This window comes from Nipponia nippon, unplaced genomic scaffold, assembly GCF_047370975.1.
Source record: "Nipponia nippon isolate SJK-2023a ecotype South Korea unplaced genomic scaffold, ASM4737097v1 scaffold_2, whole genome shotgun sequence".
NCBI lineage: Eukaryota > Metazoa > Chordata > Aves > Pelecaniformes > Threskiornithidae > Nipponia > Nipponia nippon.
The window spans coordinates 48,733,144-48,805,232 of NW_028262336.1; the positions used below are offsets into that span (position 1 = coordinate 48,733,144).

Consider the following 72,089-nt stretch of genomic DNA (forward strand, 5'->3'; position numbering starts at 1 on the left):
ATGCCGTAAAAATTCATGACATGCTAAAGAACATACAGTTTTTATAGGCTTCTGGATTAAGATGGAAGAAAATACCAGTCATTGAGTCTGTTATTTAAGTGATTTTACTATAATACTCATCTCATTCTAATTTATAGTGTGATACTCCTTCAGATGTGATAATGGCTTACAGATACATTAACACCATCACTTTTAGATGACTGCATCAAACTGCCATTAATTACATTGAGATGTTACTTTTGTTAAAAGGACTTTTTATAAAGGCTTTGTAAGTTTTATGAAAGCTAAAATACTTCAAGAATTATCAAGAGCTCTCTTGGAAACAACTGAATTCACAGCTGGAAGAAAAGGCTATAAATGAGTCTAGTTTTACCTCCTATGCATCTGTGATCCACATCAACACTTGAGTAGAACTCATTTGCTCTGTCCGTCACCGCTGAAGTCCAGGGCATTGACGAGTGCCCTGGAATGGCAATTGAAGCTGTTCTACATGGGAGATCACTAGATCTACATGGGAGATCCACTGAAGCCTTGAATTTGGATCTGCACTCAAATAAACAACTTTGAAAGGAAAAAATATTGAAAACCCAAACTGAGACTCTTATTTTGATAGCTTCAATTCTCCTTTTTCATTGTTTTTTTCTATGAAACTAGAAGTTGGCAAAAAGTGACACTTTCTTAAGAAACTTTGGTTTCCAAAAGTCACAGCGGGGTGTTCAAGCAAGTTTTTCTTGAAACTTCTTAGCCTTCCCCATAGATTGCATTGCAATGCCAGCATCAGGACACATGTGCAACCAGAATTGTAAGCTGTCCCCTCAAAATCCTCTCCCACTGAAGAGCAAAGAGCGATTTGTCTCCCCTGATGTCCCTAGTCACAGAATCATAAAATCTATGACTAATCCCTGAACTGACCAGTCCCCCAAATTGTAGTTTGGTGGGGGAAAGCACATAGTGAAAACTCCTGCAGTTTTATGGATACAGATACTCCCTTTCCCAGGAACACTGAACCTATATCCCTCTAAATAATTTTGAAACCCTTATTCTTAATCTCAGTAAGACTTTTATTACTAGGTCTACTTACTCCAGCAAAGTAAGTGGGTAAATGCTTGTTTACAATTGCACGTTGATTACTTCATTACAATTGTGAAATAAAACAGAAGGATATATGCAACTTTGCTCTTTCTGTTATTTGGTATTTTCTCGTTTATCATATTCAATAGTCTGGAGGAAGGTACATACCCCTGTTGAGAACCAGTTTCATCAGACACCCTTATAAATTTTATGCTTTTTGGAGAATGAATTTGTTCAGACAATGACACTACCAAGGGTCGCAGGTTGATCAGAAGTCCATCCTATGTTAATAATTTTCAAGGGTTACTGAGTCAATGGTGGGTCTTTGTGACCCAGCTCTTGGTGGTTTTTCTGTCACAAAATTTCACTCTGGAAGGAAGTTGAAAATTATTCTTATATTGTTGTTATATTGTATACCATCGATGATTCAGCACAGACAATAGGAGGAATCAAGTTCTGCCTTCTTGGTACTTACAGCTAGTATCTGGTGTGCTGACAATCAATCAGGTCAATAAATTGATGTGGTGGGCAGATTGTGACCTACTCTCTCAAGAGTTCTTCATTCCTAATTAAAAGCCAGGGCTGCTATAAATACTTGCCAAAGTGATAAGTGTGTACCTGTGTGTATGAGTACATGTGCATGCATGCACGAGTGACATCCTTTTCTCATCTTAGCTAAAGATTATTTTGCAGCTGTCACGAATGTTGACTTACAACTGCACGAGAAGAAAGTGAAAAAGATTTGAGCTATTGTACAATGAAGGTGTGTGATAATTTAATGACCTGGAATTCATGTGAAGCGTTATACTGCTAATGAGATAACTTATTGGAAAAATAAGCATGCATATATTTTATAATCACTACACACTGTTGTTGGAAAATAAATTAGTTTCCTACCCCTCAAGCTACCTCTCTGACTTCTACTGTATAATGCCTTGTTCTCGGTATAGTCCGTTCCTCTTATCACTGTCAACTAACATGAGGCCCCTCTGGCTTTTCCTGGACTGCTTTCCTAAAGGAGTTTTAAAAATTAGTTTATAGCTTTCTGTTCTAATTTTTCATCACTTCTCTGGTTGTGCTTGGTTTAATTCATCTCTGAGCAGTTTTAGAGCTTGTGTGTTAAAGCAGAAAGTACAACCTTAGAACGGAATTTTTTAAACTTTGTATTCCCATTTAAGATATGAAATAAACTCAGAATAATACATAATAACTGTTCCAGATAGTGATTAAGTTTCATTGGAAGGTATAAAAAGGCCTCAATAAATACGTTCTTAACTAGATTAACTCTGTCAACCCCACCTGGAAGAACACACGTGAAATATCTTTACAACTCATGAAGACTTGGAAGAATTACAAATTTGTTTTCCATATTATTGGTATCTTGCTTAGATTTTAAAGACTTTTATGTGCGTTGGGAACAATTGGAGATTAAATGGTCAGTAATTGCAACTGGTGCTAGAAAGGAAATGATTTTGTCACCCACAACACTTCAAGGTTTTTGGAGAATATTTGTTCTGCGCTGACCCCCAAATACCAGTTACGAACTAGCTCGCACCACAGAGATTAGGCTTTTATGCCAGGAAAAAAATAATTTTGCAATGTAATCATGCAATTCAGAGAGTAAATGAAGAATAATGAAACACTGGTATGATTTGGCAAATTCAGATGTTACAATGATATGCAGAAAAAAATAATGATGTGCCTAAAGAATGGAAATGAAAACAATCCTAAAAGGAGAAAAGTAGATATATAAAATCAGGGATACCCAACATTTTGAAGAAATGAAAAAGAAGAAAATATATATATAATTTTTATAAATGATCTGAATGCAGGAATTGAATGTACATTAAATAAATTTTCTGATGATACTAAACTAGGAGGAGCTGTGGACTCCCCTGAGGGTAGAGAGGCCTTACAGAGAGATCTGGATAGACTAGAGAGCTGGGCAATCACCCACCATACCAAATTTAACAAGAGCAAGTGTCATATCCTGCACCTGGGACGGGGTAATCCTGGTTATGCACAAAAATTGGAGGTCAATAGGATGGACTGCAGCCCCGTGGAAAGAGATCTGGGGGTTTGGGTTGATGGCAAGTTGAATATGAGTCAACAGTGTGCCCTGGCAGCCAAAAGGGCCAACCGTGTCCTGGGGTGCATCAAGCACAGCATAGCTAGCTGGTCGAGGGAGGTGACTTCCCCCCCGCTACATTGCACTGGTGCGACCCAACCTCGACTACTGTGTGAAGTTTTGGGCACCTCAATATAAGGATATCAGATGGTTGGACTCGATGATCTTACAGGTCTTTTCCAACCAAAATGATTCTATGATTCTATGAAACTGTTAGAAGGTGTCCAGAGGAGGGTGACCAACATGGTGAAATGCCTTGAGGGCAAGACTTATGAGGCATGGCTGACATCACTTGGCTTGTTCAGCCTGGAGAAGAGAAGGCTGAAGGGTGACCAACCTCATTGCAGTCTACACCCTCCTCAAGGGGGGCAGCAGAGAGAGAGGTGCTGATCTCTCTCCAATGACCAGCTACAGACACGAGAAAATGGAATGAAGCTATATCAGGGGAAGGTCAGATTGGACATTAGGGAAAGGTTCTTCACCGAGAGGGAGCTGGCTCCCCAGGGAAGTGGTCACGGCACCAAGCCTGTCAGACTGTAAGGAGCATCTGGATGCCACTCATAGTCATATGGTTTAGTTTTAGATAGTCCTGTAAGGAACAGGGTGTTGGATTCAATGATCCTTATGGGTCCTTTCCAACTTGAGATATTCTATGTTTCTATTATTCTATATATTTGGGCAGAAATCTTATGCCTCTTACTTAAGTTCACCAACTATTATGGGCGATGGTACCCGTGGATGCGAACCTCTGCATGAAAACAGGTTCAAGGACAGAGGAATGAAGATGGATTCTGGTCCTCTCTTTCATTATCTCAATCAACAGCGAGAAACATTTTTATAAGGTAATTGGATATGATCAAGCCATTTCATCTTAGTCTAAAAAGGTGAAAAATGTTTTTATTGACTATTTGGCATTCAGAACATTTCTTTTAACCTATTGCCCATAAACAACCCTGGTTCATCATTGTCTCACGCCTCTATAATGTATTCATCCTGTAATCACCACTTAGTGTAAGTATAGCTAGGTCGATGTATGCTTCCTCTAGAAGGTAAAGGAAAACTGTTAAACTGATATTCTTATTTATTGACTAATGGTTCTCATACTCCATTTCCTGCATTATCTCATATTAAATATTATCTCTTGGTCTACTGAAGGAGAAAGGCTACATTCGTTTCCCCTGAGCTCGAGGAGAATGAATCAACAGCTGTAAATTAGGGGATTCACAGTAAAGACTTCAGTCTAAGTCTCCTGCATCTCAGCAACACACTGCTCAGTGGGCTGCAGACTCTGGCCCAGAGAGCACATATATGTACGTATACATGAGATGTCTCTCCATGGTTTTCAGGGGGAGGGAGAGTCTGGGGAGGCAGTAAGAAGGCAGAGAAGGGACTAATCATTGTAGGTCTCTTGGTATCCCCACAATACTCCCACGTCTGAAGATCATTTTTGTTGCATGCACTTTGTTGTGCACAATTTGTTGGCCAACAGAAGCCAGCAAAGGGAAACTTTGCCTGTACCTGAGGGCTCAGCCATGTTTATAGAATCAGATTCAGAAATCAGCAACTGCTTGGACAGGAAAGACCTTGTTGCTAGAGGCTGTGTTCATTACATGACAGGTTATTCCAGCTTCCATGTCCATGCTGCATCATTAACAGTGTCCCCTCCCCTGTAGGAAGCACAAAGAGTGCTCCCAGACTCCTGACGTAATACTTGGTTTGTCCAGTCAGTGGTGCTGCCAAGGCTGGCAACATGTTGTTATGGCCAGGGCACACTGTCAAAGCAAATCCAGAATGCTTTTATTGCGTTATGAAAATGTTAGTTGACAGTAGGAGATATGACTATGGTGCACAGCACAACACAATAGGTACAGGCAGAGCTTTTCATGGGTGAAGGAGCTCATTTATATTATGACCTTTGGCTGAACGATTCAGGAGATGGAATTCAGTGATGGGTGAATGAGGCATGTTTATATAGGAAGGGATTGCCATGCCCTGCATATCGCTCTTGGTGATGCAATTCAATACAGTTACACAGACGATGGTCAGGTTTTAGAAGAAAAAGAGAGAGGAACGTGTGGCAGCCTGGAACTAGCCAAGGGCTAGCCTTGCTGCAGTAAAAAGAGAGAAGCAAACCCTGAGCTTTGAGAAAAGGGATGGAAACCTTTGAATCTACATATAACAGGTTTCTATTTCTTCAATTAAAATGACCCAAGATAGAAGCAAGTTTTAATTATCTTTTAACCTGTGTTAAGGAACTGCAGCTGTTACAAATAAAAACTATTGCTTGTGATTCAATTTCAATTCAGGGCCTGTGGGATTCCTTACCTTTCAGACAAAGTTCAGTTCAGACGAAAGAAACAGAGGGTTTCTCCACCAAAGAGAACTGGTGGTAAGGGCTCTTGCACACAGCATTTCCATGTATCAGCACGTAGGTCTCCTCTCTGATCATGAAACTACTGAGTGGGACTCTCTCCTTCTCCTATAAACTGGATCTCAACAAGCTTCTCAATGAAAGGTTACTTTCCTTTTCTAGTTTTTTTACAAAAAGGTTAACTTATTTGCAAAATCAAAATGTTTTCTGACATACCACACACTTTTCTGCATACCATACACTCTTAGTTTTAAACAAAACCTTTTTTGGAGGCATACACTTTAACAAAACAAATCCAGCTTCCTTTTGTTGATCTATATCAAATAGTAATAGGATTTCTCAAACACCTTACTGGAAAGGATTCAGCTATGCATATTTCCATCTCCTAGCTTCATGTTTCAGTATATTGAGCCTTTTAATCCCCTTCCCTCATTCAATGTCCACACCAGTTATGTCACCTGATTCTGCATCTTTATGGAGTTTTACATCACTCACCCATAAATCATTGGTTATTGTTACACTACTTGGGTCTCTGCCCAGGTCCTTCTCAGACCATGGGCATCGTTTAGCCTGAAGGTACACATGCACCTAGACGAACTCACTCTAGACATCCACGAGTGTATCCTAAAGACAGGCACACTGGCAGTGAGAGAAGGAGGAAGAAGCGATGCAAAAGGGAACAGCTATGTTTGCATTTTGCAGCTGAAGTTAGTTGCAAATTGTATTGAAAACTTTCATGGAGAACTCAGTCTAGTCTGAAGGTTTTTATCACCACAATTCCAAACAATTTGTTCCATTGACTACATTAAAAGGGCAAAAGGGATTATAACTGGTATCATTTCAGGGGTTATTGGAGCACTGCATTTCTTCTGTTATCTGCTCCTTGCAGGATAAGTGCTAGTTTGTGTTGGCTGGAGAGAACTTTTTTCCCACAGGTCAGTACTCAGCAGCACCAATCCTCTACCCCAGTCCTTTGTAGACTGGCAGCAAATGGCCTCCAGCTCCTACCAGGAGAGCATCTTTATTTTTATTCACTGCCCACAGGGAAACAATGCATTCCACCTTCATTAGTTTCACACTGATTCTTCTTGCCTCCTCTCTCACCCTCTTCTCAACAACACGGGAAGTCTTAATGGTAAAGAAAAAGCCAAGATTTAATTAGCAAAACTGAAAGGCAAACTTTTTTTGAGCAAAAAAAGATTGCATATGAAGCTGCTTTTGTGCAAGTTTGAGAATGTTCCCTCAGTGCAAGGTACTTCACTATCTCTTACGCACAGTTTCTTCAGTACATATTAGCCGTGAAAGTTGTAAGTGTAGGTTTGTAAAAATCTCTCCAGCCTTCCAGGTGGCAGCCTAAGCCCTGAGTGCCTTCCCTACCTCACAGACCTCTGAGTTTGGTTTAAATCTCTAAAGCTCGGTGCCTAGGATAGTTACTTCATGGAGGAGAAGGATTGGAAGGAACACCTCCAGCACTCTGAAGGCATCAAAAGCTGCTTTCTTGGACATGCCTATAAATCACTGCCTTCTCCCTTCCTCACCCCTCAACACTTACTGAGTCCTTTGTCCCAAAGGTTGAAGAAAGCAATATAGAGAAAGTGTAAGCTGAATAGCAGAAGGTACATTTTTGTCAAAGGTGTGAATTGTAAAACCTGAAAGTCTTGAACATTTTACCCCTTCATTGCACCAGACTTGTTTTCATCTTATACAGTTTCTCAGTTCTTTTCTCTGGCTTTGGAGGTAGCGGGGAGTTAAAGGCAGACAGACAGGTAGAGGATTTACATTTTAAATCCACTCCAACATATTTTTCCATCTTTCCCCACTCCAAAGAAAAGGAGAGGGTTTGTGAGGTTTTTTTTTCTTCTTTAAACTGAGATCTCCTAAGAAAGTTTTTCTTTCAAAAGTTCATGCAAATTTAGTTCAATTTCAGTAAATCCCTATGCAAATATTCTTCTTTCATGATGAAAGTCGTCCCAATGGACTTAGCTAAGTCACATTCAAAATGTATTATACCAAACTAAATTAATTCTACTTTAGGTCTGTCAGCACCGCAGGCAATACAGGGGTACATCAGGGTATCCATGCTACCTTGGCTGCTGGAAGATGTGTAATCATATCAATATGGAGCTCTGTCCCATATGATTAGCTTCACTGAGAAACAGCATCCATTAGCACAGGTGAACTGCTGTAGGAGTGCAGCAATATTGCTTCTGGTTTGTGAGCCAAGCTGAGACACACTGTGTGGCATCACTTTGGGCAGAGGCAGATGTACCCCCTTAGTTCTGAGAAAGAGTCTCAACTGGTGTTTAATGAAGTTTAGCTCTGCAGTTCTCAAGCTCTGAAGATTTGCTTCTTTGCAGTAATTGCTTCATTTCCATAGTGGGGAATGAGGGCATCACCCCAGTATGAGAATGGCTGATTACACTCAGACAGTTTAAATTCCAATTTAATTTTACACTCACTGCTAATTTGGACCAGCTTTCCCAAGTGTTCCTCAAGCCCACTATGAAAAAAATGAGTTTTATGTTCAAAGGAAGCAACTCTGCTTTAGACAAAGTAGCCGCTGCCTCCATCATATTGATCTTCGTATGGAGTGTGAATGAATCACAGGAAGGAATGAATAGAACAACTCTGTGGGGACAGAGTACAAGACTGCCTTATAGTGTACCTACCTGATAAAAAATTAATAAGAACTAACCCTTTGTTCCCACTTTACTTGAATAGGTTTGGAATATGGCAGTAACAAAGCCTTTCAGTCAGGCACCGCAAGCATGTGAACATGGTTAGCCTGCCTGACATCTCTAGCTGGAGCTAGTTAAAAGGCAGACCTTTTCTTGACACTTTGTTCTGAACTGGAAAACATTTTTTTTTAGAAATGTTCCATTAGAAGGATGTAGAAGTTAAGTCTGAGAACGTGTTTACTTTTGAAACACACTTGATCCTAGAACAGCAAAGCTGAAGTGCCTAGGTGCTTGGCTACATGGCAAAGAAACTGAAAGGCCGGTGACCACTGGGAAACTCAGTGCTCCTAGACCACCTGCTGGTCCATGGGGACCTACATCCTACCTCCCACCAGATATCTCCTCAGGTGCCAGCTCAATAGGACACAGCCTGGAGGACCCATTCTCTGGTTTTCCTTGTTTGGAAAACATGTATGTCTTCCTGCTAGGCTAAAGGAAAAGGGCATATGTGATATGTTATATGGGATTTGTTGCCATGTCAGTGCCACCCTCCTGTTGTTAGCATGCAGGGTCTGCTGGAGAGTTGGTCAGGCTGGGGTCTTCTCATAATGCAGATCTTCTGGGCTTGGTATAACAACACATGTCCCCATTTTACTGCTGGAAATGGGGTCCTGGGAGTGGTATGCCAAGCACGGTGTCCTTCATTAGCATTACAGACCTTTTTAAAAATCCTTCTGCTGCTGCTTCTTCCACTGCTTAAACACAAAGCTTTTCACTCATGTTGCATTCACACCAATCTTAATATTTTTGTTAGAACCTCCACAAAGCCACCAATAAAACTGACTAATAGCTCAACAGAGCAATATATTTTAGAGATAAATTAAGAGAGAGGTGGCACAATATAAAACACCATAGGACAAATCTTTGTAGGTATTTAGGAACATAACTCTGATGCGCTTCATCAGTATTAGTCAGCTTACTTTCTGTATTATTGCACGCAATCAGGTCACTTGCATCATTCTCAGAAGAATAAAAAGGTGGGAGCGCGTGCACGTAACATAGTACTGCAAGAGTTGACAGTGTTTGACAGGTCTTAGACCGAGAAGCCCGAATAGTTTTTCTAGGAACGTTGACTGTAAGGTATTGGACTGAATAGTAAATGCTATTGACTTCTCGGTGTAGTTCAGGAATGAATTGAAATATTGTCCTGTTGAATTGAAGATCTTGCCAGCTGGTTTGACAGGAAGAGGATGTACTCCTAACTACTCAGATTTTTGGAGGCTGCTTTCAGTATCGAAAATGCAAAGACATTTTACATCTGTCCTGGCAAATCTCAATCAGACTGTACTCGAAATATATATCCAATATATATTGATAAACAGATGTATGTTTATATTTTTATTATTAGCCATTGCCATGTATTAAAAAAGATGATACTTTAATACTATTTTATTGACACCAGCTTTATATCTTCCAAGAATAAAATACTGCATGATTTGTTTTAGTGACATCTGTGGGACCTGCAGGGTAGAGCACAGGCTGCGAGAGTGCAGAATATAAAGAATCCTCAGCAAGTTTTTCATTATGCGCATGACCTGAATGCTAAGTGCAGTGACAAATGAACTGTGATTGAATTTCTTAATGAAGAGACAGAATAATTTTAGAAACACAGAATAGTCTTCCCAGGTTGCTATCAAACCCATTGCACATGCAGGTCTATTAGATTATTTTCTACTTCACGCATCTTGAAGGCATAGGAAAAATCTGAGAAAAAAGAGCAAACAGCAATAGAAAAAAGAGCAAATAAATTAAGATCTTTCATCATTTGTAAGGGGAAAGTCTTGGAAAATTCAAAGATAGAGAGAAGAAGGCAAAACTGAAATCCTCTGTAATACTTCCTCTACTGCAAAGTTGGATAAAGAAGAGGAAGGATAAAGCTGAGTTTAGCCCAATGTACTGGTTTTGGCTGGGATAGAGTTAATTGTCTTAACAGTACCTGATACAGTGCTGTGTCTTGGATTTGTGACCAAACCACTGTTGGTAACACAGGGATGTTTTGGTTATTGCTGAGCAGTGCTTGCACAGCATCAAGGCCTTTTCTGTTTCTCACAGCACCCCACCAGCAAGTTGGGAGGGGACACAGCTGGGACAGCTGACCCCAACTGACCAAAGGGATGTCCCACACCATAGGACATCATGCTCAGCACATAAAGCTGGGGGAAGAAGGAGGAAGGGTGGGGGACACACACACATGTGGAGTTATGGTGTTTGTCTTCCCAAGTCACTGTTATACGTGCTGGAGCCCTGTTTTCTTGGAGATGGCTGAACACCTGCCTGATGATGGGAAGTAGTGAAGGAATTCCTTGTTTTGCTTTGCTTGCGTGTGCAGCTTTTGCTTTACCTGTTAAACTGTCTTTATCTCAACCCACAAGTTTTCTCAGTTTTACCCTTCTGGTTTCCTTCCCCATCCCATTGGGGGAGAGTGAGCGAGCAGCTGCATGAAGCTGAGCTGCCCACCAGGGGTAAACCATGACATCCAAGAAAATAAGAAAACAACTGTTCAGCAAATGGACAGGTTACATAGGATGGAAACAGATTCTGAAGAACAAAACATAGGTAACTGTGCTTACTGGACACCTGATACCTTTTATGCAGGTGATTATAGTTTGACATAATGACATGACTAATTCTAATGAGAGGAGGCCTACCATCATCTAGGAGCTATGGGGACAGAAAACAGCTTGCCCTCATCAAGCTAAAGTGGGCAAAATACAGGCAGGACAAAGTATATCTTCACTGCCCTGCAAATTGGGCATCTCCCCGACTGGAACTGGAACTCATTAAATAATACTTCTTTTTCGTTTTGTTTTTTCCTTTTTCTTAGGGTTGGGGTTAAAATGTCAGCTGTTTTGCACTAGTACAGCAGTATGAGCTAGGGCACAAGGCAGGAGATCTCAGCCGTTCCTTGCAAGTCACAGAAACACAGATTTCCCCAGGACTCTCCCCCTCGCCAATATGGCTCTGTCAACTGGGGAGTCTTAACAAGAGGGCAAGTAGATCTCTGTCTCTCCACTTACAGAAAAAGGGCATTTGAGCCATGTGAAGAGGGAGGGGATCACTAGTAGAAATGAAGAGAGCAGTCTTCCAAACGGCCCCAAAACCAAAAGCCCCAAAGAAAGCTGCTGGCACCTGGCTTCCCTGCAGCTTGGTCGGTGTTGGCGCTGCAGGCATTTCATAATGCTTGTGGGTTATGTGACAACTACTCCCCACACCTGCAGTTCAACATATCTCCCTAACACAGCAGCTGTATGAGCACTATAATTGCACAATTCTTCAGGCTTATGCAGTATTAACACAGTGGTTCTTTTTTTCTAAATTAGACAGTCTCAGAGCTTATCTGCCCAGCTAACAGGCTACTAAATGATGACATTAACAAATTGCCCTCCTTCCACTCCTAGAATCAGCATTATCCACTAATTGCACGATGGCTTTTGCACAGCTGCCTTCAGTCTGTGCGTGCCAGGATGTGCAAAAGCAGATTTCCCAGAGCAGCCCGAGGCCCAGGAGATGGCACTCTTTCATAGCTCTTGTGCACACCTGCTCTGTGCTACCGCTGCTAATACAGCAGTCAGAGTAAATAACTTTCCTTCAGAAGTGATAATTTTCTGGTAAAATGATCAGCAAATGGCATTCTCTGAGTCCAGAAATCTTAGTGGAAAAATACCGGACGAGTCGGAAGCTTTACCTTCTGATGCCAGAGCATGAAAACTTTTCCCCGACTGACTGAATCAATTCCTTTACTAACTAGTGGTGTAGAAATAGCTTTTTTCTTTATTGGCAAATAATTTCCTCAGCTGCTGGTTTCAGTCCAATGCCCAAGGTTGGCTGTTGCAAAAATATTCTTGCAGATAAAAGCAAAATGTAATACTTGGACTGCCACATAAGACACACTGGGAGCGATAAACAAAAGTAAAAGTATATGTGGTCTGATTCCCATGTGCACCATTACCCGGGGCTTAGTGGGATTTAACCAGCTAATCCCTGTGTTGGTTTTGTTATCGTGCCATTACAGGGAGTGTATTCGGGTATAAGGCTGCAACAGCAGAAGATAAGGCATTCTCTGAAGGTGAGAAAGAGAGCACAGGAGCCGAGCTTCTGTCCACAGGTAAGCAGGGGATTTGGGGACCAGGGAAACAAGTACTTCTGTCTTACTTATCTGTGCTGGTCTGGGGTATGGGCAATGCTGGGCAGAGAGACTCCTGCTGTGGGCTCAGGTAGAGTAACAGAAAACAGTATTCGTTTGTTTTGGTTACTCCACTGAGGGGGTAGATGTTTGGTTTGCCAGCCTAGAGTATCCCTGCCTGCATACCTCGGGGGCCAGGCTGCAGCAGTACACACATCCCTATAGGTATACAGCCTCCAGTTTTGGGGCCAAGCACTGCAAATCTGTGTTGAAAATTTAGGTTTTGCCACGCATGAAGCCTGTCCTGTTGGCCTAGGGCAGGCTAGTATCACAGGTTGGGAAAGGAGGGCTGGTTACACCACCCCACCTTCATCTCTGTGAAGAGGACAGATCCCGTACATATGGCACGAGCACTGGCCTTTGTGCTTTCCGAGAGGCTGTGCCCACCTAAACCCATCAACGGCTTGTGCCAAAGCACAGAAAGCTGCCAGAACCACATGAGAGGCCCCATCCAAATTCATCACCCAGGGCCTGCATCCTCTCCCCGCTGCCACCCCTCAAGGTGGCTTGCTCAGCTTGTCTAGGAAACCTTTCCCATCAGGCAGTCGAGAGTGACAATCCCAAAAATGCACAGAACCACAGAAAAAAGAAAAACAAACCGCCCCCCCTCCCAACACTCGTGTCAATTTAGAAACAAACTTCATTTCTCCTTTGCTAATTGCAAATACTGGGCACAGCCTGCATGAAACCATCTGCATCTGTTACTTAATTAGACCACTGTTCTTCAAATGGGGGAAAAATAATCCACTGGGATACAAGTCTTTCCTCTGGGGCAGTTTCCTGTCTTTCAATCTTGTATCCTGTTAAGTGTTACAAAACAGTTAGTTGCTGTATTTTCTCTCTAGCCTTTGAACCTATTAAGACTGTCCATTAAAGATAAATATCAGACCTATTCTTTGCCCCTGCCTGCCCTTAAAACAGTCCTATGCAGTGTCTGCTGGTGCCCTGTCCTGAAACAGAAGATGGTGGTAACATACAGGAAAATTAACGATGTCGTACAACCCTAACTTCAGCTGAGTGATACAACACTAATGAATCAACTATTTGCTTTTTTTTTTTGTTTTTAATAAACCTCTGTTTTAATGTGAATTTCTGAAGAAAGCTGAAAATGAGAAGATTCTTGAGGACAAATGCAGGATTTCCAGCTTACATGGATTGATTTTTTCCAATTCAGCAGCAGAGGAGACATAAGCTACCGGGAATATGTTTGCCATACAATCGAACCTCATTGCTGCGCATGTCACATTCAATACTGCATTACAAGAGTGCTTTCTTAGACCTTGCCAAGTTTTTCCAAGGCCATAGGAACTGAAACAGTCATTGCTCCTGAATTCATCAGTAAAGAAAAGGTCGCTGCATTTTGCTGTTTTTTCCAGGATTTTTCAGTGGGCTGACAGCCATGTTGTTAACCCAGTGTCAACCACATCAGCCCATCATCTGCACATTTAAGAATCAGATGTTTAAACACCAGCAGAGATGGGCAGGGACCATAACAGGTGAATGAACACATACCTTTGAGCATGTAATTAGGGTGTCGTGTAATGTGGGATCCCCAAGAAGGCATGTACTAGATCTTTGTGGCTGGGATCTCTCTTGTTTGTCACTGAAAGTAAGTCTGCCCTTTGGGAGGTAAATTTACCATCTCTTCAGTTACTTCCATGGCTCGGAAGTACCAGAGAAACCTGTTGGGCTGTTCTCCCTGCACAGTCATTACCAATTCTGTAGTGTAAATCCTGTGATCACAGGCTAAAATGGGTTGGGAGGGACCTCTGTTGGCCACCTGGTCCAGCCCCTCACCCAAAGCGGGTCCAGCTAGAGCAGGTTACTCAGGGACGTGCCAGGTTACATTTTGAGTATCTCCAAGGATGGAAATCCTATAACATCTCTGGGCTTCTATTCTGGGTTTTTCCCTTGTTCCAAATTGTATCCATCATCTCTCATCCCATTGCTGTTCACCTCTAAGAAGAATTTGACCATTTTCTTTACACCCTCCCATCAGGCAGTTGTAGACAGCTGTGAGATCTCCCCTGAGCCTTTTCTTCTTAAGGCTGAGCAGACCCAGCCTTCTCAGCTTCTCCTTCTGTGTCCATAAACCACATATACTTTTTGTAAAATTTGATTAAGAGTGCCTTGCCTCTGCACCTACTGGCTTTCTCACTTCCATTCCTGATTCACTCCCCGATAGTTCTTACAGCGCACCTTGCCCTGCTAATCACAGACTGCAAAACAAATGCACTTTAAAAAGTAGTTATTGTGATTTGAGCACAAATGAATGCAGCCTGGGAATGGCAATAAGATGGCAGTAGTAATGCTATCAGGGAATCGAACGCTGTGTAGTCAAACTCTTAAAAATTTAGTGGAAGTCACTTCAGTTTTGGTATTATTTCTGCTAATAAAGCATCTAATTAAAAAACTATTAAACATGCATCAATTAATAATTTGAGTCCCTTAGATCATTTCTGCTAAAATTAACATTTCACTTGCATCAAGGACCTTTTAATGAACCACCACTAACAAGAATATCTCTCTAATTAACTCAATGTCTTTAAAACAACAAGGAAATTTTGTAGTTTGCTCTTATCCTGGCAACAATTATGCTTGAAACTCTGAGATTTTATAAGTTTGGTCAGGCCTATTAGAAAATAATAATGTTAGAGATTAATAGAAAAATTGTATTACAGCTCACTTGGCTTTAATACTTTGCTGTTGTTTCTGAAATAATATGTGGTATTTGTGAGGAGCAAAGGTTTCAGATAAAAATGAAAGGATTCAAACCAAGTTTGAAATTCACACTTTGGTGGAAGAATATCCAGGCAGGAAGGGCTCAAGGGGCTGGAAACTGGTCAGAGAAACATCATAGGTTTTGGCCAGTAAAAAGGCACGAGGAGGTGAAAAGTACGCCCCTTTCTCTGGAGGACCACTAGGCATCTTCATTTCCCTCTGTTTCATTTCCATCTTCATTTCAGTCTTTCTTTGGGACTCAGGCTGTTCATCACAGCATAGATGTCCCAGTATCACAGAGTTTTGTTTAGATACAAAGACCTTGAGTCGGAGAAGCATCCTCATGCGAGCACAGTGTTTCAACACAATTTGCTCCTTTCTCAAGGAGTGCCTGTGGCCAGCCTGTGGCCAGCCCATCCTGGTGTGCTGAGCAGCTTCCAAGCTAACAGCATACTAACAAGCTGGTGTACGGAGGGGTCTGCAGGGCCTGGTGCAGCCCCCAGGTGCTTCGCCAGTTTAGATGGAAGGGAAATCTAACCATAATAGCAGTCTTGAGACCTCTCTTGGAAAACACTCAGTCTAGGACTGAGACTTCAGACATGGTCCATTCCCTTTCTGGAAAAGAGCTTGACCTCAGTTTGTCTCCAGATGTGCTTCTAGACTAAGACTAATCCACCAGGTTGATAATTATAAGGTTTTAAAGCTTAGAGGTTTATTTGAAGAGGTAGGCAATGTTCAGACAAAGAAAGAAATGCGAGCTGGCATGGAGATTTGTTTTCCCACCACTACTTATTTTAAATTGAGTGGTAAGAGCTTTCTATGAAATTAAAGGGATGTTAACAATCCTCAGCATCTTGTTCAGTTCCCTAGCAGGGCATTACCATTTTCAGCTTAACACCTTGATGCTTTGATCTTGAAAATATGTAATTTGGGGGTTTTATACCCTCAAAGACATTTAGTCATCTAAACAGACGTTTACGTAGACATTGTTGATCACTCAAGCCCTAGTTTAGGCATAATTAATAATCCCTTGAAATGACATGTACTTACTTTGATTGTCCCTCTTTCACAGACAGGGTTTAGCTGATGCTGTGGCAGCCATGGGTCACTTGATTATGAAAGCTGGGAAGATTAACATACCCTTTTCCCACTAACTCACACAGTTGGACCCCTTCACAGCAGAAAGAAGCCAGAAATTAAGACAGTCTAATAAAAATTCCTACATGCACTTCTTGAATATTGCATGCATTACAGCTAGATGAAGCCTATTTCCACACAACCACCTCTTTCTTTTCAAGTTTCTTTTCAAAATCACTACAACCAATTCTTTTGTAATTCAAGGTCTGCCTATGAACAGTCTTCCTAAAACTGCTCATCCATTATCCAAACACTATGAAAGGCCTGCATTTGAAAAAAATCCCCCAAATTCACAGCTTCAGTTATCTCAGAGTTTTTATCACTGCTTGGAGAGTAAGATTATAAGGACAGAAGCTTTACATTTGAAGGACACTTTCTAAAAGCCTATCAAATGTATATGGGAAAGGTGCTTCTTTTATAATTTCCTTTGTAAGCCCCATTGGGGCTTACACATTATACATGGAATAGATGTCATTTTTCATATAGTTAAAATGTATTTGTAAAGAAATACATCAAAATATTGCACCAGCTGACTTATATGTAATGAAAAGAAGAAATAGAAAACATCCAAGCAGGGTAAGGACCACAGCTGAAAGCAGAAAAAACAAGTTATCTATTTCCAGTTCCCACACAGTGTACTCCAGTGTGCCATTCCCTACCTCCTCCTTCCCACCCGGTTTGATAACTTCTGGTTTTTCACAGAAAAACAAATCAAAGCAACAATGATAAAAATAGTGCAAAGAAATAGGCAACTAACAAAAGGACTTGAATGCTTTTGGAAAACTATTCCCGTTTCTGTCAGGTCCCATATCAGTATGAGCCGCCCTAATGGTTTCTTTTGCCATGGTGCTACACTTAAACAGAGAATATATGCTTGAAAACTGAGAGCATGCCACCTTCTCAACGTCTGGCTGCTTGGGCTCAGGTCCCTGAGAAGCAGACACCCCAAGCAGTCATTGATGTTTCAGGTCAACCATAAGTCTTTGACCACTACTCAGAAAGCTGCTGGCAAGCACCACCGCTGCCCATGGAACATAACTGCACTGGTCTTGCTCTACAACATCTCATTTTCTAAGCAAAGACAGTCTGAGCAAGTAGCAAAGTCCCCGTGGCTTGATAATGGAGACCTTTGCAGGTCTGTAAATAGACCTTACAGTACTGTAAATAGCTGTAACTGTAGTGGAAAAATCATTGACTAACCACGGAGTGGAGTACTGACAAGGAATGTTGTAGCTTATCTGTCAAATGCAATGGGTGCTCTGGCATCTGATCACCTGCAAACAGTGTATTTTAATGATTACCACCTATCAGCAGAGCTATTGTGATGGCTCCTAGGCTCACTTTTAACCCACCTTGATTGTTTGAAAAAAATGCAGTTGCTTAACCTACTTTCACAGAAATTTAAGCCAATGCTTTTTTCTCTTCTAGAAGTGGGGGCCCAGCACCTGCACATGTTTGGTAAAGGCAAAGTTGCCACAGAGTTTAAAGGGACCTTGCTAGCCGACCTTAAGCACCGTTTGGGGCAGCATGATACTTTCTGTATCACACAAGCCATCTTCAGGCCTCTTGCACCACTGTGCCTTCTTCCAGTCTGATCACAGCTCAGCTGACCAGCAGTAGGTTGTTAGGAGGCAGTAATGGGATGCATGCTCCCAAAATACAGCACATCTCCCTGCTGTGGCTCCTTAGCAGTGCAGCAGCACTGGACAGATAGCAAAGCTGCAGGGATGAACAACCCCAATTCTGCTCAGCTGTTGTGCTGGACTGTTGACACCCCTCTTCCCATAACCAAGCAAAAAGATGCTTTTCAAAACTTTTGTGCTCCTCACATCTTGCCTAGATGTTGTGCGGACAGCTATCCCATATATCTTACACCATTTACTTGCTGTGGCACAATTAAGAGACAACTGCATAGAAAGAAACAAAGGAAAAGCAGTTTTCTGCATGATCAAGCAAGACATTTGTAGCAGATGCTGGTCCTGTTCATTTTCAGCAAAAAGTGGCAAAGCAGTAAAACATGGGAAGAAGGAAAAATGCTTCTTCAGACGTTTTCCATCATTTTACGGTTAAACTCAGGGTTCTGGTCTACAACAGAAACCACCAGCTCTTTACAAAAAATTTTAGAACTAGCTGCAGAAAAAAGAATTTTAAAGCCATGGCACAATTTCACATCTGTTGTGCAGGCTTGGCATTTACCTAGCTTTCGTCCAAGACCAACCAGCCCCCTCTGACATGTGGTCTTAATCTTATAAACCACCGCTAATAAAATTGATGGTTTTCTGCTAAGGGTGCAGCAAATAAATGGAACGCATCTGTCCTGTGCTCTGTCTGGACAGGGAAGACCTGTTTGATGGCACTGCTGTCTTATTGTGTAGGTTTAGTTTAACCAGCCTGGACTGTGATTAGGTTTTTCATTTTTATGGCTTTCTTAAAAATGAACTCTAAAGATTGATGTGTTGTACTCACCTCACTGAAAAGTACAACCGATTAGCTAGATTGTCTAAGCCAAAGTGTTATGATTAAGATTCAAGAGAGCTCTTATTCACTTCTAATAAAACTATGTACCTGAGGCTACATTTAATTACCAGACCCTTTAGCCCCTACTGCAATCAGCGTTGATACATCTCCGTGATCTGCTGTATATTTACTTTCAGCTGTTGTGGCAGAGAGGCTTTTGGCATTTCCACTTCTAAAGCCTGTCACCTGAGAAACAGCATCTAAGGTGTCAATGGCATGTTCATTTATTCTCCTTGGAGCATTTTCCATTGATTTCTCCAAGAAGATGACCTGACCTGCCAGTCAGGGGTTTTCCAGAATTCTCCAATGCCGTCAGCAGCAGTCCGATTGTCATGTAAGTGGTGAAATACTATTATCACATCATTATATGCTTGATTTTAAAGAGTTTATTGTGGCCACAGTTAGAAGCTTGAATGAGGAAGCATTTGTAACATGAGGTCTGCAGTGAATGGAGCTTCAAGCAGTCCCACTCTCATCACCTCAGGCTGCAGTGACCCATGCCAGGGCAGGGACAGCAGGGAGCAGAGTGGCAAGAAGTGGTTTAGCACCGGCTAGAGGGAAGCGGGTAGTGGCCCCTGCAGAGAGCACAGAGGAGGAGGAGTTGTGAGAATGATTGTGATGTCCACCAAAAGATGATCTTTTCAATACCCCTAGCAGAGCCCAGCCTCAGAGATGATGGAAGGAGCCAGGCAAAGCTCTGATATGAGTAGGCTGACACAAATGCAGCGAACTGTGTGATAGTGCCTAAACCAGCAATATCCCATGCAGCCCCTCAGGTTTACAGCAAAACAGGCTTTACATTTGCAAAGATTTGCAGGTCTGAGTATACTCAGACCTCTCTCAAAAGCAGTCAGAGGCCCAACAGCACCCAGCTGTCTCACAGGGGGTGAATTCAGTCCATCCTGTGTAGAGGGAGTCCCTGTGATGCTGGGCCTCCCGGCACACTAGAAATGTATGGAGGTAGGGCTTCCCAACACGGGGCACAGGCTGCGGCTCACTCTGCAGCCCTGGCTAAGTGTTTCACAGATCTTCCAAGAGTGTGCAGACAGAAGCTGTGTGGGTTCCTGGTTCCCCTCTCACTCTCAGCTGCTGGTATGTTAGAATAACCCCATTTCTGCAAATTACCTTTAGGCCCAGTGAATCTTATTCATAGATGAATCAGATGTCTTCTCCAGGTTGGCCAGTCCTTTCCTACACCTGCACTGGCAACGCCAACATTCGCTTCTAAGCCTTCAACAAATGCAGTGAATCTGAGGGTCAAAAAATTAATTTTAAAATGGCATGTTTAGAGCATATTGTCTATAGCTGTCATTAACAACCCCATCCTGGTAGATTAAAAAATATTCCTTCATCTGTTTGTTATATGACTGGTACTGATGAAGTTTAATGCTCTTGCTGCTAAGCACCCTGCTTTTGTGTGTGCTGTCAGACTGTGTCCTTTCTGTAGCTTTTGAGCTTGTGAAACTAAACTCCTGCCAAACTTCTCAAGGATAAAGCAGAAGTCAAGACTCTCAAGACCTCTTCTCTGGTATGGATGAGGTGACGATGGGAACTGCACATCGCAGAAGACTGGCTGAGATAAAAATTCTCCGCTTACTTGCTGAGCATTGCAGCATCACATGAGCTGGGCATGTGCAGGGTCTACTGTGTCGTTCCTGCTCTATCTACACAAACAAGTAAGCTCAATTTCACACTGTCACTGACTAAGGGTGTAAGACTAAGCGCATATGTATATACACACACACACATTCCTTCATTTATTTTTTCTTTGTTCATGCATCATGCAGTTTCTTCTTCAGCAAGAATTTTATGGAGAGGTAGGCAGAAAAAGGCAGAGCCTTTCCTCTGCCTCAGACTGTGAGATACGTAAGGATATATGTAGATTTAGATTTTTTTTTTTTTACAGAGCAGCTTTCTGTGGAGGCAATGATGATCTACATATGTTCTTTCACTCCTATTTGTGGCAAACCTGAGTTTTTTCCTTAATGCAATGTGTTAAGCATCAGTTGTTCTAATTCTACTTCAAACACCAGCTCTAAGTCAAAAGTTTCTGTATGAACAGAGGACTGAACCTGGCACTAAGAAAGCAGAAGAAAAAAGAAACTAGGTGAAAGCACTAATGAACGAATCAATCAGCCGAGAGCACATACCACCAAGGGGAGACAGCACCATCTACTAATTAGAATGAGATATGAACAACTGATAGTAAGCTCTTTTTGTCTCTTGCATGTACTTTCTGTGAGGCCTTTCATAGATTACATTATTAGTACAATCATAGACTTATAGAATCGTAGAATCATTTACGTTGGAAAGGATCTTTAAGATCAAGTCCAACTGTTAACCTAGCACTGCCAAGTCCACCACTAAACCACAACCCTAAGCACTACATCAACCCGTCTTTTAAATACCTCCAGGGATGGGGACTCAACCACTTCCCTGGGCAGCCTGTTCCAGTGCCTGACTACCCTTTCAGTGAAGAAATTTTTACTAATATCCAACCTAAACCTCCCCTGGCGCAACTTGAGGCCGTTTCCTCTTGTCCTGTCACTTATTACTTGGGAGAAGAGACAGACACCCACCTGGACTGTATCCTCTCCGCTGTATTGTGTTTCCAGCAGATGTCTGGTAAGTTGAACTCCCCCATGAGAACAAGGGCTAGTGATTGTGAGAATTCTCCCAGCTGCTTATAGAATATTTCATCTGCCTCTTCATCCTGGTTGGGTGGTCTATAACAGACTCCCACCATGATATCTGCCTTTTTGGCCTTCCCCCAATTCTTACTCTTAAACACTCAACCCTATCGTAACCATCGTAAAGCTCTAGACAGTCAAAACACTCCCTAGCATACAGGGCTACCCCACCACCTCTCCTGCCTTGCCTGTCCCTTCTGAAGAGTTTATAGCCATCCATTGCAGCACTCCAGTTGTACAAGTCAGCCCACCATATTTCCATGATTGCAACTCTATCACTTTTCTAGCTGCACAATGGCTTCCAGCTCCTCCTGTTTGTTGCCCATGCTGTGTGCATTGGTGTAGATACACTTCAGTTGGGCTATTGATTCCACCACTTTTTTGGGGGAAGAAGCCCTGATTCCTACATGACCATTCTCAGGCATTTCCATGGTTTCTAACACATCCATAGCCCCTGGGTCTTTGCTGTCGCATGGCTCTCCATCCCCCTACCTCCACTGAGACAGCAGACAGAAGAACCTCACTAGAATACCATCCTCAAACATTGGTGTGCTGCCCCCAGGCTTATCTCTAGCGAGCCTGGTTTTATCCCTTTGTCCCTTCAAATCTAGTTCAAAGCTCTTTCAATGAGGCCTGCTAACTCCTCTGCAAAGATCCTTTTCCCCCTTTGAGACAGGCATACTTCATCTGTTGCAAGCAAGCCTGATGTCGTGTAAACCGACCCATGACCAAAACCCACAAAATTCTGCTCGTGACACCAGGCTTGGAGCCAGGTACTGATCTGCTGGCTCTTCCTGCATCTTCCCTCATCATTCCCTGCAACTGGAAGTATAGAGGAGAACACTACTTGTGCTCCCAATTCCTTAACCAGTCGTCCCAAGGCCCTGAAGTCTCTCTTGATTGCCCTCAGACTTCTAGTTGCAACTTCATTGCTGCCTACCTGAAAAATCAGTAACGGATAGTAATCTGTCCGTACGAGCATAGAAAGCTTTCTCTTCACATCTTTAACCTGGGCCTCAGGGAGGCAGCAGACTTCCCTAAGAAGCAGGTCCAGTCTGCATATTGGGCCTTCTGTTCCCCTCAGCAGAGAGTCTCCTATGACAATGACCCATCTGTTTTTCTTTATGGAAGTGGTTTTGATGCAGGGCGTAGGCCGACTTAACCTCGGCGACACCTCCAAGCTAGATGCTAACCATCGTCCTCGTCATTGTTGGGTTCCACCTGCAGAGCCTCATCCCTGTTATGCACGGGCACCTGGGAAGGGGGGGCAGTCACGGAGGAGACGCGCCTGCTGCGCCGGGCAGGAGCTTGTCGCCATTGACCCCTATCCCTTAAGTCACTGTGTTCAGCCAGGCAGAGAGAGGATAGGGAATCCTCCGTATCACGCATCCTGTCTGCCTGTTGGGCCTGTCCCAGGGAAGGCAGGTGTGACTCCAGTAATCTGTCTCTCTCTCGCTCTCCCTGTTACTCCTCAGCCTGGTCACCTCCTCCCGGAGCTGTGTCAGCTCCTCTCCTTGGGCGCACCTCCCACGGGTGTGCTCACTGCTGCCGCCCGGTACTGCCGTAAGAGCAGGGCACACCCTGCAGCCTGGCACCTGGGTGGCAGCGTGTTCCCGCCAGAGCTCTGTCTGGGAAGCTGTGTCAGTCGTGGTGGGTGTAAAGCTTAGAGAGGCCATGGCTTTCTGCCAGGTGGATACCATTGCTCCCTGGTCGAGCTGGCAGAGCTTCAGCACCCTTCCTGCACTCCCCTCCATGCAAACTGCCGCACAAATGAATAGTGAATACAGTGCATACCCTCAGTGTTTCCCGTCTCTAGGTCCTGCTGTGATTTCCCCCTTGCTCTGCAGCTTCAGGCTGCATGGGGTGCCAGAGGCAGCTGCGCCCTTGCATGTGGACATGCAGGGTCCTTCGCCTGAAGAGCTCAGTTTTTCTTGCAACAAAAAAGATCAAGGTAGGCCCTTTTGGAAAGTGTTTTAGATTCTCAGTTCATGTGACTAGAAACTTGAAAAACATTTTATATTACTTATGTGCTTTAGTTTTCTAAACATATCCTGCTCTGGTTTACAAACAGTGTGAAATCTAAGTGAGTGCAATAAAATGCATGAAATTTCTTATTAATCTGTGAAGAACAATTGGTTTGGCATTACTTAGACTTTTATAGTCTCTCAAATTTCAAAGGTTTTGTAATCCAGTATATAAATGCTGGTACAAGGAATCCGATATCTTTATTTTTCGCCTATTTTTCCTTTTTCCCTTTTACCACTGTAAATGAGATAGGACTCTGGTAAAGTTAATAAAGGTAGCCAGCTGAAAAATTAAGAGCCAGGGAAATACTTCACTGATTTAACTGTGAATAGAAGAATCCTATAAATATATTGTCATTGTCTTCACATGAATTTAATCTAAACAGAAACTTCAGGTTTTGCTGTAAAAAGTTTGCACTGGAAGACTCCCTTCCAGAACTAGAAAGCTCATTCATATGCTTATGACAACTGCAAGGTAGGTTTGCTAAATCTGTTCAATTTGGAAAAAGTAGATTTTAGGAAATGCTGGAAGGCACAGTCCAGCCAGATTGCTGTGCCTGTTGGACATTTGGAAAGGGAGATGAAAATGAGAGCTTACCCCCTTGAAAACTGGAAGGGAGTGAGGGCATTGCACCAGAGTTGAAGCAGTATGTAGGGAGAAGGCCTGGGAGGTTCCTGCTGTGCCAGTGGATCTACGGCAAGGAGTCCTCTGTGAACTGGGGAGATGGACCAGCTCAGCACAACAACAGACCAAAGCCTGGCCAGCATGCTAGAAATGCCTGGTAGCACACCGTAGATTGCACTACAGTCATGTCCAGGGTATAAAGCAACACATCTTCCAGTCTGATTTAAACACTGATTTTGAACCCTAACTATGGTAGAAGAGTCTGCTGTTTAAACCCACTGAGCCCTTGTGCATGCAGAACCGCAACAAGTCCCTTTGTTCTGACCTGGCTTTTCTTTTTAAGCACACTAAATTAGCGCATATTTTGTGATCAATGTAGTTGTGTACTTACACTGCTCCATGGGAGACAGTCTCCCTTTGCTGTGACAGAGCAAAGGCTGAAAAAATGAGCAAGTGAACTGTATTTTTCAGACAAGCAGTGCTGACACTTCCTTTGTGTTCAGAAACCACAGGCTCAGCTGGGCTTTTTCGATGGTTTTGAGCCATGGGGTTTCTCTCAAGTAATTTTTTGAAACTTTTCTCCTTAGTCACAAGAGAGAAAAACGTTACCCTTTCAAACAAACGTGCCTCATTTAAGAACTGGACTTTAAGAAACAAATCAGATAGATATCATAATATTGTGAGGCTTGTGACTTAGTAGCTGGAGCTGCAACACTACTTGCAGCAGAGAAGCTTGCAGGACAAGAATCGATAGGTGCTAGTACTTACCACTGGGAAAGGTGAGCACCTGTTATTCTTAAAGCCCATGTTGACAGAGCACAGTCCATACCACACAGAGGTATCTCAACCAGCTTTGCATGAACTAGTTTGGCTACCAGGAGCAGGACAACAATGGGGTAATCACAGTGTTTCTGTGGTCTGAAAACCAGTAAGTTAACCTAGGAGGAATACCACATCATGAGGGCTTCTCCCAGGATCCAGGCTCCTTCCAGTCTGGCTGGGTATTGGCATGTGGACTGTACAGCCTTTTCATTTCTCCCGGACACCAGAAAACATACATTTAATGAGAACAACAACTATTCACTATCCAGCCTTCCCCCTCTGTGGGTGTGGATGGAGAAAATCCAATAGTGGGATACACTTTGGTTCTCGATCCTGCGGCCCTGGATGCCTGGCTGGGACTCCTGGAAATGGTGACACACTAGCAGTCCTTTTGGGTGCTGTCAAAGCCCCGCTGTAGGTAGGAACGACATGTGACAGCTGAGGTTTTCTGTTACATGCTTCCCACCTCAGAGAGAGGAACAGGGCTCAGGAGCTATGGAAATCATTCCAGCTCCAGGACTGGTTTTGGTGGCAACTTTAATTCTAACTGCGTAGCACCTTGCCAGATGGAAAAATTGCACTGGTGCAATTCCTTATTAAGCAGACGTTAATTGTAATATAGCCAGGTCTTAGGAACAGATAAGCATTTTAAAAATGGCATGATTCTGTTAGTAGTTCTTTGAAGATCCCTTTTTCAGCTTCTGGAGAATGTGGCAATTAGGTTTGAAGTTGTTAAGAAAAAAAGAGACACAGGAACTTTTCAGCCGTTATCATCAAGTAATTACTGAAGGTTCATTACTTACCGCAGCTATGCTTCCTGTAATACAAATCTGAGCAAGCAGTGAACATTTTGAGCAGACTCCGGATGATCCTGCATGACCTGCAGCTGGGGAGAAAAGGAGGGGAGGACACACGTTTGGCTTTTCTAGTCTACTTACTCTGCTGATAGGCTTTTTCCTTATGGTGCTCAGAGACTGGCACGATGAAATCCCTTCAGTTCCAGCACATCCTTCAAGGTCCTTTTAAAACTTAGAAACAACTACCAGGACTTCAGCTATAGCTTAGCAAATACATCATAATAATATTTGGAGGGGGAATATCATTATTAATCTAAAATTATATACTCTTTCAAAATCCTTCCAAAAATTATTTCCTTTTGGGGTATTTCATCATGCAGATGTTATATAGAATATCAATTACTTTAAACTCTTTTTAAACTCTAGGATGAGATTGAAGCAGGTCATTGCATGCTTGTATTTTGGTGATCTTATAGATGCTTAATACCTTGCTTATCTTGTTTGCATGTGGTGCCCCTTCCAGGCATGAAGTGATGGCATGTGCTCTTCATGTTTTAAAAAAAACTTTTTTGACTTTCATGGAATTATACAGACTGGAGTTGTTAAAAATAGTTCAATAAGTTGTTTCTATAAACTCAGCCTTTCTCCCCTGCAAACAAAAGCCCTTAATTAAGAATTACAGATACCAAAACACTCTCCTTCAGCATTTTCAAAAGGAATCCTTCTCATTTTTCAGTCTAAAATGAGTTTCAGGTTTAGTAAATTTTAGTAAAGAAAAATCCTGAAGTTAAAACAGTTCAAAAGAAGTGAAAAGATGTTAAGAATAAATATTGTCCAACACCCAATACTGTGCCTTTAAGTCTTCTTTTCATTTAGGGTTATTGAAATAATTTGCTGAGAAAAAGCTTTATTTTTTCCATGGATTCTGACCAGGCAGGAAATAAATATAAAAAAAAACCAAACAAAACAACAAAAAATGAACATAACCAGTGGTTTGTATGGTTGTAGTTAAAATATATAGCAGAATTCAGTAGGCAGATTAGCTGTGTCTATGGGAAGAACAGAAGCTAAGAGTGATGATTCCTTACAGATTTAAAATGTCAGAGAAATAGAGTCTTCTTTTTACATGGAAAAAAAATATTTGTCCTAATGTTGTAAAGTATTTAAAAACTCCTCTCTTGTATTTCATCAGATTTGGTGGGATTTTTTCTATGTAGTCTAGAGTTTAAAATCAAAACATTAACCTTGGAGAAGTTAGTATTTTTAGCCCAACTGATGGCTTGCTTTTCCACTTTGACGATATGGATGTTAGCAACCTCAACTGACCTTCTCTAAATCATTCAAGAAGTATGTTAGCAACACCCCCTCCTTTCCAAGCTGGATGCTTTTACAAGGTGTCCAGAGATGACCCAGAGCCTGCCAGCAGCTGGCTTCTAGCCTGCAATAAGCCTGTTTTTTTGTGCCCTACATCAGGAGCCATAGAGGTGCTAGAATGGACTACGAGCGCTTCCTCCAGCATGAAGGAAATCTCACCGTCTAAAAATAGAAATAGTTTGGAAACAGACAGGGATTTCAATCTTTCAATGGCCTGCGTGACAGCCATGCCACAGAGTGCACAGGAGCGCACACGTGATGTCCCTGCTTGAATGCCAATAAGGAGAAAATCTGTTCTGTTTCACAAGGTTAAGTGGAAATGTCAGTCTGATTGACCGATGTTTTTAAAAGAGAGAACTTAGTATCTGGTAGAAGGACCCACACTGGCTTTTATGCTTCATTTGTTCCCATCCTTTGGACAGCAGCATGCCTGTGAGGGCAAAGAGTTTTCCTCTCCTTCCCTCCTCGGTGCAGTTGTGACAACTGTCTCTGAAAGACTGCCACCTTGCCATTAATGCTCTGGGGGAAAATTATCTGTAGTGTTAAGCTCACTGGCTTCATGAACTTACATGTAGGATGAATTTGACTAATAGTTTCCACGCGAAGGATTATCAGAAGACCTGCTGGCCTCATGTATTTTATAGACACACATTTTATACAGCCAGTGAACTGTGCTTGGGTATCAGCTGCGACCAAAGCAACCACCAGTTTGCTCTGGACTAAATGCTGTAAAAAGCCCTCCCTGTGAAATAGTCTCACTTTCTTCCCTTTATATACAAAGCTGGTGAGTAGAGCACATAAATCTAATTGAAAAATGGCTGATCTACTTTTTAATTTATTGCCTTACTGTCACTGCAAATCTATTCAATAATCCATTACAAAATGAAATCTCTTATTTTTCTGCAGTGACAGTGTATAATGCACATCTGTTATCAAATTAAATGGAGGAACCAAGAGTAATTCTTGCCCAATCTATTAGATGGCTTCAGCTGTTCTTTTTTCATGGTCTAGTCAATTTTCAACCTGCTAAGACGAATTAATCTATGCACAACTATGGCACACACCCCAAGCAATAACTTTCAGTAGCGTGTATGCATGCCAGTCTTGTGTGAGAGGACTTAAGTGAAAGCAAAACCATGGGTGCAGGAGATGAGATTTTTCTGATACAAAGTACATTTCATGTTGCTTTGGGATTTTGTCACAGATTTAATCTTTCCCATGGATGTAAAATTTCCATCTTTCAAAGGTTTTTTTCAATTAAGATTGCTGATTCAGGACTGACGGGTAGACATAGAATATAATGACATGACACTGCTATCTACTAGGTAAGATGCTGAAACACCAGAGATATTTATATCTCAGAAAAAAATCTGCATACTTGACCTCTAAGATAATTTTTTTGGTTTATGCCAAGCTTTCACATTTTTACCTAACTGCTGATCTTAGCAGAAAACATCGCTGATTGCATGAAAAGGTCAAAGTAAAGCTGCTGCGTTCAGTTTAGTTGAAAGCATTGATATTTCCCTTGCACAAAAATATATTTTATGTTGTGTCCCCCTAATCCATACTGCCACTGCAAATACACATACACAAGCATATTTTTCCTTTATCATTGAAATGGATTGTAAATAAACCCATTCTGGTATGGTAAACTATATCAGTTGCACTTATTTGTTATTTAATGTATTCTGCTTGCATCCAGATATTTGCTGTTTGGAGCTAGCTGTGGTAGCTGAATTCTTAAAATTTTAATACAAGTGGCCGAGTGCAATAAAGATTCTCCCTGGAAGGTGATGCTTCACCTTTACATGTGTTCCCACAGAACAGCCAGCAATTAGAGACACCATCATTACTGCCTCATAACAAATGCTTTGCATGTCCAACAATACTTCTGATGAGACCATTTCTGAAGCTACCACTCTGCAGGAGAAAGCGCCCATTATCTGACACACTGAATTAATGCTCTCCCTTTATAGGCTGACCCCATGTGTTGAAGAGTATTGTATAATGCATGATGCTGCATAATTGAAGCAGGAAAACTGGGGCACAAAGTATGGACAAGAACAAGTCACTGGCAAGGGGAAAGAGCTCTTCCAGCTTTGCTTATGTCTCTGTTCTTATAAATATGAACTCAACTAAAATAGTAATTCAGAAGCCTTGTAAAACTGCTCAGTCCATTACACTGATGTGGCAGTGACTATGCATTGCTATGTACAAAGTTATGGACTTGCCATAAAGCTGTATGGACCTGTCAGGATCGCTAAATGATTTTTAGCCTCATAGTACCTCTAGCATTGTAAGAAGGTGTCCTCTTCCCAGTTTTCTTGGTGGGAAATTGAGGTGCAAGTTTGCAATAGTGGCCTAGTCACACTCTCTTATTCAGGTCTCTCCTGGACAAAGCATTGAGGAGCTATGGAGCAGGCTATGCAGATCTGTAATCAGAAGGCACGCATCAGTCTTTTCATAGTGGTGTGGGTATGTGTGTTTTTAAACAGCTGACTCAAGGAGCTTCGTGGCTGTTACTTTCTAGCTAAGAAAGAAAGGACATTATTAGCCCTTCTGCTCTGACCTTCTAGGCAACTACAGGCTGATAAACTGATAATTCAGGACTAATATATGTTAGTCCATAGGACATGTTATTTCATCTGGCATTAATTTGTGGGTGATTTCCGTAGCACGGATATGAAAATCAACTCTTGTGTATCCAGCTATTTGTTTAAACAGTATGATTTTACCTGTACAGGTATCATTTAGGGATGGGTAAAAACCAGACAGTCATGTGGCCTGCTGCATTCTTTGGTAACTTTAAAAGTCTAAATTTAGTCTAAATTTTCTGTCACTCTACTAAACCAAAAATATATCAAAATACCACTCAGCATCTTACTGGACTTTTGGCCAGAAGCTCAGTAGGCTTTCATGGGACTGTGAGTCTTCCTCTTCCCACCCCTTTCAGTGGTCCTGAGTTCCCCAGACACCCTGATCAGGCCAAGAGGGCAGGTAGTGTCCTTGTGGCACTTCCTTCTCTGGTAGACACCTCAGCCCGAGGAGACACGGGGACACTGACCTCCCCTCAGTGAGCTCACCTAGAGAGCCACTAGCCAGGTGGAAGAGAAAAAGTGTAGCCCCTTTGGTGTCCTTCCCTCTGCACAGCTGGAGCTAATGGACAGCTGGAGGTGATGAACGGCTGAAGCAGGGAAGCTGTGCGGGCATCTGTGCCTCGGCCCCACGGAGGGCACGGGGAAGGGATGGCGCAGGGCAGGGATGCAGGATGGTGCAGGACAAGGCTAAGCTCTGCAAAGAGGGGCAGAGAGGAGTACAGGATTCATATTGCATCTTCAGGGATAACTGTGGCTCCTGATCACTTTGGTATCCAGTGGCATCACCAAGGTACTGCCATGTGGTACTGCCATGGCTTTGGCACAGTGCTTGTCCCTGGTCCCACTGCAGTCATTGGAGTGAAACCCAGAAGTCTCAAAACTAGCTCATGCAAAGCCAGACTGGGGATTTGCCATGTCTGATGATGTAGCCAGCTCCCCTCTTACTCAGAGCTTGCTTTCAGAGCCTGCTACTAAGTAGTTTTGAGATGAAAACACAGCTTATATTTGTGTTCCTAAGAGCACCACGGGGACTGGTAAAAGTGGCCCTGACTTGTTTGCTTTCCAAGCGTCCAAATAATCTCTTGAATGAACATCCTAATTGTGTATATGCTTCCAAGTTAAGTCTTCCTTACCTTACTATCTCATGAATCTTAATGGCTAATGCATTTGGGAAATATAATATTTAGTAAATAAAAAACCTGAATAAATTATTTATAATCAAGATAGTTATTACCGTATACATAAGTGTTAAGTGATTATGTCAGAAATTATTTCTTGCAGGTTTTCAAGTACCAACTGAAAATGGGTTTGATTAATTGGATCTGATCCTCTGATGAAATAAACCTATGTATGAAATAACATCTTATCTGAAACAACCTCTTGTCCCCATTTTTTTCTCCAATGACATGAAAGAAGGACTAGGTGGTGGCAAAAGTCTGCTTTCTGTATCTGATTACACACAGGTTCCAGTCTAGCTGGAAAAAATGCTAGAAAATAAGAGTAGTGAATACCAGAGGAAGAACTGTCACATCTATTAGACCTTCATAAAACTCACTGAGCATATGACATCAATCGTTAAAAAAAAAAAAACAAAAATCAAGTAGAGGGAATAATATAGATTGTGAAATAGTTGTGTCTACAGTATGGAGAAGAGAAAACCTTCACAGGATCCCCACAACAGTCTGTGTCTCATTCACCTATGTCATGAATTCTCATTAAACATGTCAATTACCACTTCTATTATGCCAGCTCAAAATGCTATTCAGCTAATTAATAAATTATATTTTGGTTTATTATCACACCTTTAACACTCTGGGCAGCAGGTGAAAACAAAGGGTGAGTCCCAGTGAAAGGGAGGTGAGCACTGGAAGTCTGGCCATTGCCTTGTGTCTTTTTTTTTGCATAATGGATGTCCCAGTGTCACAGAATATTAGAAAAACAGGTCTGAAAGTGAATGTCAATCTTGACAAAGGTATATCTAGCATTGTCTCAGAAACTTCCAGTGCGGAAAACCCCACACCTTTCCAGGAAATCTGCTCCAGATCAGTCTCCTTTCTGTAAATTAGCTTTTCCTGTAGTCTACAGAAAATCTCCCATTTTGTACTTTAAGCTCATGACTTTTTGTTCCATCCATGTGGGACATGGAAACCAGTGAATTGCATTCCTCTCTGCAGCAACTTTTTCATACAGAAAGACTGACTTGGTGTCTCCCTCCAGTCTACTTCCCGCTTACAACCTCCATTTCTTCTACCTGCCCTCAGACACCCTGTGTTGTAGACCTGAGCTTGTATTTGTTGCTTTTCTCTCAGTTATGGCTTTTCTGAAGCCTGAGTGCCCAAAGTGTTTTGGCTGATGTGTACCCAGTACTAACCAGAGTTACAGGATTACTTTTGTGTGCTTTGCACGCTGTACGCTCAGATATATTCTCCATGAGAAAGCTTGCCGTTTTAGGGTGTATGTAGCACTGTCAGCTCATATTCAGCTTCCGATTTATTAGAAGCAGCAGCTCCTTTTCTGCAGGGTGCCTTTCTCCTACCCTCTCTTTGCACAGCTGATTTTTCCTGCCTAAGTCAGAGTTGGATTTCACCCAGAATTTTGGGGCCATAACTCCAACTGATCAACATGATTTTAAATTCTAATCCTGTTCTTCAATATAAGATCAGTTTAGAGCACTCTTAAACTTTAAGACAAGTGTTTTCTATTTCATCATGAATGTTTTCTTCTTCTACATAATTAGTGAAAACAATGAGTAGTCCACAAGAACTCTGTAAAGCCCTGCCCAATACTTCTGTTTAGTGCCATGATGACTTGTCGATATCTATTCTCTAAGTATGTTTACACGAACAGTTTTGAACCCTCTTATATTAGCTTCATCTGGACTGTGTTTCTGTTAGCTTGCAAGAAAGTCAGACAAAACAGTGTATATAAGCTTACTGGAGTCTAGTAATGTCACATTACTGATTCTTCGCTTTTCTTTAGACTTGTTACATTATCAAGGAAGGAAATTAATAGTTTGACATGATATGTTATTTAGAAATTCATCTTGGGTCTTTCTTAAACTCTTGCCATTTTCCCAGCATCTGCAGTTGTTTGTTGAGTAATTCATTCCAATAGTTTTCCTGGCTCTGAAGGTGAACACAGCATCTTCTAGCCCCCAGAGCAATTCCTCTGTCTCCTGTTGGAAGATGGTGCTATAATCATTCATCTTCCACCTTCTGAAACGTCACCTGTCCTCAGCAGGCATTCTCAAAAACAATCTCTGATTGTTCTGAAATTATTTCAGCCCATTCTTTAAATATCTTACAATTTTCATCAGACCCAGCTGGGCTGAAAAAAATGCAGCTACACTGTCTTTTCTGAACTTTTCCTTTTGTATTCTAACCTGAGTTCTTGTCCTTTTGATGCTGGTGTGAATTCAGTTAGTAATCCAGTTACAGCCACATTTTCTGGTGAAGAGTGAAGAAAAAAAGACACTAAAACTTTTCTGCCCTTTTCCTGCCATCCATCAGTAACTTTAGCTTGCTGTTGAGAGCCATTCCCCTGCAGGGAAGTTGAAGAGAAAAGGACAAGGGTCCATACTGTATTCTGCCAATGTCTTTCTACTCACTCTAATAGACTAGTTCAAAATAAGGTGCTATTCATTCACACAGAAGCGAGATAAAGACCTTAACAAGCATAAAGGAAAATGATGGGTATTCTGTAGAAATTTTGCTCTTAAGGGTAGAAATATTAATAAATATATGTATTTCATCTCTACATTTTCTATTTCATTTTCAAAACTGGATTAAAAAAAGGTACCTTTTTTTCCTCCCTTATTTGGAAAGTGGACAGAAGGGGACTGGAAGGTTTGATTTCCATGACATCGTACTTCCCATGTCAAAAAATAATGGGAAAAGAAAGGGAAGAGAGAAGATGAGCATCATCTTCTAGTGGTATGATCAAAGCATATAGCTTTCCTTCAGTTTGAAAGAGAACGGAGCTAAGTCTGAACCCGTGTCTACAAATGATATATTCCAACTAATTTTAGCCCCTTAGCCCATGGCAGCGAGAGGAATGCTAGAAAATTAGCTGATGCTAGTGACAAAATTTCCCGAAAAGGAGCAATGAAAAGTGATACCTGGAATGTCATTTCTTTTCAAACAGTCTGCTTATTCATCTTCAAAACATCTTTTTGACTGTGAAGTAGTTTAACTATGTCACTTCAGGGTGTGCATGTAATAACCAAAAAGACTTTATGGTAACATTCCCTAATTCATTTTTCACACCTATTTTGATTAAATAATGTGCTGGAAATCCATCTTACTCATTATATCTTGGGCTGATTGAGAGGATGGTAACAAGGATCCAGTTAACAATTGAATTACAACAAAAGCTAACCATAATTATTCCTCAGTTCTTAAAGGTTAATAATAGAGGGCTGTGCATCCTCAGGGCTCAGTACAGTTGCCAAAATGTATGCAGGGAAAATTTAGGCTGAAAATATTTGCCTAGTATCATCAAAAGAATGATGAGCATGAAATGTATCTAATAACAAGTTGTTACTCAGAAGCAGTTATACTGTGGTGTTCCATCAGAAAAGCAAAGGCATAATAATCTATTAAATTAAAACTCCTGTTTTCTCACTAATAATCAAAAGCAACATTATGTTGTAATAATAACACAAACATGATGATAAAACAATTAGGATGGATATAGGTTTGATGTAAACATAAATGAATGGCACGACCAGCCAGTAAGAATTAGACAGCCTAATGAATTTGCCAAACACAGGTTGGAAAGTAGCGGAAAATGAGTGAAGTACATAAAATATGAGACAAAGGCATATTTAAGGGGAGGAGAGGATGATTCCAAAGCACTGTCCCAGGACCTTGTTGCAGGATAGCAATTATGACTTGTCTTTCCCCTTTGCTGTAATTTGAGCCTTTATAATGAAAAAGTGTTTGAGATGAGCAGGGAACCTTTCCCCATGACTCAGTTTCTGCTGAGTTAAACCTGTGGGCTAATTTTGGATGAACTTTTCAGAAGCAAGTCTAGCAAAAATAGCAAGTACTTAATTACTCCTCTTTAATCTGAGACGTCAAGGTGTGTGCAGGTGGTAGAGCACCCTTCTGCAGCCCAAGAATGGGCAGCCGGAGTCTCTGCTTGAGGATCATGCTCTGCACTCTGCTGCTCACTGGGCACCTGCGGATGTCCCATCTGAAGGAGACTGCTTTTCTTATGGTGAGGTTTAGACTACAAGCCTCCTTTTGCAGAGGCAGCCTACCACTCCACAGGAGCCTCCCTGGCCCCATTCACCAGCTGCCTTAATGGAAACTTGAGTGCATATTTAAAGAAAGTATCTATTTGTGGAACTGAGATTTTAAACAAGTGTGGCAATTAATGCCAAGCTGGAATTTGTGTATAGTAGACCTGTTTCCATTGGGAATTGAACTGAGTAATTATTGATTTCACATGGCCCACCTGATGCTCAACATGGAGTTTCTTTTTTCTGTCAATTGTGCAGAATTTATACATTTTAATGCAGTACTCGCTTCAAGAAATCTGCAGAGAATACGCCTTCCAAGTCGTACATTACACATACAGTTACATCCAACCAAGGAATCTGAAACTTTACAGATTAATATTCAAAAAGCAGAAGGCTAAAAGAGGTTGCTGTTTATGAGATGCAATGAGAAAAAAATATTTTTATGCAAGGTGCCTAGATTGAACTGGCAGGCAGATCAATGTGTTATCCAGCACTTGAATGGAGGAGCAGTGTATTTGTTTCCTACAGCACTGCAATTGTGAAAATGAGTCAGAGAATCAGACTATCCATACTTTTATGAATATTTATTATCTTGCCATATGGGTCCTGCTTCTTTTTATAAGATCTTTTAAATATTTAAATATTCAGTACTCTTTAAAGATGCCCACAGAAATGTAGAGGCAAGCTATTTTTATTTTTATTATATGAAATAATTTTTCATAATAAAGTAGATTGAAAATTAGAATTCTTTTTTTAATTGAAAGTGGCTATAAAGAAAAAGAAATTAATAAAGCATAAACTGGTACCTTAAACAATCCTTTTTTATACTTAGTTATCGCTAGTCTTATTGAAGCTTCTGCAAATCAGACATTTAAATGAAAAGGGATTGCACTTTTATAGGCTGTGCTTTTGACAATTTTGTTGTTAAAACCTAGGAGGAAAGACTCCATCACAAAAATGTGTTCTCAGTTCAAAAGTTCAGTTACACTTTGATTGAGAACAAGACCATTTGGTTGCTCATGTGTCACAGTTTCCTTATGAAACACCTCGTAAGTATTACAGATGATTTTAAGAGCCCAAGCTATATCAGAGTGCATCTGACTCGCCTCACTATAATGCTGATAAGAAAAAATTTGAGCCCTGGGAGAATCCAGACCCATAGACCAGCCTTGTTGTTGGACTCATTTTTCACATAACTGAGCTTCTTGAGATTTGTGGTCACTTTAACTTCTATCATGTTTCACAGCAGAGGGGGGTTATTGGACTGTGTCATAGTCTAACTGTGCTTTGGGTAATCCGTGATTTCCCCCCCTAGACCTCCCATGCTCATGTACATGCGACTGAAGACGGCATCACTCCTCACTTCAGAATCCACGGATGAGGCGTTCAGTGGCTGCACTGGGTTTCCACAGGTAAGTTGCATTTCAGCAGTGGGTAAAGGGTGTCTTATTCACACCACATAACATGAATTTCTTCCAGGAAAAAAGGATTTCTGTAAAGTTTTATGTTAATTGGTGTCGTCCTGATGAATTAATAAGCATAAACTGAATGTATCAGAGGAGTCAGATTATCTAAAAGCTACTTCACAACAGTATTTATAGATATGATATTGTGAGTTAGATCTGGAGGTGGTGATATTCAGAGGCTTTATGCTGATTTGTATCAGCTTTAGGGATCTTGTCCTTTGGATGAATTCCACCGTACATCAGACAGGAAGGTACTCATTTTCCCAGGAGTTTGCCTAGCTGAAAGCTATAGATCAAGCTATGCACACTTTAAAAAGCAGCACTTTTGCCTCTGGTTTCAATTCAAAAGGTAGCAGGGAGATTTTTTTTTTTTTTCTATATTCAATTATCCCTTAGTTTAAACCTCAGTAATTCACCCCGTTTACCGAACACTTTAAGTTTAAGCCTGAATCAAATCTCTTAGGAATAGCACTTTAAACTACTGCAGGTCTCTAAAGCAACTACCTCCAGCTATATCTTGAAGTCCAGATTAAAGAACACAAAAGAGTACATACTGCAGATTTTTTTTTCTCTCACTTATACTATTTTGTACCAACGTAACTTCACTGTTTTTCCTGGAGCTGCCCGTCATTTACACTGGTGAGAGAGTAAGGACAATCACGCTTTATCTGCAGATATATAAATAAGAAGGGATAAGTGAAGAAAATGTACAACTTGAGTTACATTCAAAGCTGGACCAAAAGGAATCTATTTTGCCAAAATACAAACCTCCATCAAACCACTTGCCATCTCAATTGCATTGTTTTATACCCTCTTCAGCCTGTCAACTTTGAATTTAACCCCACTAGCAGCTGCTGTGACTTGAATTCAAGGAGAGATCAGCAGAGCTATAACTGGGAGGGAAGAGCTCAGAGGTACCACCCAGGCACCAGAAGTGAGGTACAACACCACCAGATTACCTTAGGTCAGATTTATTCTGACACCTGAATTTAGGTGTCCCTATGTGAGCCTGGTGTTTCAGCTCCTCTTACAGGCAGCATAGTCAGCTGAAGCCTGTCAAGCTCTTCAGCTCACACCCAGCCTGGGTTCAGCTGTCCAGCTGCCCAGATGTCAGCACCTAGCACTGTGCAAAGTCCTCTGGGTACCCTGCCTGGCGCAGCTGCTGGACCAAACATGTGGGATCATCCTCTTGGCCCTGTGCTATGCCTGAGAGTCAGCTGAGGGCATTTCAAGCGCTCTAGGACACCTCAAATAGCACTAGATGCTTACATGTGGGCAACTGAATCACGCCCCTATGCCTGGGCAGCTAAATAACCCTCCCGACTCCCCTGGGTATATTACCTAGGGGTTCAGTTTGGTGCCCACTCACAGGTGTGCAGGGGTACTTGCGATGCCATGGTGTATCCTCATGGGCTGGCAGGTGGGGCAAAGGTATGTGCCCTTCTGAAATGGGAGTTGCAGGGGAGGGGGATCCTGCTGACCCTCGAGCAATGCAGCTGAGGGCACCTACCTCATCCCCTGCATCTCCCCAGAGGCACCAGGGTCACCTGTAAGCTGTGATAAGGCACCTTCACTTCCATGTCCAAACTTGGAGCTGAATCCGCCCTTATCTGTCAGCTGAGCAACCAAATCTGCATGCCAGGGAGGCATTTTAACTGTGTATGCTAAATCAGGGCTGGAAAAGTTGAGAACATAAGTATGGGCAGCTACTGTGTATGCGCTCATCTGTCAAGTGGCATTTTAGGGCAGGGTCTTCCTATCATCCTGTGGACTTCAGCTCTGCCTAGAGGCTCTCTGTGGTCCCTATAGGGTGTGCTCACACAAAAGCAGTAGACTGGTTATTAAACAGCTTTAAACTCTTAAATATGTCATTTCAAAGTCATAGAGGAGACAGTAAATCATTTAATGGTAAGCAGGGACTCCACTTTGATAAGTATGTCTTTAAAACATAAACACAGGCAAAGCAGGAAGGAAACGTAGCTCATATCAGCTTAGTACTGTGATATACTCTCTCATCTTTTAAACAAATAAAATATAAGGATTATATTAGGACTAAAATAAAATAAAATATTAGGATTAAAAAAAAATTAACCACACACAGTAACTGGGAGCCTAGTAACCTTCCAAGAACCAGAACATTTTAGTAGCTCTCATTATATAGTCTCTGAAGAATCCATGACAAGTTCATCCTTATCCCTCCCTTTAATGGAAGAAGCACTGTTAAAGAGTCAGGAGCATTAAAGACCTCATAACAGCTTTCTGACAAGACTGTTTTAATTTCAGAAATTTTATGATGAGCGAGAGCTATATAAAGATGATGACAGCATCCACTGTTTCTTTTTTCCAAAATGGTTATTTAAAATATCAGCCTCATTAAAACAGCTGCAGACATCTTGTAAGATCCATACTGAAATGCCTCCTAGGCCAATTTCTCATTTGGATCCCCAAGACTGGCACTTTGCCAGAAGGATTGCAGAGTCTGCATGATATTTGTTCATTTTTAATTTTAACATTGGCATCACCTCTTGAAGAGAAGCAGCAAAAAGGACAACACAGGGGCATACGGTTTTTAATAGCAGTGTGTCAAATCTACTTTTTAGTAAGATGAAAGGTGGTTTGAGTATGCCCAGGTACCTTGGCTGCCAATGATCAGTGCTTGCTTATTGATATATAGTATTTGTACAATGAGAGCACACAAAGATTTGACTCAAGAATGAAGTCTTCTAGCACCAGGAATGGTATAAACATAAAGTTAGGTCTTCAATTTTGCTTTGTTGACTTTAACCAAGCCAAAAACTGCAAGTCTCAAAACACTAGCACACATATGGAGGTATCTTCAGCTCTGGTAACCAGAGAAAACTGTAAGGCCACTCAGCAAACCTTGATGTCAAGGGGAGGTGGTGAACAGAAGGGTATTTGGGAGTCTCCAAAAAAAATCCCTGAGGTTGTAGCATGACTTTCCATACGGCAGAGCGCAGGTAGTGAGTGCAGACATGCCAAATGGTGTTACAGCCCAGTGGAAAGGGGAAAGAAACTTAAATTCAGACATTCCTTGGCTGCCTCCTCAAGAGCTCTTTGCATTATTCCAGGGTCCTTTTTAGCTCCTGGGAAAGTCTGATAATACTGCCTCTTGTGACCCTCCCTGGAGTGGTGGGATCTCACTGGGAGAAAGCAATTTAAACCTGCCCAGCAGCACTTACCACCCCAAGGGAGACAAAATATGAAAATCAGTAACTACTAAACCCCAAGTGTCCAAAACCTATCAGAAATAAGAAGTGGAAAACACCCATCCTTTTCACAAGACTAATTTCCCTAAGGATTGCTGTTTGGTGCTCTCCACTGCTCACCCTAGTCTATATCTGCCTCCCACCTACACCCTGTCCTCCCCAGGGGCTTGCTGTAAGTCTGGGAGAGACTGAATGAGACCTGATTGCTGTTCACATGCTGTTAACAACCAACTGCCTGAGCTCAGCCACTTCTGTTCTTTGGAGGAAATCACATCTTTGGTCCTGCTGATAAGAGACAGAGAACTAGAGGTGCTCCAGTTTTTTCTGCCCAGCTCTCCTATGCAGCTGCTTCTCAGCACTTTGTCTTTCCCTTTTCCTTGCAATACAGCTGCCACTTCTGTGAGACTCCGTGGTGTTTGAGCCTCTCCTCCTTGTCCAGAGGTGCTGGTTTCCACACATCCCTCCCAGGCTCATCACCGCATGAGGCCCCGCCAGGAGGATGACTTTTCTGTGGGGGTGTACAGGGATGGTGTCCCAGCACAGCCAGCCAAGAGCTTCCCAGGGCAGCAGCTCCCATGAGGCAATAAGTGCTGTTACTCACAAGGAAAGCCAGCACTAGGGTTAATAAGTATGTGTATTTCTGCTGCTGCAAAAAAAAAAAAGCACACTGCCACAATCAGCTGGGCTTGCATTCAGAATATGTATAAATACCCAGACCTTTTGTCAGAAGCAGAGAGGGGCTGGGACACCACTGCACCACAAGGGAGGTGGGAGGAGAAACACAGTAGTGGGAAGAGAAACACAGTAGTGGGAGCATCTAACTCTTGGGTAGGTTTCTGAACAGCAATGTGGCACAGCAAGGACAGATTACATGCGTATTTGTTTTCATGGCAACACATTCCTCTTTGCACCCAAGATAACAGTGCAGCAGACTCTGCTACTAAGTGTAGTATTTATATGTGGACACATTGACTCTACTCCCTTGATTGCTTTTATGTCAAATGAAGTCATTAGAGCTCCAGGATGAAGAAGTAGGTAGGTGCTGTCATGAGAGTAGACAGAACATATCCTGAGAGGAGGCACTGAATTTGATAATAGTAGCAGGGTTTTTTTTTGAGGTAATTTATAGCAATAATATAAGAAAAAGGAAGACTTAGTATTAAGAAGGGCAGGTTTCTGTTGCTGCTGTTTTTATCTGTGCTAGCACACTGCAGTTTCTCTCATTCAGCATGCTATTCAGTCCAGGGACTGATTTTATTGTCAGAACTTCAAGTATTGATTAAAGCTGATGAAAAAGAGTTCCCTCGCATCAGAAAAGCTTTGAAGAGCAGCATAATATGAATTCTAGTCATGTGCATGCCCTTTCACAAGCTGCTATAGGCTTAGTGATAGCAGTATCCCCTAAATATGCATTAGCATTGATCACCTGTTAGACTGGCACATGTAACACCTTTAATTGAGATAAAAGACAACGTTTTCCAATTCTTTTCCTCTCCTATGGTAATTAGGAATAACGCCATTCAGTGTTCACAGACCAAACAGACATGTGAAAGATGCCAAAGAGCAAAGACTGGTATTTTTCTTTGGATTTATTTAAAGGAGATAATCGATGGTACATATAACTATCCTTCGCTGATATACCTCCCTCTGCTTCCCTTCATTTCCCAGACACAGACACTTGGGCGATTTCTGCAGACAGTAGTAACTTAAATTCATATCCACGATTCTTCACTGGTAGGCATCTTATTACTGCGCCCCCTCATGCTTCTAGCTCTGGTGCTGACAAAGGCATAGCCAGCCAGGATCTTGGTGTCTCCTGATGCAAACATCGCTAATCGTTAAACTCTCTATCCACAGAGCATATCTGTAAGGCTGAGTTATTTCTACCATGTGAATAGAAATTCATACTCTCATGCTAGGCTAAACTTTAAAAAGTACAGTGAAATGAGGTTAACAGCATTCTGTCTTATTTCTATTAAGGTGTAGGTCCACTATCATCTTTCTTGTTTAGCAGTGCTCTTTGTGTGAAAGAGACGCTGGAAGTCGTCTCAAAAAAACTTCAAGCAGCTACAGACAAGCCATTTACTTCTGGACTAGTCACTGTCAGGCTTCTCTATGGTGAGCAGACACTTTTAGGGGTGATCCACCTGACAGACACGACATCTGCTTCAGCATGTGAGGAACTAGGGTCTTGAGGTTGCGACCACAATAGCGGTAGATATCCACATTGCAAACATCAGCAGTTGCGAGACAAACCTCACCATCATGTCTTTATTTGGTTGTAGACACACAGAAAGCTTGTAATAGGAAGGCACTTGTGCTGTAAGAGGCTTGATGGAGGAAAAGTATGGAGAAAACAGTTCCCGAGGGACACTGAAGATCTTAATTATGTGAGAGGACTACAGATGGCTAAACAAGTTACTCATGTTTAGCATCAGATTTTGATGTTCTTATTTAGCCTCAGAAATAAATCAAACTGCAGACTGTCCCACTGAAAGACACGGCACTTCCGCAGAGGAGAGATCTCTTTAGGTAGAAAGGGTTAGTATCATAAAAAATCCCCTTGAACTTACTATCCGTAGTTACACTTGTGAGGAACCGGGGGTAGCTGGAACACGTGCATGTCTTCTACGCACACCATCTGAGACAGGGAGGAGCTGAAACCTCTTCAGCTGGACTCTCAGGGGAAAGCTAGGCTCTGCCTGGATTACGCTTCTCCTAGGAACACTGAGATCCACCAAGACTGGGATTTAGCAGTAAAATAGCTCACCACTACTGCAATTAACTTGATAGTGAAAGACAGGCTTTGTTAGTGCTTCAAGACACAGTATTGGCTTCAGTGGATAATCAAAGAAAGCAGAGGTCATATTTCAAGAGCACAGGATTTACATTTTTAATTATTGTTCCTTTCAGTGATCCATATTATGAAAGGCCTAATGCATCAATCCTTAAATTGCTTAAGGAAGGAAGAAGACGTTTTTGCTATAATTCAGCACCTGGCAACTTGGTCTTTACATGTGAAAAAGCTTTATGTATTCAATACTCTTGATGAGCACCGTAGATTTAAAAGCAGTACCCTTTTTATTCAATCACAATCCTGAATTTATGGCTTTCACTGCAGAGGATGAATCTAACCAGAGAAACAGGATAAGAATTAATGGATTAGTCTTGCATTGTTCATCTGCATTCCTTCATTCATTCTCAGATCACTCACTCACCTTCTTGACATTCCTCTCAGTTCAGCTTGGAAAACATCTTCACTTCTTTTGCCAAAGTAGACTTTAAGACCATTTCAGCCATACTTTGATACATATTGCTTTTCTTTTGGACTCCTTTTATTTTGGCTTGTGTTCCTTAAGTGAAGCTCACACAATTAATCTAATACATTGTGAAGACAGAATATCTCATTATCTTGTTGTATTTATAGTTCTCTTATCCTAATAGAGCACTCTGCCTTTGCAAGGATGTCTAGGTTACTTCAGAAGGACATCCATTTTTGCCATTGAATGTTACCATTCCACTACCAATTTAAATACAATTTAAAAATAGAGATATGGATTAAATGAATCTCCAGTCAGAGCACATCGCCAAACGAGATGCTTGCCAGAGCATGGCATGTCAGATAGAAGGCACTGAAAATGGGAGTGGAGGAAGCCAGAAGCCTCCAGAGAGGCAAAAGCAGTAGGTAGCTCTAAGAGAATGATTGTTTTTCCTGTCAGACATGAACCCATGAGGTTTCACTCTGCAACAAAACAAAACAGACCGTGCTGTGGCTGTTCCAGACAGAGATGCAACAAGCTCTTTGTTTTGTATGAAAACCAAACTAAACCAAATCCTCCAGGAAAACTCACTAATAGACTGCATAGAAAGATAATAGGGTAAAGGATAGGTTGATAAATTAAAGTGAGTTATCTTAAAAACATTGGGTATCAGAGCTGTTACTTTGGTTCCCACAACAGTACAATTTCCAAAAAAAAAGCCTTGTTAACTGTTCTGTGTCCTTTCTGACCTTAGTTAATAGGCTGAAGCTCAGTGGGGAGTTCTTCCCATGAGGAAGAAAGTCTGACAGTAGATTTAGGCATTGCTGATGTGATCAAAGATGTTTAGCTGCAAAAAAAGTGCTGGGACCTGTTTTCTCTGGCCACAGCAGCAACCAGACAAGTTCTCTGCTCCCAGCCTCCCACAGAAATTATCCCTTAGCTCTTTCTCAGACCCCACTGCTAACACTTCTGTTAATGCCTCCTGTGCTTTTTGCTAGCATTTTTCTCAGTGGCAGGCACCCTTCGCTCTTTCTATCACAGATGGTATGCAATCACATTTCAGCAATCAGTTCTTACATGCCTGCATTTGTCTTGCCCTTCTCCACTACCAAATGATTCATCTTGTTCTCAGCCTTTGCAGCGTGCAAGCCAGTGCTTGTGACAGCTTTCCTATCATTTCTGCTACCTGGTTGCACAGAGCGGTTGAATGTCCCCTTTACACTTGTCTTGAGTGAAAGGCAGCTCTTACACTAAGCAACTTCAACAACATTTAGCTCAGCTCAGAAGACTTTTCATTTCACAGATAAAGGTTACACAGGCAGGTCCTAATGCCTCTCCCACTTAAATGAGCTAGATCCCTTTGCCTTTGATAGGGACAGAATTAAATTTTAATATGTGAAAGTTCTCCTCTGAGGTGAGATGAGCTAATCTAAAGCAATTTGCAAATCTGCCTATTTAACCAGGGAATACGCCTGAATTTTGCTGCTGTCATTCTCTGCTGTCAGATTCTGAACCCACTAGGTAAGCCTGCTGTTAGATCACTTTGTCAGATACTGAAACCCAGAAAACACTGAAGTGGATGCTTAAACTGAACCCCAAGAAGATAAGTATTATTATAATTATTGTTATAGTATTATTAAATTCTAAATATTATTTTAGTAGTATTATATTGGACAGGTCTCTACTGAGAATTTTTACCGAAAATGATGTCTGGATCAGAACCTTCCCTTGCAGTAACACAGACGAATGTCTATGATACGTAGTAAAATGATTAATGATTTTATAAAACACGCATCTGCTTTTTATTTTTTATTACCCTATGTTGCTTATTCTGCTTTAATCACACCAGAAGTAACAGGCTAATTCAAACTGGCAGTGACAAAGGAACTTGCTTTATTTTCATCTCCATCATGTATCTCTAGTTTTGTAAAGAAACTGTAGTCCTAAATTATATCTTGCATGCAACTGAGGATTCTTATAAAGCAGATGAATGCTAAAAAGAAGCAGGGCGGTAGAGCCTATATTCTACAGGCAGCCCTGGTGCGCAGGGTTCATCTTATCATTAAAAAAAACAACACACCTTTGTTGGATTCCTAAATTAATTTTTACATGGATGAAATTGCCAGCACTGAAATTAGCTTTTAATAAATGGAAAGGTCGAGTCTTCTATTCACAAGAAGTAGTTTCATAACTAGACGGGCTTATAACCTTACAAAAAGCTAATCTATTGCTTTGTTTTTCAGTATCTAAAATACTGTTGCTAGTGACGTTCATATCACTATGAAAGAACATCTTGTTAGGCAGAAAGACAGTAGGCCTCCCGCAATTGAATGCAGGCATGTTTATACCTAATAAATACAGATTTATTCATATTCCTGAAGGAACTCTATTCTTCCACCCACCAAATCTTGCTGAACGTCCTGTGTTATTGAGCTTTAAACATAGAGCTCTACAAACATGCTTTTTTGAGGTGAGCCAAAGCACTTCAGCTAGTCTGGTAACTAGCCTGTGGGAGCTTGTCTGTTATCTTCCATTGCTGTAAAGGTAAGTTAGCTGCTCAGTGAAACAAGGTAGGCTATTTTGGACTTTGGTTTGTTCACAGCCAGTGACCACAGGGTACCAGGTGCTGTAAGACAAATCCATTGTTTCTTTCACACTATTTTCTTTGGGCTGCTGTGCTGTAAAGCTGGATGTGATAGTTGGGAAAAGAACTGCTTTTTTTATTTTGTTTGGTTTCTCTTTTGTACAGCAACAAGGACATTGCTTGATCATTAGCACAGATACAAAGAGTAGGAACATTCACACATTTGTTGCCAGTTTTGTTCCCTAATATCATGTTCTCCCTGTAAGCAAAGTATCTACCCATACATAAAGACATCCTTCAAAGCTCATGCACCTGCAAAACGTGAATCTTTGTACACTTGCAAAGGTCTGAAAAGATGGTCTATGTTTTCTGTGCTGCTAGCTTCCCTTTTGTGGTTTTGTTTTTGGTTTGTTTGGTTTTTTTTTTTGATTCTCATTTAAACTGATGGCAGCTGCTGTCAACTTGGAAAAGTTATTGCCAATATACCTGCTGCAATGTGCTCCCTGGCAGTGATGGCTGATGAAGCCACCGTCCCCATGGCTGACCTGTCAAGGCCAGTTTCTCTCTCTCTCTCTCTCTGCAGCTCTGTCTCCACTGCAACAGAAGCTGGATGTTTGCAGCCTCTCTAAGAGCAAGACAGGTTGATGAACAGCCCTATGACATTTGCATTGAAGCATTACAGCTCAGGTCACAAATTCCCACCAGTACACCTCCCAGATGCTTCAGCTACGGGTGCTAGGATGGGAACTGTGTACATTAGTTTTGCAATGACGCTGGCCTTCCAGTTAAGAAGGGAACAGTGTTCTTTGTCTTCTGTGCTTCCTTTACTTCTGAATCCATTGCCATGAGTTCAAAAATAAAAATTAATTAAACCAATCATTTTATTTCTAGATTTCAATGGTGCAGATGTTGCTTGAGGAGAGGCCAGAATTCTGAATTTCCTATTTTAGATGTGTCTGGGGTTTTGATCAGGGAGAGGTTAATTTTCCACTCCTGCAAATCACTGCAAAGACGACTCTCCCCATTTGGTCTTGAAGAGTTGACTGACTCGGAACCAGCTCCTATCACTTAACATATTTAACCACACCAGAAAAAAATAAGGAGCTTTCATGTTAAGATAAATGTCTTCAACGCATAGCAGTGCCACTCACAGATGTCCTAAAGAGAGAAGTTTCACACGAACTCTAATGGCTGTCACTTCTTTGAGAGGCATTCTCTCTGAGCTGTATATAGCTTTGTTGCACTCATGTTGCTTTAGGCACACGAGTGACACACTAACTTTGTCTGTAACTGCTGTAACCATCACAACATATAGCCATTGCCTCTGCAGCCTTGTAATCAACTTGATCTGCAATTTTACTGAGCAGAACTAATTTTTCAACAGTTACAAATTAAATTAACTGGTTCTTGAATACATATTGGTACCTTATTACTCCACAATGAAGTATGATAGGCTGATTTAGGTCATATATGATTAGTCAAAAGAACAGAGTGAATATGCAGAATAAAATCTGTATGATTTATTTAGATTTTAATTTGAGCAAGAGGCTTTCAACATCTTATTTGAAGACTTATTTTCCAATGGACTTAGCACATTCATGGAAAACTGTCCTAAAGTCCTTACAGAGTAACCACATGTGATCAAACATCAAGCCGAAGGAAGCAATGACAGGAGTACCCCAAAAATCTGTTTTGTTTCTCACTAATCTGTTAAAGAGAGCAAACAATTAATGGAAATAACTTCAAATAAGAGGAGTACAGTACCAGCTGTATTAAGAATAATATAAAGGAAACCAGAACCTGAAATATTGGGCAGAAAACAACAAAATGAGATTAGTCTTGACTAGATATGGGCTTGTATGGGTGAGGAATACAAATGCAAACCCCCAATATGCCATGAATATGCCATGGGATAATTTGCATTTCTGTTTTAAAGACCTAACTGCCCAGAAGCATTAGAAATGATAGGCAAAATCATGACATCAAGTTTCTGTCCACTGTCAGTCCAGGGATTTAACTTAGGATCAGTGCTAGCACCTGGCCAAGAATAAGGAGTGAGGCAGCTCTGACTCCCCTTTCCTTTCTGCCAGCAAGCTCCGTCAGCTCAGTGCTGCTGACTGTTATCTCAGTGTGATGATCCCAGCGAGGCATACAGCTGGTGTTAATTATTTTAATGAAAAAGTGATGAGCCAGGAACCAGCTTTGGATGAACAATGTTTCATTTCACCTAATATGAGCTGTGTAAAGTCTGAACTTCTCAGCTCTCCATAACAGACCTTTGCAAAAAGATGATTCATCCTATATGCATTAGTCTCCCACTCCTAACGTTAAGGTAAGATGAATCATCTTTTAGAGGTCCCTATATTTCTTTATGGATTATTGCTTTTTTTTGACTGACTACTTGGTGCGTTTAGTGCGTGCTATGTGCCTAATTTGATTAACTCTCAAACTGTTTTAGATAGCTAAAGTTAGGAGACTTGTATTTCATTTAACTAAACAGGGTTCTGGTTTGTTCACAGAGCAGTAAAAGTGAATGCCTCTCTTTACTTGAGAGGCAAAACTGCACTTCAACATACTGAACAGAACACTTCTAGATTCCTTCATCCTGTGCCATGTGTTTTTGAAAATGTCATCCTGTGCTTTTATATTCAGAGCTCTGTTAGATTTTAAACATGAAATACACCGCATGAAAAAGACAAATGAGAATAATGGTCCCAACACTGCAAAGTTTTTATATGTGCATAATATTACCAATTTTATTTGTGTAATTTCTTAAATACTAGCAGGATATAAGCCTATATTTCAATCAAGAATACACAGCAATAATTCTTCAGACTTTGACACAGAAAATGAACACTGAAAATGTCCTATTATGCAGAAGGCATAAAAATTTATAGAAGAAAATCTAGCTAATAGTATGACAATAGTCACTTGGGGACCCCTAGAGATACTGTGCAGGAAAGTGAGCACAGTGACAGAGAACATGTCATGCCATGCCACTCTCTACTAAGGTGTGTGCACTGATATATATGAGATGTAAATCTCACACGGGCCTGTAATCTCACCGGACCTTCTTGTTCTTGTTTGCTTGTTTCTTTGCCCTTTCTTGAGAGAGGATGTGAAGGTCATGCTCTGCACAGAGAAGCCTTGTTAAGTCTAGCCTGAGTAGTACAGATGGTAGGCATATGATGCATAGCAAGCTGGTTAACCAGGCACGTGGTTTACATTCAGAAGTCCCACTATGGCACAGATAAGAATGGCTTCCCTTAGCTTGTTCTTTACTATAAACAATTAATTTGAAACTCATGGCAGGCAAGCTCTGGTAAGAATTATCTGCTGCCCTCAATTATTCATTCTCATTCTGTAATGATGGGAAGGAGAGCGAAGAACAGTTCATTAATAGGACAAGGACAGTGTTGTCAAGTTTTCCAGGGCCTGTTGACAACTGCAAGTTATGTTTCTTTTGTCTTCATATCCTTAATATTTAAAGCCATGATATCTCATAAACTTGCTAAGTAGCAGCTTCTTGGTGGCATTCTTATTCTAGCAAGTTGGCTCAGACTTAAACATTTAAACAGTATTTTAAGCACAGTTGCTCCTGGGGCTTGATCCCATACAGCTCAAGCACAGAATATTGCCCATTCAAGAGTAAAGCTGAAAGAAGTTAATAAGCAGGAGAAGGAGTTACAGGGAACTCAAAACCACACTAATAAACCCATTGCTTTCTGCCGCACTAAGGACCAGATACAAGATCTAAACGAAGAGTACATGGCTTACCTGCCTCCTTAGAGTGACTGAGCAGGTGTAGGAGATTACTCATAAAGAGTGATTTCAGGCAGAAGGTCTAATTTCCTCAGGTTCCCTTGATAACCACCAGGTGACTGTACCTGAGAACAAGAGAATACATCTAACTGTAGGTACTCTCAGTACCCCTTAGTCCAGGAGTGATTCTCTCCATATAGGCTACAGGAAGAGCTTGGGGAATTATTTCTGTATATAGCTCCCAGAATTTTAAGCACCATCCTCACCTAGGGCAGTACTGCCATTTTATTTCAAGTATTTATGAGTGAACAAGAAGGCAGGGCAGGGCCTTGAAAGGCATTGCTTTTCACACTTATTGTGATATTTTCAAATCTACCTTCCATAATCGGCATGCTGTTTTCTAATGAATTTTGATGGTGGAAACGGGAGGGTAAAATTCTTTGTTCAGTCTTGACAGTTACAGCCCTGCTGCTCAACATGGGCATTACAAAGCACAGTGGAGCACTACAGACAAAACATAGTCATTTGTCTTGCAAGGCAAATATTTGGGATGCATGAGAAACTAACATGCAAACATCGATTTATCACTTTGCCTTGAAGGTCAGTCCACCTGCATGCGTCCACTTGGTACACACAAGCCATAAGCAAACGTGAGCAAGCTCTGTCCATACTCCAAGAGAAGTGCTGTGCCAAGATACTTTTTTAGGACTGGGCCTATGACAATGTCTTATGCTTCTCATTAAGCCTCACGGACCTGGCCTTAGCACTATACTAATCAAAGCAATACAGCTTTTGGTCAGGTTTCAACCCAGGCAGCATTGGCTCATGCCTACCAGGCATGTACCATGTAAATATATCCTGAGTATACACCTGCTTCTGAGACAAACAATCTGGTGCTTTCAAGTCCATGTCTGTATTGCAGAGCTTTGTCAAAGTAAGTTGCTTTGTTATGGTTCCGCAGTTTCAATGCTGTACTTTCAAGAAGTTTCAGTGAAGGGGCTTCTGGGTCAGATCCAAAGGTATTCTGACACCCAACTCTCATTTCAGTCTTGACTATATGTTAGGAAGTGCCTTATCACTAAACAACAAAGAGGGCCTTCCTACATTGCCTCCTGCCTGGCATATCAGAGAGGAAGATAAAGATAAGGTTCTGCACATTCTCAGATACTCGCGCAGTAATTTAGAATCTGGTTTACTATCATAGATAAGGGCACAAAGGAGGTTCCATGTATGTCTTACTCCTCAGACGACCATGTAGTCATGGTCATGATCGCTTGTCCCTATTAACTACAGTGACACTAGAGAAATGAGTCTGACCTTGGTATTTTTACAGTGACACAGGAAATCATCTGTCCTTCTTTAGTTTACCTGTGATTCTAAGTGCTTGTCTTGTCTTTGACGCTGAGTGAGAAGTTGTTTTAAGCAGCTGAATGACTGAGGTGGTGTGCAAGCAGCCCAGAGAGGGCCAAATCAAATCACATGTGACATCCTGTAACACTGCCCCTGGGATCTGGATTGGACCCAGGGCTGATAGCTGGGCTGGTGACAAGATGGCAGGAATCCATGTACATGCAAACTTCAAAGAAGATACTATGTCATGGTCTTTCACATGACTCTTCAAAGCTGTGCTGCAACTTGGTCTAAATTAATCACAAAGTCAGTACTGTTGGGTAACTCCTCAAACACACAAGCAAACAAACAAACACCATAAATATTGACAATTAGCAAGGATCCAAATCAAATAATACCGGGCAGCTGGCCCTTAACAAGAACCACAGTGGTCCAGACAATGGGAGCTGTTTCTGAATCCATGTCTGTCTCATGAACCATATTCGACAGCTAAATTTCCTTAAGTTTATGTCAGACAGTGTCTAGCCCTAGGGAAACATAACCCTTTCGAGGCTCAATAGAGTGGCTTCTTTTCAGAGAATCACATTTAATCACACTTAGGTAAAAATCACCAAAGCCTGGTTAAGGACAACATAAAAAATCATCATCAGAGAACTAAACATGCCATCAACAGCATCCAGGAAGTTCTGTATTAAAACCAACCTACATATTCCAGCAAGCATGTCACTAAGAAAAGTAAACAGATGAGTGGACAAAGTTCAGGCCTTGGCACAGAGGTCTGCAATGTGCTTTTGGTTTTTCCGCTATTCTGAACATGCGATTCATATTGTCTATATTATTGCTTGTAGTACTGTGCCCGCTGTGGCCTCAGCCAGGAACCATAGTCCCATTGTGCTGCTTGCTGGAGGATCACAGCACAAAAATAACAGCCTCTGCCTCAGAGAGCTCATAGTGCTAGCAGTGTGCAAGGGAGGACCGACAGGCAGATTGGATGCATAAGTAAATGAGACAACACTCATCTGCCAAACAGCCAGCAGAAGCCACATGGCAGCGGCTTTGCTGTAGCCAGAAGATTCCTGGGCTTCCAAGCAGAGATCTGTGGGAGAAAAGGGCGTTCACAGGGGATGTGTCTCAAGTTTGAAGATTAAACTTGACAGGTTATTATCCTCTATTATGTCTCTGTTTTTAACTCTCTGTAAAATAGAGATAAGGTTAGAGCCCCTCTTCAAAGACTGTGGTGGAGTCTGACTTGTTAGTGTTTGGCTGATCAGTAAGCAGAAAACTACAGAAGTTCAGAACCAGCTGCACAGCTCACTTTTCAGAAGCAGGAGCCTAAAATCAGTTCATTTAGAGTCGGCTGTGCAAATATAAGGAACATAGGCAAGCAATAGCCATCCACTCTCTATGTAGGTTTTGAGGGCACTATAATTTCAGGAGAAATGTCCAGACAGATATATGAAAAATTAGCAAAGATAATCTGCCACATCAGATTATTTGAGAATTTGATGCTATCTAGCTCGGAAATATGTGAGATCTAGTGATCTTTTGCACAAGTGTTCCCCTCTTCCCATAAGCTGTCACAGATACATGTGATTTTATCAGAAGTTCACATGGTCTCAGCTTCCTGGGGTTTACAGGTGTAGAAAATATCTTACCTAACTCTAGATAGCTAAAAGCCACTTATTTTCCTAAAAGTGAGCATGACCAGGATATCATAAGGTAACTCAAACAGTATTAGATTCTTGTGTTTATGCACCTGAACTGAGCCCTAACTGTCTGAAGTGCTATATACATATTTCATATCTTCCTCCCCACTTATCAGCAGCTTCATTTGTTATATTGGCTTACCCATTCTCTCTCACGCTGTGTGCAGATTGGGGCAGGTTCCTCTGCTCACAGTATGAACTATTTACTTGTATTGTCCACACGACTGAAAATGAATCTTTTTTGGTACTTCATGTTGATTCCATAAATAGTTATTAATTTTTCTTTATGAAATTTTCTGCAAGGTGTTCTGTTCTGATTTTAATAAATGTTAACAGAAAGCAGTGTGTGTAATACTACATAAGAAGCATGTCTGGGTGTCCTGTATCTTTTGAATTTGGCATTTAGGATGGCAAGTACTTCATATTATTGGCCAGAATAATTCTTTCAGATTTGTGCATAAACAAGAAGGGCAGAAAACCAAATCTGATCACTCATGATGAGCATGAGCACAAGTATTTAAGTCTTTCCCGACAGCTGGCATTATTTTCTTTATAAATCTATTTACGTTATGACAAACATGACAGCATGTTTTCACTTTACATCACTGTAAAGGGATGGAGGCAGCTGTAGTGCAGACAGGTGAATAATGTAATAACTAGTCCACAAATAATCCAGCCTGCTAAACGCTGGTGACAAACCTCAGAACTCAGAAATGTGCTTCACACCAGCATGCAGGAGAGTCACTGTTTCTCTGAAGGTTATCCAAGCACTTCTGCAGCTCTGCTCTGGACATCATGAAAGTGAAGTTTCTTTCCAGATGGCTGGTGCTTCTGAATTTTATCTGTGGAGAAAAGGCAGAAATAGTGCATTCTTCAAACTGACACTCCCAGGTGAAGCCAAAGCACAGCCAAACGCTAAATGCAGTAACAAAGCTCACCATTTTTTCCTTAAAGCACTAATAATTTTTTTTTTTTTTTTTTTTAGTAACTGTCAGGCAAAGTTTATTTGGCTTGTAAGATAACTGGGGCTGGGACCCAGGCCTGGACAATATCTGACACAACAATGCTGCTCCACAAACCAAGACCAAGAACCCAGTGCCAAGGTCATTTTATTGCATGCAAATGCATTCCTAACTAGGACGCCAACAGATAAATGCAGAAGAAGATGTGGTAACGCTTCAATGGTTTTTAACTTCTCCTTTTCCCCATACATCTGTAAAATGTCAAGCAGGTTGTAGAATCCTATCCAGTAAATTTTTCCTTTCGCTAAGCTGCTCTTAGCAGCTGTTTCCATAGCAGTTAAGTTTCCCTGCTGTGTGGCAAGAGGCTGCTTATCTTCTCTGCTCCCTTACTCTTGCCTTGAGATCAGTTATAAAGATGTTGACGTGAAGCACATGTAGAAGAGAATCAAGTTATACCATCTCTGAATGGGGTCTGGCTGTCACGCCAGCTACTGCTTACCGAGGCAATTAAATGAGGTGCTACTTCTTTTCTTAAAATTAGGTGACACGTTTGAAGCTTGAACAATATCCAGGCACAGTCTCTCCATCACTTTCAGAGATAATGACATCAGCCAAATCCTGACACAGCTCTGAATATTTACTGCCTCTTTAATAAACTGGTGTGAAGTCCTGCATGCGCTGCAGGGTGCTGAGGGCTTGGGTTTGATGGAATTTGTTTTAAAAAGTGTTTTTTAACTTTTCACCTGAAACACAGAATAATAGTATGTATGCTGATTAAAATGAATTGTAAAAGTGTCTATGAAGCAGAAAAATGGTTTTCATACTTAAGCACATTTGAAGATCCAATTAACCTAAATTTGTCCTAATTTTACAGGAAAAAATGAATCCAGAAAGATTATTGGGAAGATAGGTCATCTCCATCAAGAGTCACATATCTTGTTGTCATCAACTCCAGTTTTAAAAAATGACACTTACAGAACCAGGAGCCAGTAATTTTCATTTCAAAGATCTCTGTCACTTCTAAAATTACTCAGTGTACTAACACTGAAGTATTCAACAGCACTGGGTTGCATATTTAAAGTTTCTCAACTTGTTCTTACTTACATTAAAAAATAACAGGGTCTTTGTAAGGCAGCCAGAATTCCAAGTACAAATTCCAGAACTGTTGAATTGTTTGTGTCCAGCTACCTCACCAAGCAGAGGAGAAAAGGGAATAATACTTCCTTGCTTCCTTATCCCTCAGAAAGCCTAGAACTAGAATTTGTGTCAAGACAGACATTTTTCTCCCTGCTGCATGAACAGACCAGTCCATTAATTTGCAGCTCTTGAGTACTGGGCTGCTGGCAATGACGCTTCCTTAAAGAAACAGGAAACTCAAAGCTATTTCTGGACTGAAGAAAAGGGAGAGAATCAGAAATGCAATGAGTGCAGGTACAGAAATAAACACAATAATGACAAAATCTGGGGTTTACACCTTTAAAATATCCTTAATTTGTAATGTAATTTTCAATAAAATTACTTAGAGTGCACTGTTCTTTTTTACAGGTAACTTTATTAGCTCACTGTCAAAAACAGACTTTTGCTATTTTGCACAGGACGATGGCATGATTAAAAGCTGGGCAGATGACTGCACACACGAGTAACCACACCTTACATGCAAGAATTAAGAATTAGTTGACTGCTAATGGCATTTCTGATCCTTATTGTCTGCCATTTAACCATTTTAAGCAGATCATTTCAGAACAAAAAGCAGCTATAAAAAGAGAATTACATCAGACTACAAAGCCACCCCATCAAACTCCATCGTTCCATTCTTGTTTGCACCAGCTGAAGGTCCAGCTGTTGATTTTAGCTTACTCCTCAAGCTTTCAAAGACTTCATTACTTGTTACCTTTTGGCCACAAGCCCAGAATTAACTTCAGGGAAATTAGGTTATTTTCCAGTCTCTACCAGCACAAAAGTTGCAAAGGACCTTGGATACTAAATTGCATGACTTTTGCTATGCTTCAGGAGCAGCAAGAGCAGTGCTCAGAACACATCTTTCATGAAGTCATTAAGATTCTGCTTCACCATCCCGAAGTCCCCTTCCACAGCTGTCCTGCCAAAGGCATTGCTGTAGCCATTATAGAATATTTCAATAGAAAGTGAGAACTTTCTTTCCCCAAAACTCTTCTTTTCCATTGCAAACTAATTAAGACAGAATCAGAGTCAATAATGAAAGTCATTGGACTGTACAAAACAACACCTGAGTCAGGTCAGGAGGAGCAAATAAATATGAGGTTCTCCATTAAACTTGGGAGTCATGCCACTCACGGTCACAGAATCAGCAGACAGGCTTGCTTAAGCCTCTGTCAAGTCTGGCTGACATGAACATTTGGTATTGGCTCAACATGCACTGGGAAGATGTCAGCCGCTGAAGATTTAAATGATTATTGGCAAACTTGGATATCTTGGCTATGTAAGCAAATAAATTCATTTATCTGCAAGGAACTACAAATAAAACTCACAAGAATTTGTCACTTGACTTTTGTTTTTCTTAGGAAACATTCTTTGTGTGTCATGTTGGTGATTACTGCACGGCACATACACAACCGGCACAACGATGGAGTTCTTCCTCATGAGCTCTTCCTTAAATTAAACCTCAGAATGTATTTCAAGCATTTGCTTCATGAAAAAGGAGACAGTCCTTTTTCTATATCTTTTGGCGCACAAAAAACCTTTCTGCAATAGAACAGTACAAGTGAAATTTTCAGAAAGGGATAGGAGAGTTAGAAGCATGAAATGAGAAGTGATGGGAAAATCTCATGGCACATTTTTTTTTCGTTAGAAGGCACCATTTTGTTGGAACCAAGACATTTCAGGGAAACACATCAAGTTTTGTCAAAAGCTTAATGCATGCATTAGTTTTCTCATTTCATTTCAACTAGGCCATTGTGTTACAACAAGGTAAAAATATTTCTTCAACAGAATCATTTCATCAGCTCCATTAAAATGCTTCTTTTTACATACATTATTTAGTGGTTTATTCTTATATTTGCAGAAGACCCATTAACTATGCCAATACTTTCTTTAGCAGTTGCATTTGAAAGTGTCCACAGTCTCCCAAACAACTGATAACCCATGCCTCAAACTACCATAAGTAGGGATCACACCCAAACACGCAGTGTTCTCCAATCTAGCTGCATGCAATTCGCCACCCCTGCTTGATTTCCTGTGTGGACAATCAAGGGACAACAAAGAAGTGCCCACTGATTTTCTAAGTGGAATAATTATCCTTAGTATCCTAATATGACCTATTTGGTTTCCTTAAGATGATTTGGGCCATAAGGTCTGAAGAAGTCACAGCTAGTTCGGATTATAAGCAGAACCAAATGAAATGCCAAATCTTAAAATTGCTGGGTGCACAGTCAAATGCACTATATTTGATTAATTGCATCGTTTTGTCTAGAAAATTCAGTGTTTCTAACACAGAAGACACTTTGAGATACCACAGAAGAGCAGCATGGGGCCAAACTGAAAAGCTGTCCTGGAGCCTGAAACCTATTTGATACCTAGCTTTATGATGAAGTTCGCAGAGATATAAGCATGAATTAAGTGCCTTAGTACCTTTAAGGACCTGGGCTTTGTCTGGCTGTTCATTTAGGTTTTGGTTTTTGTAATTATGCTGGTTTAGATTTGGCAGCTGTTCTCTCTTTCTGTGAATGATGTGAAAGGAACAGAAGTTTTGGGGGAACTAGAGTGAGGATTTTATACCATACCATGAATGAAACACGCTTATTTTGCATTCACATTATGCCCGAGTAACACAGAAACCCAGCCAATTCCTGATATGGGCACGTGGCAACATTTTCTTGCTCTTCTACTCAGTTTCAGTGATGCAGCTTCCACTCCTGATTTTTACTCAGTAAAACTGCAGAAACAGTACCTGTAGACTGGCTGAACCTATCTGCAATTAAAACTTCACTTTGGGAGGACAATGCTGACTGATGGGTGCATATGAGAGATTCCTGATTGCACTGAAGATGTTGGATCTGACACCACGAGGCAATTACCCTCTAAGCTGCTTGTATATTTAAAAACACGTATGTGCATTGTCAGGGTAGAGCAAGTGGGCTGCCCACCGCGGCCAGACCTGGGGTCAACCAGCTGCATGTGCCAGAGCAGGCTCTGAGCAGGGGCAGCCTGACCCCGTGCAGGGCCGGGTGTGCTTTTCTTTGCCCTCACGGATATTAGCCTTATGAACTTGCTCTCTCTCTTTTTAAAAATCTGCATTAAAATCAGTTCCCATTGCCAATGAAGTAGAAATGCAAACAACAATATATAGGTTTGGGGACTTTGCATGTTCGTGTCCCAGCACTATTAAACAAAATGTATAAAAAGAGTTTCTATGACATTTCACTTGGCTTAGGTACGAAGGAATAATCCTTTATATCTTGGTTGAAGCAAGCATTTTGTACAAAGTGAAGATGATGGTAAGAAAGGACCAATTGCTTCCACCGAGCCAAAGTGAAAGCAAATTTTCCTCCCTTACGTGAACTCTTGAGGAAAAGAAGGTCAGGGAGGGTGGCAGAGTCCCAGCCTTACAATTTCAGAGGAAAGCCCAGTGCTCCCCTGGGCACTGGATCCTCTTCTGGGCTGCAAAGTCAGCAGGAAATCATAGACCACTGTGTATCAGCCAGTTAGTGCTGCTCAGAGAAGCATTACCTGGCTTTTTTCTCTTTTAGGTATCACTTGAAAGTGCAAAGGGAATGTGCAGGCTAATCGAGAGCTCACTTCAACTCTGTACTCTAATCTTTTCTCACTCACTGCATTGGCAGTTTGTCAGAGGAGATGTGAAGTAGCTTCAAGTAGGACATTACAGTCAGTCTGCAGAGTGCGGTGCCTGCAAGTGCTCCTACGCACTCAGCATCTGTTGCACCACACCTGAATGCTGAGTTACGTCACCCAAACACACAGACCAAATCGTCATTGCTTCTGAAACAGAGTTGGAAAAAGCTGTTTTACTTCTCCTACCCATCACCTACCCTCAACCTAAAGAAACACATCATTGCCTTTTTTGACAAACCTCAGTTATCACCACTGAATTGTAGAGAATGAAAAAGGGGGGGAAAGAAGTCTATCACCTCCGCAAAACTAAATCAGTTCAGAATCAGTTTCTAAAAAGAGAGGACAGGGATTTCTTTGCACAAATGTCAGTCCCACAAACTTGCTGTTTGATTGCACTCTGACTGAAAACAGTCACAGCAGCAGACCAGAAGCACAGTATTAAGCACTTGGTTATAGCCTGTAACACCAGATAGTACTGGTAATCATGGTTTTACTAATTTCTTAGTCTAGGGAGAAATATAAAGATATGCTAGACAGTGTTGGTAGTTTAGGTTCTGGATTTTTTTTTTAATGCAGTGTCCTGTATATAGACTGTGATATACCAGGATAATGAAGACAACGACAGTTTGATCTCTGTCCTGTGGTCATTTTTGAGACAGAGCTGCATTCTGGAAGCATCTGTTAAATCACCGTTATTCCAGGACTGGAGTATGTGAGCAATAAAACAAAATTACACTTGGAACACACTTGATTGCATTGCTGATTTTTCTTCCTCTGGGGCATCAGTCTAGCTGGCCTGAATGTCTGCAACTGCACATTAAAAGCTAACAGCAAGTGGGAAAACAGGACACACTTGTCAAGAGGAGGTGATCAATCCATCTAACAAACTAAAATATTTATCCCTTTGCTTAAAATTAGTTTAAGAACCTTCATTAACTGAATCCAATCTGTTTTCAAAGACTCCTTTACAAAACCATTGTAAAAAAATCATCCACTTCTAAGTATGCCTGCCAGTTGCAGAGGATGCTACTATCTCAAATTAAATTAAAGGGGGCCAAATTCTATGGCAATAGGTCCGCAGACATTTATATAACAGGAAGCAAGCTGAGTTCTCTTTCAGATGACATCTTATGAATTTGCCACAGCATCTACAAGACAATGTACAAAAATAAGCATGTTTCCAGACTCAGTATCTTTCTGAAGGTTATTCTTTTGCACTAAGGAGCCTATAGGCTAATATAGATTACACAGATTATGAGATATTGTAACCAGACAAGGGAAGCTACTAACAATTTGTAAGAGGTATCAGGCAGATGGAGCAGGATATTGCAAGTACTGACTTATCTGGATTTTCTTATTTCAAACTCTGGGTGTTATGGATGAATTTGCAAAAGTTTATCATGGATCAGTTCACCAAAAGAAATCTTACTCTGTTTCGTATTATGCTTCTGATACTTCTAAACAGCCTATACGGAGGCCATAATTGTCTGCAGTTGACTATACTTCATGATACATGCTGAGGAATTACTGCAGAACAATATTTTAGCTTTAGCCCTTAAAATTACAAGTCAGTTGTTTCCAGTCAGGGGTCATGTTGACCTTTGGCACTAGCAGTGATTTTCCATTGTGCTATCTTCCACTTCACAGTGGCAGGCATTAAGTACAATTGACTTTTGTCATAGGATCACTGTGATTCTTACAACACTGGAAGAGATTTTAAATGTTTTTAGTGTATTGCTGCTGGTGTGGCAAGTTTGGGTGGACAGCACTAACAATCCTCACAGTGAAGAAAATTGGCTCCACTGACATTTCTCTTGGCAGACAGCGAGAAGAGTTTCTTATTGACGGTTTCTCCAGTCACACAGTTACTCCATGCTTACAGGAGAATGAAGTAAGAAAAGTCCTTTGAATTCAGCTTGTTGTTGCTTACAGAACCTCCCTGAGGTGCAATGCCGAGAACAAAGTGAGTTCCACATCTGCTGCAGGGTGCGCTGGGGGGCTCAGCCTCCCCTGAGCTCACCCTGTGTAGCTGCTCACAGCAGGCAAGGGAGCACAGGGAGAGCTGCCACTCTCTAGACAGGAGTACATGACCATATGAGACATGGTGTGACCATGTTCATCGAGTCAGGATATTAGTTTTAAGAGAAGAAAGTTCTGGTATGCTTAGCGGGATAGCTATTAAGACAGTCTGTGTCACTCACTGAAAGTTGTAAAAGTCTTCTAATAAATTAAGGGGAGAGACTTTTGCCTTCTTTTGCCCTACTGTTCCCTCCAAGTGTCCCTGACTTGCTCCTAGGCATAGCTTGCTGCTCCAGCTGGCCTTCCCCGCTGTCTCCAGCTCTCTCCATCTCCCACTGTGAAACAGCAACTTCCACCCAGGCACACTGGCCACACTCACTGGAGTGACTCCCACTACCGAGCTCCTCCTGAGCTGCTGCAGCTGGCACAAATGTACTCACAGACAGCAGGCAGATGATCACCGAGTGATAGCTGTAGCTGATTAAGTTTTGATCACATCACCTCCACATGTATTTCCTGCTGTTCCTCTGCTTGAGGTTAATGCTTCAGTAACAGAGCTGCCTTACTCAGTGTGCGGCTCGGTGGGGGAGTTTACCCCTGGCATGTATTTCTGCAGTGTAGATAAATATTCCCACATATCCCATAGCCTAACACCTGAGAAACGATTTTGTCTTCTCCATACTCATGCTAGAGGAGGTGGGATTGGAAACTCCAGTCATTTGCTTTTGAGTTTACAGCATTTTCTTTGAGGCCAGAGGGGCATTTAAGGAAGGGGTTTTCTATTTGTTGGCTTCCTCCAGAAGTGAATAATTACCCTATATAGTGCAGATTTGCTGCTATCATATTCAGCTTTGGCAGGTTTGCCTCTGCACCTGTTTTCCATTAAGACAGAAAACACTCTTCAACTAAGCTCCCAACATGTAACTGACCTCCTAAGGCTCATCTGATGAGAAGCAGCAGTGTCATTTATCAGTAGATGTCAGAGCATTTCAGACTTCTTGCTCATAAGCTGACAAATTCAGGCAGAGGAAAGATTGCAGAAGTGGGTGCTCCCTGAATCCCTCTTTTATATGGGCCCACTGATTTCCATAAAATCCCATGACAAATTCCAGTCTTGCTCCAAGTGTTGCTCCCATCACTGGTTTCTCATGCCAATGGAGTTATTAAAATCAAGAAGGAGAAGGTGTTTGGGAGGGGAAGGAGATGACACGGTGTGTAAGAGCAGATTTTAGCCTGACTGGCTCTGCTTTCAAACCTGCATACCTAATTTCTTCTGTTAATTGCATATTGGCAGTGTTGGCACACTGAAACGTCTTTTTCTGTGTGATCACACCACACAAGCAATACCTGCAATCCAAATTACACATGAGATCACATGCCGGTAGCTTTGGATATTTGTCATCAAGGAGCTACAAAGAATAGTGAAAATCTCTAACTACAGCTGCTTCTTTGGCAGAAACTTTTCTCTCTCTCTGCCTTGCAAACAGAGAGCTCAATTGTCCACCAGGCTGCACATATGAACCAGCAATTTGAAGCCAATTAGACATGTAAATTGAGGTAGCCAGAGCCCTCTATATCTCAGAAATGAAGAGGAAAAGGAGCCCCAGCATTTGACAAGGCCATTTCTGTACTTTGTGCAGGGCAGTGTCCCTGCATAAATTTACACTGTCAGCAAGATATCTTGTGTCATTTGACTAGTTCAGAGAAAATACTGTATATAAATGGAAATGTATTTCCTAAACTAAAGGGAAAAAAAACCCAAATAAATTCTAGTTCCTGACATGATCTGACCATATAAATATGGCAGTAAATGATGCAGCCATGTAGGTATGACATATAGATATGGCAGTGAGCCTTACAAAGCACTGTTTTATACAGTGCTGCTTCACTGGAAACACAGTTAAAATATCTCCTGTCATCAGGTGTGCCAGCAGTCCTGCCTCAGCCTGTGCAACCACCAGGTGCCATCTCCTTGCTACATTTCACAGCATTTGCCAGTATCTAATCACTGTAATTAGGCCAGGTTAAATAAGAAATCAATTACAGCTTCGCCCTTGAGCCTCTTCTGGACTGTGTATGATACCATTTTCTTCAGACAGATCCCCTCTAACAGCTGTATTTTGTGTTTCAAGCCCCTAGAAGGGGAGGGCTGTGAGGAGTGGGAACGGAGAGGCAGAGGCCAGTGGGCCTCGGCGCAGCGGCCATTTCCATGGTGACTGGATATGCTGCCACTGCCTGGCCAGTGGGCTGCCAGGGTGGAAAGTGGGGTCCTGCCCACCCTCAGCAATTTTTTGGCAAATTGGTGTTTCAAGTGGAAAAAAAAAACATTCCTGGGGGGTTTCCCTGCTGGGTGCCACGGAGGGCCTGGCCTGGCTGTGCAGCTTGCAGGCCCTGGGCAGCAGGGTGCAGCCATTTTATCATCTGAGGGGGAAAAAGCAGACCGGAGTAAGGCCCAGAGTGACCAATTCCCTTTTTTTTAATTCCCATGGTGACAGGGTAGGTCAAAGAGTCCATAATGGCCCTTATTACAACCTAATACTAATGGAAAGCAGCTGTGTGAGCCTTTTGGTACCCTGCTGGCATGTGCCTTGCTGAATCTGCCTTCTGGCATCAGAAGCGGTGTGGAGGCAAATGGAGCATTCTCAGTGTCCTGGCACAGCATGATCCCCCGACCTGTACTCCCGAACAGCACCTCGCCTCGCAGATGAAAACAAAGAGCGGGACAGAAACAATTTTAATTACATTTCGACACCACGGGGTGGCCGTATGCTCCTGTGCTGTCCAGCTGTAGCCACCTTGATCCGTCTGGATTCGGAGCGCGTCTGATATACGGTTTCCCCAGCAGCATATTAATAAAGTATCGAAGGCAGCGGTGGTTGATCAACAAATGGAAACAACTCAAAGTGAAGCACAAAACGCAAAGGACTGCTTAAGAAAACATTGCCTTAGTAAAAAGCTAGCCAGTGACTCCTCAGACAGTATTCTGCATTTTACCTCCCGTCAGAGGCCTTGCCAGGCCAGTCGGAAGAGTGGGAAGGAGACAGCTAGTCCTTTTTTTGTAGAAGCCCACGCACCTGACAGGACTACCCATAATCTAGGGCTTTTCAAACCCTGAAAAGTTTGCTGCTACTTTCCTGAAGTGGACAAACGACGTTATATTTCTTTGCAGTGTGATCAAACAGCACATCTGAAATATGCATCTTCATTTACATACACTTCTGAGAGGGATGCTGGAGGCTTTTTGTAAAGATCTAAACTTAGAAATATTTCCCTTCAGTGTTTATGACAGGTAAATAAGTCAACATGACAGTATAAATGATCTCAAAGCCAGATGTAATATTCTTAAGGTGCTGTGAGATCTTCAAAGCTGTCATTGGCACTTTTCCTTGCAGAGTTCACACAAGGTTCAGGATTCATTAAGTCTGTGTAAACTGAGTGAAACTACAACTCTACTTAGAACAGAGGCGTCTCTGCTGCTGATATCAGTGCTTCAGATGACATCCTTATGAGTTTTCATGAAAGCTGGTCCTTGCGGGACAGGGTGTGGGCCGCATGGCCAGACAAGCCCAGAAAGGTTCTGGTTCCTGGCACACCTACCCCAGCTATGCACTTTACATAATTACTTAAGCTAATGCTTTCCAGCCAGAAAAGTGTGGAGGAAGCATTAGAAAAATGTGGAACCCATTCCACATGTTATAGAATAACATACCTACTTTGGCAGATTTTTTTTTTTTTTTGAAGTGGCAAGTGTGAAAATGCAACCAGTTCTTTTTTATCAAATGGTGAACACATAACAGAGTTTGGCTGGCATGTAGCACTTCGCTTCTTCTACCTTCACAGCTGTTTCCCAGATTCTTTTGCAGCTGTGTGATGCCATGGATGGAGTTAACATCATGGATGTGGTGCCAGTACACACAGCTAGTCACCCTTGGCTCCCTTTATCGTCTGTGGAAAGCAAGAAGTGCCTATTTCTCTCTGTTGATTGTTAAAGGAGACTAATATGAGCATCTCAGATGCTGGCACCTATGCTTGCTAAAATAAAAAACTGGGTTAGTCAATACTCACGTGAAATACAGTGCAGCAGTTCCCAAGTTAGCAGTCCACAAAGCCATAGCAAACTGCCTGCAAACCGACAGCAAGGCAATATGAAACAGTAAAATATACAAACTAATACAACTACAGTGAAGTCACGTGCGATGACATTTAGGGTCAGCAGTGACTACATGTTTTAAAAGTTTCTAGACTGCTATTCAAAAAGATTATGTGGTAACAATCACCAGTGACATATTGCAATATTGAACATGCTAGCAGGGAACTGTGAAAGAGAAAATGGCTTTTTGGAATAGTTGACTGGAATCCATTTCTGAGCATGTGTTTTTGCCTGTATTACACAGGGAACCAGAGTATTTCATCCTACTACAACAGGCCATGTACCAGAGACTAACAGAGCTTTGTTTGATGGAAACCCAATGTCAAGAAACCCTGTAATCAGAGATGGCCTTAATACACTTTGGCTATTTAAGTTCGGTTCCCCACACAGTGAATATTATAGAAGGCTATTCCCCTATTTCAAGCTCGGTTTCTTGGCAGTGAGGACAGAGCTGGATATTGCACTGCAACACTGGACAATTACAAAATAACATGGAAAAGTAGTTACTAAGCTGCATTGTCTATGCTTTCATGCTTCTATGGCTTTTTACAGTAAGAGGTAGATTAGACAAAGCTCCCAAAGATTGTTAGTCTCATTTTGAGGTATTTAACCTTATTTTTTTGGAGGTGTGTAATAATATTCAGCTATTCCCTGTTTTCTTTCTGACCCAGGTGTTGCCTAAACTTTTAAATTGTATCCAATGTATATGCTGCTTATCCTAATGTAGGCTGGGATGTCCAAGGGAATTTGCAAGACCCTGTCAAGTTCAGGCAGAGGGGTAGCTACTAATGCGAGTCCACCAGAAATCTGGAAGTGTAATTAACTCATGAGCTTATAAACACACCATTTCTCCCAGCTCTGTGTCAAAGCACTCTGCCTTTAACCCCTGCCCACGAAAGCAGGACATCACAGTAGCTCAGTTAAGTGCAGCATAAGCTAATTCCCTGTTCCCTCTCTTTCCAGTGGCTAATGCTGATTCCACTCTCTGCTTCTTTTCATGGGAGGAACATCATGCAGACATCAATAAAATACCGATCATAGTAGCTGTCAGAATGAGGAAGGTATATTGCCCCCAGCCTTAAAGTGACACAACTGAGACACAAGGTATGCGGGCACTAGGCATAAGTTCATTCCTTGAGATGAGGAAAGAACCTAAATCTCTAGACTTTTATTTCTATAACTTAGAACACCTATTTGTTTTTCACATTCTCACTGCAAGATATCACCTAAAAATTGGAGTGGACTCATTGAGAATCTAAAGGACTGGTAGGTTCCCTCACCCCGTAAGTGCCGTGCATTGGGCTATCTGCTGTATCACACAAGGGAGGAGGTTGTGGGCAGCTCCTCTGCTCCTCCCTCCATCACTGCTTCCGCACCCACCTGTAGTCTGCAAAGCTGCTTTGATTGTGAAGTGCAAAGTGCTGGCAGAATCAGAAGTTTGCCCTGTTTATAAGTATTGTGCCATTTACATAGAAAGTTCTGTGAGCAGGAATAAATTGAGTGGGATGGTATTTGTGTTTTCTGTTGCTGAGAGACTGAGGATTGCGGACATGTTCATCAGTAAGACAAAGGCCCTTAGTCATGCGCCTGCTACTGAAGAGGCAACTCTGCTCTGCAGTTGTCATGACAACACTGATTATATAAAGAGACATATCAGAAGAAAGATCATTTGCTCTGTGCCCTATATTTCAGTGTAGCAATATAGCCTCTCTACAACAAGTCTGGTTTGTTCTAGACAAAACTGATGTTTCTGGAAAGATAAGTGATGTTCCAGAAAGCTGCCTGCTGGAATGAAACAGTTTATGGTGCAAAAAAAGCTTCCAAACAAATAAAACACCTTACATGAAGACTACTTCCGTAATTTGGGGGTCATTGGAACAAAGTTCTAGTGAATGTGGAGGTGATTTAAAAGGTCCAAATAAATTTCCCTTGCAAAAATATCATTTTTGTGAATAAAGGCAAGCCCTGGCTCAGTAACATCACAGGATTTAATAAAGTGCAAAGAAAATGTTAGTCTCAAAAAGCCTATAAAACTACATCACCTTAAAAGTTTCAGCACAAGCATGTGTGTGGCCTGAAGTTGAGAAACACAGACCATATCTACTGCTCATCTAAAGACATAAAGAAAATCATCCTGTGACTCTGCAACCTGCTCCCCTGGCTAAAAGCTAAAACTAGCAGGACAATTTCATGGCTGTGTCTGATCTTGTGTTATTATGTTAAATGTCATTTTCGAAGCAAAGGGGCCTGGGGAAAAAACAGTAAGCAATGCCACTAATTTGAGAAATCCCCCTTCTTCCTGGAATGACATTTTTCATTATTGAAGAAACCTTTGCAGTCCTTAGAGAGGCGAACAGTGATGCGATGTGAGGAACTGCAAATCTGTTAATTCCCACATGAACCAACAGAATTGCAAATGAATTGAGAGAATTACAAGTCCACGCAAAAAAGTGAAGCCTTACAGCTTTCAAAAAGCCCCTTCAGGTGCTCACTGTTCTTCTGAAATTAACCTAGCCAAGTTGTGTAGCAAAGAACATTTCACTAAATTTTCCATCAAAACAATGCCTTTAACAACTGAATCTCTACAAAATCTCTGGTCTCACTTGTAACTCAAAGGGAAGGTATCTGGCACTCCAGTGTGCTGCGAATGAAACCCTTACGCCCAGCTCCTACTGCTGTTGGTAGGAGTCATTTCACCCAACAGCAGAAATAGATTTCCCCTTCAAACCCCTTTTTTACATAACACCCAAGTTCTTCTACCCAGGATCTTTGGCCATATGGAGGACCCAAGCATCCTACGCCAGTCCTGAATTCCCATCTCTTTCCCCCTGTTACTACTTACTCCCTTGTGTGTGCTGTCTCAGAAATCTCATGTCTGTGCCCTTTTCAGACCACAAACGCAGTGCCCTCTTAGTCCTTTTTTGTGGTTCACTCCATGGTGACCACCCGGTATGCCCTTTTCTCCACTGTTTATTCCTGAAAGGCTGGCAGAACAGAAGGCAGAAGGCAGAGGCAAGGTTTGATTCCCCGTGAAATGCCGAAATAGGACTGCAGTCCACTGTCTTAGCTGATAGAAAGAAAATGGAGGAAGAATAACCTGGTTTGAAACAGAAGTAAATACGTGATTGTTTTTAACTTGATTGAATCAGTTTAACTCTTAAAATGAGAAATCCCCAGCAGATTGCAGACAGCAAATTATTAGAGACTTAGTAGAGCAAATTGTGTGTTTGAAGAGTGAACTTCATGAACTCACATCTCTGTCACGTATACTGTGCTCAGCAAACAAAGGGAGATTTTACTTCTAAAGCTTTAATGTACACAACAATAAGATCTCTGGGACATATTTAGAAGTCGATGGACTGAAGTGACTCCAGTGTTTTCTCTCTTTGCCTACCTGTAATAATTCTCCTTGTCATATCTAAGCGCTTCACAGAAATGCAAGCCATTAACTGCAAAGCATTCCTGTGGAAACAGGCAGGATTAGCTGCTCCCAATTTGACAGATGTGGAAAATTAAGTACAAAGAGTAAATGTCCCTTCCAAAGGCTCCTTTGAAATTCGGGTCCTCATAATGAATGAGAAATTAGGAAACTAAATACAGTCTGGACCTGATTGATAGTCTCTTCTAGTGTCATACAAGAAGCCTTTAGCAGTCCCAGGAACCAGTTTGGGGAATCTTAAGAACTGGCTGTGCTCTTAACCAAAATCTCTCCTTCCCTAGAGAAACTGACACCTCCAAGGATTTCTTAGTAATTGCTCTTCTCCTTTCATAGTTTCTACCTCATATCACACCCTTCTCTGCCAGCATTTCCCCCTTTCTATCCTGCAGGCGTGGAAATGGAGGTAAAATAGCTCATGTTTCTGCTATGATGAGGGAGAAGGTTGTCGGAAGATTTACCTGTGAGAGGAGTCCTCTCTGCTTTGAGAGCTGTGGGCTGAAATTTACAGAAATCATGAAATCTTTAACCGAAAGGTGAGGCTTGCCAGAAGCATTTCATGCAGTTCTTACCACAAGGACTTTAACTGTTCATCAGACAGAAGCCCCAGACAAGTCTATGGAGAGGTGTCAGTATCTAACTTCCCCTCTTATTCGCCTCCTGTATGACTCACTGTATTATCATAAATCGTGCCCTCAGCTTCTCATTATAAAGCATGCAGGAAAAGTATGTCTTAATCTAGCAAGAAATGTGGAGCTTAACAGCTTCATTCACCTATATTTAACAATCTGGCATAGCTCTGCCATTAGAATTAGTTAAAAATGGGAATGGAAGGATGGGATACAACTGTTTCATGATGAAGTTAATGTACTTTGTCTCTCTTGAACAAAAATAAGACTTAGATATAATACAGTTGAAAAATAATACAGCCATAAATGTAAACTTCATTTTCAAGATAGGCAAAGTTAGATATGGGGGGAAAAAAGAAAAAGAAAAAAAAAAAGAAAAAAAAAGAAGAAAAAAAAAAAGCCCTTACCAGAATGTCCTAAAGACATGAAAAAACTCAGACTCTTTGGAAAGAAATTATATCCTGGATTCAAATGGGCTTTGTTCTCATTACCTTGAACCTTTCATCTTTCATTAGACTTCTGCAAAGTGAAAGAAGAGTTTGAATGAACCTTTTAAATCAGTGTGGTAACCTTTTACATCCACTTGGAATAGCTGTGAACACCTGCTAAATTACTGCAGACACTACCTTATTATTGCCACTAAGAAAATCAGAGCCGTTTGCTGCATACGCAAATCAATTCAGCAATTATATTAGGAAATGAAGTCCTGTTGTTTTCATAAATTTCCACACATATTAAAGCATTGATTTCATTGCTTTCTAGACATTTCCAGGAGACATAAAAATAAGAGAGAACTCAGGCAAATAGTCTTTTTCCATTGTTCTTGAAGTGAATTACAGCATAATTTAGTGAGTTAAACAATAAAAAAAATCAGAAGTGCTGGAGTGCTGTGGAAGTCCTTGCAGGTCATGTCTGAGCTAGAAGCCTTCATATACACACCTCAGTTTGTGATTTACTTGCGCACTGTACACTGCTAAATCTCTTTTAGATGACCAAGCCTTTACAGGGTGACCTTAAGTGCATATGCTGTCTCGAAGCCCCTTGCCTTGCAAATCCCCATGACTTTCCAAGATATAAGGGGCTATAGCAGCCATGACCATGTCAGCATCCAGCCAGCTGTACTGCCTACTGCCACTGCTACTGCTAGCGAGTGGATGAAACCTGCCTCCGGCTCTCCACACACATGTGGTAGCTACATCACTACATGATGATGGGATTGCTCATGTGGTGACTCCTGAGATACAGAATAAAACTGCAATCTGGCCTGCCCTTCCCTACACGTACTATTCCTCACAGATCGGTGCCATCTGTAGATTTAATAAGCATATTATCTTTCATCCTCTGGGCCATTAGTGAAAATATTAAATAGTACCAGATCCAAGACAGGCCAAGATAGGCCACTGCTGCCCTGTGTTTGACATCGTACCACTGAGAGTTACTCTGTAAGCAGAGTTTTGTGCATATGCAACAGAAGCTTCTTCCAAGCCATGGCTCCCTAAACTCCTTCTGAGAAGGCATATGACACCCACCACCTGCCTTAAGTCTACAGGTGTCTCCAGATTTCGTGTTTGGCACACAAGATTTCCTTGCTTCTGTTGCTGCAGCAATGCGTATGTGTACCAGTGTCCTGTCCCTGAATACAATTTACAAGCGCTGCCAAAGTGCCAGCCTGACCTTCTGTCCTCTTCCATGGATTTGCATTTCCTGAAATTCCAAGTAGCTTTTTTTATATTTCTGAGATTTTCACTATTTAATGACCATTCGGTAATGGCCCTGGAAACTCACACTTTTCTAACTCCATATGCAATGGATGTCTGTATTGCAGTACCAGCTGTGCATACATTAGGATTAATCCATGGTGCAAAGACATGTCCAGGGCTTATCCGAATACCATATCATGTGTCCATCCATCTTTCTTCTCTAATTCTCTCCTCCTTGCACCTACATTTCCAGGAAAAAGAACTCCTGGCAAACAGGCCAGAAGAATGTTAAAATGAGCTCCACCAGTTCCTTCACCTGGAAAATCAGAGGACTAGGACAGGGCTTCCTAGCAGATGAGTCTAGATGCAACCTAGTAAAATATACCACGGATTAAACCCTACTGTGCCAGTTATGCACAAACACAGAATAAAAAGACAATCTCTTCCCAACTATGTCTAAACAGTCTTCCATTACTGTATTCTGTAACACATTGGTAGGAGAGAAAGCTTTAGGTCTATAGCCTTCTTTTCTTGCTATAATTAATTCACAGGTTTTGCTTTAATGTTTTTCTGCTATTAGACATTTTTTCAACTCAAAACTTGTAACTTGAGGCTTAGTGCCAAATACTTTTTGCTTTCTAAAAGCACATCGTCTATAAGACAACTGACAGACATCCCTCAGGATGAAAACTGCCACAAGTGGTCTGATCTGTTCCAAACCTTTTCCTGCAACTCATTTATTTCAGACAATTCACTTTTCAACTCTTATGAAGCAGAGGCAATCTCTGCATTTAAGGGTCAGCCAAAATAATGTTAAATTGGGTTTTTCAGCATTTATTGCTGTGTAATGTAGCAGACAAATGACTCCACTAGTCTGTGTTAGAGGTGAATGCCCTTGGGACACTTATGCAGATGCGTGTAAGGACCCTAAAGACAACTGAACAGCGAAGCTGTATGGGCATCATGGGCCAGCTATGGAAAGGATAAATACAAGGTACAAGCATAGATAAAAACAAGTATGGAAAGGGAATTAAACCACAGCTTGAACAAGGGCAGTTTCTGTACTAACCAGAACAGATACTGAGCTAGCTGACAGAGAACTGGCATTTTTTTGTTGTTTGTTTGTTTGTTTTTTCCTGGAAGATTTGTGAATTGAAACTTCTTTGCTGTATGGAAGAAGATTAGGTGCAGCTTCCACTAGGAAAGTCCCAGAGTCTGGGCTTGTGTCCCCACTCAGATGAACAGGGCTGGACACACCGAGACCACCATGAGGGATCTCCAAGGTAGCACTGAATGATCCAGCTCTGCAGCTAGAAGCTGTATGAACCCATTAGATAGGGGCCACGGAAGTCCTCTTGCTGTAGTGTCTCTGGGAGCTGAGGTAGCACCTGTGTGCGGTGCTGTGCTTTGCAGATGTGCCCACTTAAACTAACTTGAATGTGGTGCTGTACTGCGCGGCCAGGACTTTGCCTCATTCCAAGACAGGGAGATCAAATGGAAGTTCGACAGTTCAAGGGCTTTCAAGTTATCTCTCAATTCCTCTGCCATATCTGCTCTAATTTTTAAAGATAATTTTGTGTACTCAGACCCAACGGAAGACTGGCCACAGCCTGAAGTTTAGGATGTTTGTAAGAGACCTGGGACTCTCCCTAAACCCATGTCCCACTTGCTGTCACTATTATGGGCCTATATTCGCATTTCTCACTAAAAATAAACATACTTGTTTTACTCTGAGAAAACAGATGACATATTGAGAGGCAATTAGCAGATCTACACTTTCCAGTCAAATGGCTTTCATTTTAGATATATGGAAAAAAAGGCAATCAAAAATCAGCTTCATGAAAAAGCTGTTTATCTCTTATCTGTCATATGATGCCATACTGAGATTATCCCCCCCAAGCAAACTGCCTCATGGCAGAATGGCAGAAAACTACTTGAAGATCTAAGCTGTTAACACTTATGCATGTATGT

At 41.5% G+C, this 72,089-nt stretch overlaps 1 long non-coding RNA gene across 1 annotated transcript; it reads left to right on the forward strand.

Moving 5' to 3' along the window:
* Positions 1-23,316: 23,316 nt before the first annotated feature.
* Positions 23,317-55,258, forward strand: LOC148055779 (uncharacterized). Its single transcript, XR_015705102.1, has 3 exons — positions 23,317-23,507; positions 36,356-36,452; positions 54,232-55,258. It is a non-coding gene; the product is annotated as an uncharacterized LOC148055779 (long non-coding RNA).
* The last annotated feature ends 16,831 nt before the right edge of the window (positions 55,259-72,089 follow it).